General features: G+C 48.8%; 2 protein-coding genes across 4 annotated transcripts; one reads left to right on the top strand and one right to left on the bottom strand.

The window, feature by feature from the left end:
- Positions 1-38,504: 38,504 nt before the first annotated feature.
- Positions 38,505-48,618, top strand: SERPINH1 (serpin family H member 1). Of its 2 annotated transcripts, XM_084644955.1 has the most exons (6): positions 38,515-38,652; positions 41,454-41,497; positions 42,932-43,545; positions 44,269-44,367; positions 44,830-45,062; positions 45,836-48,618. In XM_084644955.1, the coding sequence occupies exons 3-6, from the start codon at positions 42,963-42,965 to the stop codon at positions 46,136-46,138; spliced, it is 1,218 nt and encodes a 405-aa protein (XP_084501081.1). In that variant the 5' UTR covers positions 38,515-38,652; positions 41,454-41,497; positions 42,932-42,962; the 3' UTR covers positions 46,139-48,618. The 2 variants fall into 2 exon arrangements, with proteins under 2 accessions (XP_084501080.1, XP_084501081.1); XM_084644954.1 differs by lacking the exon at positions 41,454-41,497 and having other exon boundaries at positions 38,505-38,652.
- Positions 48,619-54,542: 5,924 nt separating this feature from the next.
- On the bottom strand, positions 54,543-64,504 carry RPS3 (ribosomal protein S3). Of its 2 annotated transcripts, XR_014712529.1 has the most exons (8): positions 64,422-64,504; positions 63,131-63,261; positions 62,669-62,762; positions 61,107-61,201; positions 59,477-59,664; positions 56,226-56,422; positions 55,708-55,787; positions 54,543-54,614 (listed from the first exon to the last, which is right to left on the bottom strand). XR_014712529.1 is itself a non-coding variant. In XM_084635358.1 (7 exons), the coding sequence occupies exons 1-6, from the start codon at positions 64,449-64,451 to the stop codon at positions 56,229-56,231; spliced, it is 732 nt and encodes a 243-aa protein (XP_084491484.1). In that variant the 5' UTR covers positions 64,452-64,504; the 3' UTR covers positions 54,543-54,614; positions 56,226-56,228. The 2 variants fall into 2 exon arrangements, 1 of the variants encoding a protein (XP_084491484.1); XM_084635358.1 differs by lacking the exon at positions 55,708-55,787.
- Between the last annotated feature and the right edge of the window lie 6,436 nt (positions 64,505-70,940).

The raw sequence follows: 70,940 nt of genomic DNA, 5'->3' as shown, positions 1-70,940 counted from the left end.
CAGCATGCTGGGAACTGTCCATAGCCTGTATGCTGGCCTGCTTTTTGATCTCGATTAGCGTCCCTTCCTTTCTGCGACTATTTATTTGTCATCATTAAAGAGCATTCATAGGAGAAACACGGACTGCTGCTGCCACACAGCAGCTGCCCTCCTCCTGTGCAAGCTCCGCATTACCTTTAACAGGGCAGAACCCACCAGAGCAGGAGGGAAAGAGACCTCGGCTCCCAGGGGAAGGCTCAGCCTGCTCTGATAGGAGCATCTGGAGAGCCATATCCAGAGCACATCAGCCCTCCATTACCCCCCCGAGACGAAACTCCTTGCCCGGAGATGGCCTAGCCCACCAGGCAGCCAGCTCGAACCCACCTAAGGCATGCTGCCCTGAGGTTTGGAGAGCAAAGCACAGGCTTAGAGCCTTTCATTATACAGGAATCTGACCGAGTACAGGCGAGGCCCAGCCAGCAGACATAACCTCAGCATATAAACCATCCATTAGTGCACTAGGACAGGGACCCGCAGAGCTCCATTGTTAAGTGTTAACTTGGACCTGAATGTGGATCCAAACTGTCCCGGGAGGAGAGAGGGGTGCATGCGCCTGGATGAAGAAATCCAGAGCCCCAGCCATCATTACAAAAAGCAGCTAACCATAAGTCAGATCTTCTCCTTGGTTAAGGCCCCTTTGCCCTGCTCCAGCACCACAAGCAAAGCATTTAAAGCAGCTTTAAACAGGTAATGGAAGATTCCCCACCTCAGCTGGTGAAAAGCTGGCGTAGCTGGCTTTACCCCATCTGCTCCCCTCCTCTGGCATAGGGGACATCAGAGCGGGCAGGAGGGGATGGAACAAGTGAGCCAGAGTGCAATGTATTACAGATGTGGTTTTCAAACTGCGGGTCACAACCCAGTACTGGGTTGTGGAATGTAAGGCAGTGGGTCACAGCGACTCTGGTCAGCACCGCCAACCGGGCCGTTAAAAGTCCGGTCAGCGGTGCTGCCCGGCTAAGGCAAGCTAGTCTCTACCTGTTCTGACACCGCACTGCGCCCTAGAAGCAGCCAGCAGCAGGTTCAGTTCCTAGACGGGGAGGCCATAGGCCTACACAGCCTACACGCTGTCCCCACCTCAAGCACTGTCTCCGCACTCCCATTGGGCGGTTCCCAGCCAACGGGATCTGGGAGGGGGGGCGGTGCCTGCGGGCAAGAGCCATGCAGAGCCACTTGTGTACCTCCGCCTAGGAGCCGGACCTGGTGCTTCCAGGGCGCAGCATGGTCCGTGGTGCTGGGACAGGCAGGAAGTCTGCCTTAGCACCCCCGCTGCACCACTGACCGGGAACCACCCGAGGTAAGTCCATGCTCCAACCCCGCACCCCAACCCCCTACCCCAGCCCTGAGCCCCCCCCACAAACCCAGAGCCCCTTCCTGCACCCCAAACCCCTCATCTCCAGCTCTGTACGGTTGCAGGCATCAACAATTTTCTTCAGCTGGGTTGCCAGAAAAAAAAAGTTTGAAAACCACTGAGTTACAGTGACCTTGGGCCAGGGGAGTAGGCTCCTAAAGACCATTCCAGCAGACATAGAACTTAGAGTCGGCACAAGGCTGCTCTAACTTATGCTGCAGGAGGCAAGGGCCTGATTCAGCCCCAGGATTAGAAAAAAGCAGAAACTTTAAGCTCTTAAGCCCAGGAGCCTGAACACCTTTTAAGGTTCTAACATCTACTGAATCAATGGAAGTTAGGAGCCGAAATACCTTTGAGAATCTGGACCTTAGAGCTTTGTGTTTGGCTCTGTTGCAGATCCAGCCCTGCACTTTTACAGCGTGTAGCAAGAGAGTTGTTTGATCAAGTCACTGCTGTTTGGACTTTAAAGATGAAGCTGAATTTTTCCATTAATTGTCACTTAACTGCCAGGTCTTAGGGCTCGAGGAAGTACTGGGCCACTGGGCAACACACGCGATAGAGTAGATGCAAGGGATCCTGGGAGGTGGCCAGCGTGCAGCATCCTCCCACCATCTAGTCCTGAACTGGAATGGTTTGCCACCCAGCAATCACAGTAAAGGGCAACAGCCATGCCGAAGTAAATGCTGAGACAGCATTTGCCCTGCCATGCAAGTGGACCTAATAATGCTGAGCACTTTGTGTGTTCAAGACATATTAACATTATGTCCTCATGACACCTCAGTGAGACAGGTAATGGTATGAACATCGCCATGCTACAGATGGGGAAATACAGGCAAAAAATATTAAGCGACTTGCCCAGGGCTAAACAAGCCAGTGGTAAAGCTGGAGAGAAAATCGAACTGTTCATGGATCCCAGTCCCATGTTCAGTCTTCTAGACCATGCCCCATCTCTAGGCAGCTGGAGTGCTGCTTATTACACTACACGTGACTGGTTCACTGTTACTTTGTCCTCCCTGACCCCTTTTTTGCTGGCTCCACCAGCCGTTTTCATCATATGCACCAACTGTAAGCTCGCTGGTACAGCGACTGTCTTTTCATGTCACTAGTACAGCACCCAGCACAGCGCACCACTGACCCCCAACCGAGGTCTCTAGGTGCTCTCTAAGATCAGAGAGGACTAAGGTTTTTCAGGGGATCCTACCTGCAGTTCCCAATGTCATCTGTACAGGGGACTTTGGGTACTGTGTCTGGGGCAGCTACCACTGCTCAGGAGAGAGAGGAACCAGCAACATAGCTGAATCAGTGTCCTTCTGGCAACAGTCGGCACGTCCATGTCCTCCCTGCTCCATTCATTCTGCAGAAAGCTTCCTGCCTAGTCAGCACTGGAAGCAGTGATGGGACCTGGGTGCCATCAGGCTTCATTACACGGAGTGACTGGAGCAGAGAGGCAGACTAGTGTCTGGAGGGGGAACTGAGCCAAATATTGACTGTTCCTTCTCCAGAGGTCCCACAGGCTGATCCTGCCTGTCTACACAATCCCCTCAGCCTGGGAAGGGCCCTGGAGTATGATTCACAGGGCATAACCAGAGAGCTTCAACGAGCATACCAGAGGGGGTTGAACCACAAAGCATGGAACTGGATTCCAACAGCCCCAGAGCTGGGATTTGGGTTGGGCTTGTACCTAAGAAAGCCCCTCTGCTGTGGAGCAAGGAGATTTTACTATGAGGTGACTAGGCTGAAAATTAAAATCAACACACACACACCTTAAAAGCCAGGCAGATACAGCACTTTGGGAGGGTCAGAACTCAGCATTCACCCTGAAAGTTAGTTGATGCTCACCACCTACTGGCATCAGAGTGTTATTGCTGGTCAAACAATTATAGCAATTCTGGATAGAGAGCCCTATTAAGACACCTTTATTAAAGGAATAAGTAAAGGTATAAATTAGAGAGAGAAAAGATCTGTGAAATCACCTAGTCCACCTCACTGCCAGGGCAAGACAGATTCCTAGCGGGAATTTTCTAATTGATCGTAGTCTAATTTTAAAAGCTTCGATCAATGCAGCTCTGAGGTCTTGGGAAACTATTTGACACTCACAGATCTCAGTGGTAGGGAGCTATTCCCAACATGCATCCTTCTCTTCATTTCAGTCCATTACTCTAGCTGTGGGTCCCTGAGCCATCCTAAATAGTCCCTCTCTCTCCTTGGTGTTTAAAGCCTGCACACATCCTTGAAGATGGTGATAATGTTCCATTCAAAGTGCAGGAGTTCTAGCCAAGTTCTATATCGTTCCCATTACCACAGTATCCGAGCCCTTCATAGTCTAACGTATTGTCCTCACAACACCCCTGTGAGGTAGGGAAGTGCTATTATGCCCGTGCCCCAGTGGGAACCTGAGGCCCAGAGAGAGAGAGAGACCAAGAGTACATCTACACTGCAAGCAAAGACTCCCAGCACAGAGCCTCAGAGCCCCGGTCAGCTGACTCAGGCCCAGGAGGCTCAGACTGCATGGTGGCCGTGGAGGCTGGCGTACCCTCTGATTTGAAGACAATGGGGTTGCCAGTGGCAAATTGGGCAGAAAGGGCCCAGTAGTCTGTAGACCTTTCTTGGCTCATGACAACATACAAACAAGGAAGCTCCCCTGATTCCGAGACCACAGCGTGTTTGCGGGGCCAATGTCTTTTCCAATGTGCTCATGTCCCACGCAATGGAAAGAACAGACATGGAGCCTGCTGGCAGAGAGATTGCAGTCAGAGCTCCCATGGAAAGAAGAACTGCACTTTGGATGTGTTGGCTAAAGGGGCGATCAGGGCTGCTGCAGGAAGTAGGCAGAGCTCTCCCCAGCAGAAGTAATTGGTGGGTGAGGGACACCCAGCAGCTCAGGGCTCCTCCGTTCCCCCTTCCCTTCTGTGAGTAACAAGGAAGGCTCCTCTGCTCCTCCCCCTACAACACCTGGCCTGCGCAGGGGGAGACGGGACCCCACTGCAGCTCCCACCCCAGACCTGGGAGAGGGGATGAAGAACTCCAGCAGCTCCAGGAGGAGCAGAGGTGAGGGACGAGGCAGAATTAATTGCTGGCCTACAAGACAGGAACGGTGAAGTTGGAGACACCCCCGCCCCCTCCCATTTTCATTCAGCCCACTAAGCCGTGCAGTCACCAGGACCGGGGCTATGTGCTGCTAGCAACTGGACCCGTCTGGTGCAAAAGAAATCAGGGTGATCAGTGACGTGTCTCTCCTTATGTTGCCCAAGACTTTGCAGGGCTGACATTGTGGGGGAATAGGCACCCCAGAAATCTGGCCCACTGAATGGTGAAGACTGAAGCAAATTCAACAGGTCCTTCCTCGCAGAGGCGGAGCCGTGGGGAGACATTGGGGCTGCAGCCTCATCTGGATGCTGCAAGACGGGCATGTTTCATCTGCCATTCTCCTGGCTGAAGTCCACCTTCCCTAAGGAACACTGGGTCCAAAGGGGTCTCTGGGATCTTATCTGTCACGCAGCATCCCCTGTGCGAACGTATTTGACTGTCTAGACCTTAGCATCTGACAGGCCTGGGAAGCGCTGTACTGTTAGCCTGGCAAAGAGCTTTAAAAATGCCATTGTTTGTTACTGTCCCGGGGGGCCTCACTCACCACTTGTCTGGTGCCTTCTCCTGGTCACTCTGGGGATTAGTTCTTGAGGTCAATGCCCCTTCCTGTGGTCGTACGGCGCCTCACTGTCTCTCTCAGGTCCATAGCCCCTCTCTCATCTAGGAACCGCAGCATCCTCTTTGTGACTCAGCTCTCTGGCTAGGTCACTTAGGGTTTCTCCCCTGCCGGGGTATTCCCCCAAAGTCCTTCTGCACAAACGGTCTCAGGCAGTCTTCTCCAGCATTGCCCTGAGGGTGCCACTTCCCCCGTGGCCACTAGTCCTGGGACTCTCAGCCCAGCAGTTTTGGGCTTTACTCTCCCGGCCCTCACTGCTGCTTCCCACCACGCTGCTTTCCCTCCTTTCTCTGGGGGTACCAGCTCCAAACCCTCCCCCTCTTCCCAGGGAGTGACTGTGGCTCCTGTCGAGTGCCAGCTGCCTGGCTTTGTAGGCCCTGCCCCTTCCACCTTAGCTGGGTGCCGTCAGCAATTAGGTCCCAGCCCTCCCTGGCTTCTTCTCCAGGTGCAGCTTGGACCATTAACAGGCCTTCCTGGCCACCTTACTTTCCTGTGTGGGGGTGGACACCTCATCACAGATACCATATTGTAAATTAGAGGTTCCAGTTAGACACGTGCTGAATGTACAGGCATGATCCAGTGGTCTGTCTACTTCAGGGGGTCCTGGTTCTGTCAATCTTGGCCCATCACTATAGGCTGCGTGTGAGTCTTCTGTTTGGGGAGGCTTATGCATGAGTGCTGGAAGCTTCCTAGAAGTGGGGGGGCCCACCGGTGCCTAGACTGTGGTCCCGCCCCCTGAGGCCCCACCCCTTCCCATCCCCACTCCACCCCCTTCCCCTGAAACCCCCACCTGCTCCTCTCCACCTCCTTCCCCAAGGCCCCCCCGCCTACCCCCTCCTCTTCTCCCAAGACCCACCCCAGCCACCCACAACTTGCTCGGTCCTCTCCAAGACGCCCCCCCAACCTCTTGCTCCTCTCCACCTGTTTCCCCGAGGCTCACCCCACCCACCGACCACTCATTCCTCTCTGCAGCAGAGAGGAGCGAGTGGCAGGCAGGTGTGGGGAGCCCCGGGGGAAGAAGCCAAGCAGGGGTAGGGCCTAGAGGGAAGAGGCCGAGCGGAGCTAGGGGCCAGGCGCCGGTGGCCCCCACACTTCTAGGGAGCTTCGCTTCCAGTGCTCTAAAAGGCAGCGGGTCAGTACGCCTCCAAAGGGAGGTGACCTGGGCCACATCCGCAGCATTTGCCCTCCTACATGGCCAGCCTTTCTGGGAGAGTCTATATGCGCTGTCCGTTCTCATCGCTGTGGTCTCCGAGTATCACCACCACCCCCCTCCCCCAAATGTGAAGAAATGTAAGACACAGGGACATCCGCAAAGGGCCCCGTGCATCCACCTTTTTGTTCCACAACTCTCAAAAATTTTGCGGCACCTTCCCTGCAACCTTCCAACATTCCCCAGAGGAGGAACTGGAGGGCAGGGGCCTTTTGGAGTCACAAAGTCAGGATGGAGGCAAGAGAGGGACCTAAAAATGGGTCAGAGAAGCTGCCTGAAAATGCTCACCTGGCGCAAACATTTGAACCTTTGATGTTCATCCATCACAGGTAACACCTAGTGGTCCATGATGGAGTACTGCAACAGCGGCCGTACTGGCCGACATACCAGGGACTTCCCGAGTTAAAAGCACGAGCTGCCACAGCTTGAGCTAACAGCACCAAGACTCCCCAGCTGGGGCCAGAGCCACTCTAAGGGTGGGTGAGCAGGTCAGATGCCCTGGGCACCAGCTTTGGGGCTGGGGGCAGTGGGGGTGGGAACTGCTGGGCCACAGAGCTTTCGTTCCAACCCGCCCCCAGGCCACTGGGGCTAGGAGCACCAAAAAGATTTTACACCCTGACTGGCAAAACGGTGAGGGGCCAATTCCTGGCTGGGGCTGTAACAGACTCAGATCTCCAATGGATCAGGCACAAGTACATAAAAGGTTGTTACAAGGAGGAGGAAGAGAAAATTTTCTTCTTAACCTCTGAGGATAGGACAAGAATCAATGGGCTTCATTTGCCACAAGGGTGGTTTAGGTTGGACATTAGGAAAAACTTCCTAACTGTCAGGGTGGTTAAGCACTGGAATAAATTGCCCAGGGAGGTTGTGGAATCTCCATCATTGGAGATTTTTAAGAGCAGATTAGACAAACACCTGTCAGGGATGGTCTAGATAATACTTAGTCCTGCCATGAGTGCAGGGGACTGGACTAGATGACCTCTCGAGGTCCCTTCCAGTCCTACAATTCTATAATGCACACTCACCAGTGAGTTACAGAGGATGAATTGCAAGGTTTCTCACCTTGCTGCAGGCAGATCTCCCACCAAGGCACTACAAGAGGCCCAACCTCGCCTGGCTGATGAGATTTCACAAGATCATAGTCTCAGGCAACATCGCCTCAGGCTTGGGAAAAAATGCTCTGGAGAAGAACAGGTGTCATTACTGGGAGCAGAGTGACCATTGAAACCCCTTGTCTTGCTCACCAGGCCGGAGTACAGCCCAAATTCATTTATTAGATCTACATCATTCACTCTCTTCCAGCTACCAGACCTTACCTGGCCAGCCTCCTCGTCTACTATTTGTAGATGCATCTACTTCCAGACTCTGGCTCTGGTACAGCCCTTTTCATAAGTCTCACTGACAGTTATGGGTTGCATCAGCTTAGGAGATTTCCTACAAGCAGTGTTCAGTCAGAGCTGTCAACCAATGACGTAAGCCAGCTCAGCAGGCAAAGGCAGGGTCATCTGGATCCCAGAGCTGAAGAACTCCATCGACTCAAGGGATACAAGGCCAAAGCCCACTTTAGCTACAAGGGAAAGCAGCAAGAAAATCAAAGATAAGCCATCCCTCCAAACTGGGGTCCCTGACTTGGCCTTATGCCCTCTGTTAGCAGGGGCTGCATGTCGCCTTCCTTCACAACAGCCTGCCCCTGGACTGACTTCCATCAGCTAACTCTTACTTTAGACCCCGGAGCGGATCCCCTGCCTGCCCTGCTCAAGGAACAGCCCCTGTCCCTAACACAGAGATTGGTTGAGCCTGACAGCATGCATGTGCATTTCTTCAAACCAGCAAAACACACCAAGCCTTTCATGCCAGGAACATCTTTAGAGGTGGGAAGGGCGTTCACTCTCCATAGACAGCCAGTCCTTAGCCTCTCTGCTAAGAACGCTGCCTAGAGTGCCTGTTAAGACCAATAACAATGGCAGTTTTAGTGACGTGGACACCTGGCTATTGGGAATGGGACTGAGGTCACAGTAGTGGACCAAATGACCCCAAATGTAGGGGACACCAAATGAAATTAATAGGCAGCAGGTTTAAAACAAACAAAAGGAAGTATTTTTTCACACTACGCAGTCAACCTGTGGAACTCCTTGCCAGAGAATGTGGTGAAGGCCAAGACTATAACAGAGTTCAAAAAAGAACTAGATAAGTTCATGAAGGATTGGTCCATCAATGGCTATTATCCAGGATGGGCAGGGAGGGTGTCCCTATAGTCTGTTTGCCAGAAGCTGGGAGTGGGCGACAGGGGATGGATCACTTGATGATTACCTGTTCTGTTCATTCCCTCTGAAGCACCTGGCATTGGCCACTATCGGAAGACAGGATACTGGGCTAGATGGACCTTTGGTCTGATCCAGTATATCCGTTCTTATGTTCTAATGACCTGTTTGGAGTGAAAGGCCTGACTTGCTATCCATCTTCCCCTGAACCAGCCAGCCCCTTACCTTAATTTATTTAGGATAAACCTGGAACCAGCCTCATTCATCTGCTGCAAGCAAAGCACATTTCATCTGATGCTCACATAGCTGAGGTTTGCCTTCCCTCAGAGGCCGGAGTCCCTGGGTATGAACGACCTCTCTCAACTCTCATCTGTCACTCAGAATCCCGCAGGGGAATGCCCCGCTGCTCACTCCTTAGCGTCTGACAGGCCTGTGCAGCTCTGTGCTGTTCTCCAGCAGCAAAAACATGGACCAGAATGAAAAGAGCTATTTAACCCTCACAACACTGCCATCGAGCAGAATGGCAGCCAAGTGACTGCTAAGGAGTCTGTGCACAGGTAGAGGATTAGAATTCTACCGGAGCTGCTAACTACAGGAGTTTATTCTTCAGCTCAAGGGACAGAGGCCAAAGGCCAAATTTTCAAACGTGACTCCTGATTTTGGGTGCCCTACTTAAGACACCTTAAAGAGGATTGATTTTCAGACAGTGCTGAGCACTCATCCTCCCACTCACCCTTGGCAATTAAGGCTTCCTTTAAGATCCTGTCTTCACTAGGGAAAATGTGTTTTTAATATGTGCTAACTAAAGTTAAAACCCTACAGTAGCCAAGGCAAGTTTTAATGGCTTGTGATAAACAGGAGGTCAGACTAGATCGGGGTGGCCAAACTTATTGGCTCTCTGAGCCTCATACGACAATCTTCAGAAGTTCAGGATCTGGGGCTCAGGGCTTCAGCCCTGGACGGGGGGGGTCTTGGGGCTTCAGACCCACAGGAGGCGCCTGTCTGGGCTCGGGGCTTCAGTCCCACTCCTGCTGAAGTCCAGGGCCCTGGCAGGAGCATCCCGTGGGGTTGAAGCTCCTAGCCCCATCACCGCACCGCAGGGCAGAAGCCCTGAGCTCCCCTCCCCCCCCCACCAGTCTAGTAGGCAGAGAATGGCGGTGGTGGGGTGGGAGGGGTGTTCCCACAAGCTATACTTTAACTGTAAAAGAGCCGCATGCAGCTCATGAGCTGCGGTTTAGCCACCCCGGACTAGATGATCTACTGTTCCCTCTTGGCCTTAAAATCGGAGTCTATGAACAACAGAAGCACCTCGGCCCACATGGGGAAAAAGGGATGGAGAGAGACAGCACCTGTCCCAAATCCAAGAAAAAACAAAAAAAACCCACACACACACACACACACAGACCCTAAAACCTGACACCATCTTCCAACATGTGACTAAGACAGACATTGTCAAAGCAATTAAATGAGAAAGAAACCTACGGAGGAAACAGGTCTAAAAACAGGTGGCATGCGAGCGGATTTTCACTGGCATTCACACTGCCCTGGTCCTGGCCACCGGTCCCGAAGCCTCCACTGCCGGCCAGGGGTTCCGTCCACCGGCCCCCTGCCAGCCTGGGGTTCTGTCTGCTGGACCCTGCCAGCCCCAGGTCCCAGCCACCGGTCCAGGGGGCTCTGCTGCCGGCCTGGGGTCCTGGCCGCCGGCCCGGGGCTCTGCTGCCGGCCCCAGCTGCAGCCCACGGGCCCCAGCCTGGGGCAGTGAGGCGTGCAGACAGGGGCAAGAGGGGGCACAGCTCAACATCCCCACCTTAAAAATTGTTCCAGCATCACTATACTGGGATATTTTTAAGTCCTGATTTGCTGCTTACATCACTATCACGCCATGTGGAACTGCGCACTGCATTTGACGTTGAGATTAAAATGTACATGCAAGAACTGGAATCAGAAGTTTCTGACAGCTTTCAAGATTTCCAGCGATTTGGCCCAATGCTTTCTTTTCTAATTAAACTCAAAAAGTTCAAAGAAAGCGACTTGGATTTGTCTGTATTTCAGTGGATGGGTGTTGAAGATTTCAAAATGCAGCTCATTCAGTTAAAAAGCTCAGAATTGTGGGCATCAAAGTTTGGAGATCAGTGGAGTGCACTTGAAGCTACTGAAAGAGATCATGGGGCCTCTATTCTGACCTGCTGGACGTCCCTGCCAGTGAAATTTAACTGTCTGAAGAAAATTGTGTTTGCAGTGCTTTCAGAATTTGGATCCACATACCTGTGTTAACAGGTATTTTCACACATGAAATCTGTCCCTCTCGGAGCTGGTTAACTGATAACTCAGAAGCCTGTGTACAGCTTAAAGTATCCAAATACGTGCTGTACATTGGAAAACTCAGCAAAGAAAAGCAAGGGCAAGGATCACACTAAACTTATAAGATCTGCATTTTAATTTAATTTTAAATGAAGCTTCTTAAACATTTTGAAAACCTTATTTACTTTACATACAACAATAGTTTAGTTATATATTATAGACTTATAGAAAGAGACCTTCTAAAAACGTTAAAATGTATTACTGTCCTGCGAAACCTTAAATTAGAGTGAATAAATGAAGATTCGGCACACAACTTGTGAAAGGTTGCCGATCCCTGGTCTAAAATGATTACATTGTATGGATGCCTCAATCACCACTTGGGGGCATTAGAACTTACCACTCAAGAAGTGCTGTACCCTAAGGATGGGGTTTCTTTTTGATTGTCGGGGCGGGAGGTAAAAAGCCATCTTCCTTGATACAGAGAGCAGTCAAAAACACTTCAGCCCCTTGCTGCCCATCACTAACATGTACCACGCACCTTAAAATACAGGGACTTTCTGTCTTTTAGTTGCAGTTCCCGCATCTGGGGCAAAGCGACGTCCTCTGAGCGAGTATTTACCTCTGAAGATCAGATCCCAACCCAGGAGGCCTATGCTGGGCTGTATCCGCAGCTTCTCAGGACCCCAGATGTGACACATAACATTTACATAGAAATTCACAATAGTTTTAACCAGGTTGGGCCTCATTGTGCTAGATCTTTTACACACACACACACACACACACAGAGCAGCTCCCCACCTGGTAGAGGATACATCTGTGGTGCAAAGTCTAGATCTATGTATGAAAACTTGACAGTATCCGAGTTCTAAGCCTCAGGGCGTGTCTTCACTAGAAAACGGGTGTATTCTTACCTCATGTTAGTTCACATGTGAGTTCAGGGCTTGTCTGCACAGTGTGTTAATGCACTTCACAGGGGTGCACTAACGTGTTACGTGTTTCAAACAGCACTATGTTAAAGTGCGCCAGCAGGGTCTACGTGTCCCCCCCCCCCACTTGTTGTCCGACCCCCATTCCACCTGCAGCCCTGCCTACAGCCCCACCCTGTTCTGCCCCTTCCCCCACAGCCCTGCCACTGTTCCACCCACGGCCCCGCCCCATTCCGCCCCTTCCCCTGCAGCCCTGCCCCTATTCTACCCCTTTCCCCTGCGGCCCTGCCCCCATTTTGCCCACAGTCCCACCCCATTTTGCATCCCCCACTGCAGCCCTGCCCCCGGTTTGCTCCTTTCTGCCCCCCATACTGCGGCCTCAAGACTGGAGAAGCTCTGTCCCCCATCCACAGCCCCCCTGCCTGCCCCGTGGCTTCTGCCAGAGCACCGGGATTCCGCCGTCCCACGGCAGATTTCTGCTGGGGCACCCATTTTTCTGGGGGCCCCACAGTTGGCCTGGGCCCCTGGGCACGGGCTCCATGAGCCCATTGGATAATCAGTCACTACCCATGGAATATACAGCATGCTGCCTGGTATGCCTTATCTAGATCCAACGTGGAGTGATGCCTTCTTGGAACAGGAGTTCATCAAGATCACAGCTTGGTATTAAAATACCCGAGGGGTATATTTGACATTTAGTATATAGAAATTGGGTATTATCCCTTTAAATAAATTTGGGAACCCTCTGTTGGGCTCCCAAACTATTTAAGGCCTGAAAGCTGCCCTTAGCCCTCCCCCCCTCCCCCAAGTCCTCCACTTCTCTCTATCTCAAATTCATTTACTGCAAAAGCATAAACTCAAGCTACAAGAGTCAGATTCAGAGCCAAAGTATCACGGAGTTCAGTTCCAGGGAGGGAAGGTGGGTTGATTCAGGCCCATCTCTATCACATAAACATCCCAGGAATCAAGGAAGGAAACGGGCCTCGTAACAGGATGGACGTGACCTAGAGAGTGAAAATGAGGCAAAAAAAGTGCTTAGGTTGTCGTCGGTCTGTAAGGATCCCACAAGGCGATTAGGGGTGAAACAATGTCCCCATTCAGCCATTCCCTCGTCCTTCACTCCCCCACTCACACAAGCCCTGCCTTCACCAGCTGCAGAACTAGAGCACTTATGTGCATGAAACAAATTCTTCCGAGCGACTGCTTGCCTCAGGCCGGGGAACAGGCAGCAGCTCGCTGTGGCAGCCACTTGCCCTGTTGGGCTCCCGTTACCATGCAAACAGCTCCACGCTGTGCGTGCTGCATTGCCAGGTCTCCAAAGTACAGGCCTGGCTGCAGATGAAGCCCTGTGGTCCTAGGCAGCATGAGAACCATGGCGACATTAATAGGGAGCGTGTCCCTTTCCTCCCACACAGTGAAAATATAGAGCTCTTTGTTTCAGAGAGCGTCTTATTTAAGACGGTGAGATTATTATTTATCCTGCAGCAGCTCCTAGAGGCTCCAGCCAAGATCAAGGCCCCAGTGTGCTCAGCGCTGTACGTACACAAGAGTCTGTTCCTGCCTTGAAGTTGGAATCTAAACAGACAAGACACTCAAGAGCCAGGAGGGGAAAGAGATGAGAAGTGACTCTCCCAAAGTCACACCGCAGGCTGCTGGCAGATTCAGGAGTAGAACCCAGATCTCCTGAGTCCCTCTTTGTGCTAGACCATGCTGCTGTCTCTCAAGAGTCTCCCACGGAAAGAGGCAGAGGCCTCAGTCACATGGGGCTTTGAAAATCAGACTGGATCAAGCACTAGAAAAATATACCCTAGGGCAGGAGCTCTCAACCTCTTTCTTTCTGAGGCCTCCCCCAACATGCTATAAAAACTCCCCGGCTCACCTGCATCACAACTGGGTTTCTGCATATAAAAGCCAAGGCCAACATTAGGGGGTAGCAAGCAGGGCAATTGCCCAGGGCCCCACACCATAGGGGCCTCCGCAAAGCTACATTGCGTAGGCTTCGGCTGCAGCCCCAGGTGGCGGGGGTCAGAGCCCCAGCCTTCAGCCCCATGCAGTGTGGCTTCGGCTTTCTACCCTGGGCCCCAGAGCATCTAATGCTGACCATGCTTGAAACCAGCTCACGGCCCCCCAGGGCGCCCCTGGTTAAGAACCACTGCCCTAGGGAACAAGACTGCAGAGGTGAAGGGGAAACTAACGGGTCTTTTCCAGCTCAAAGTTCTATGACTATGTGATACAAAGAGCATGGAAGGTATTATGGGTATAATAGCTGTGTCCTCTAGGTCTCCCAGAGGGCACTTTTCTGTATGTTCACCTTCTACATTCATATTCCTTAGTATATCAAAACATCTGGGTTACTTCTGTTGTGGTTGTACCTGTGAGTCCAAACAGGGATCAGGGCCCCATGAGACTAGGCACCATAGAAACTTAACACGAAGACAGTCTCTCCACTGAGAGCTATGGGAGGTTTGCTTGAATAATGACCACCAGATCAGCAGTTGGGGCTGGCCACTGTCAGAGACCAGATACTAGTTTAGGGGTGCCTCGGCTCTGACCCAGTCTGGCAAGCCCTATGTACCTAGGAGCAAAGGCTTCGAGCACATCCAAATCCTCTCCAAGGCTCCTTACCATCACAGCAATAAACCTGGGGAAAGCCACACTTTCACTGAAGTCCATGCCCTTGAATGGGACATGTGGGCACTCAGCACCTTGCAGGATTGGGCTCCAAGTACACAGAATGGATGGCTCGTCTCAGTCAACTGTGTCATCTCAAGTAGGCTCCCCACGCCCGCCATGCTCCCCTTCCCTGTCACTGCTCACAGCCCAGAGAGGACTTCAGAGGAAAGGAGCCGCCAACCAGCTACTGTTACTTCTGTACTTCATAGAAGAAGATCCCCTTCAAACCACTCAGGCATCTCTCTGGACCGGTAATTATTGGCCAGAGGATGACAGGTCTATGGCTCCTTGCAGGTCACCCTGTGATTAGTGACACTGCTAGGGCAGCAGCTTTCCCCGCTGTACATCATTAATCAGTGCAATAAACCAGCTTCACAGCCAAATGTCCTTGCTTGGGGGGAGCAGTGGGGAATTAGGCCCTTGGACCTTTCAAGACTGAGAATAACATTTCCCCCTACGTAAAGAAAAAATGCATTTTGTTTTCAGAGCAATTGCGTGGCATTGACAGGCTCTTGCCAGTGCCACGTGATATTCAGACTCTCGTGCTGCTGATGCTACGTATGTTCCCCTGGGATCTGTGCGTGAATTTAGTGCTGTTGAAAAAGGACTGGCCTTGGTTGACAGTTTACCCACAGAGCAGCAGCAGTGCGAGCTTCCCCCTTCTGCCCTGCGGACGTGACCCCAGGGACAACCTCAGGGCTGTGTGAGTGGAGTTCAGTCTCTGTAGTGTGGCTCTCTGCTAAGACTGGAAGCCAATTGTAGAGCAAAACTTACAAATTTCTCTCTTTAAGTGGTCTCAATGCCACTAGCTAGGACAGAACACCACCCCAGGAGCTGTGTGGGTTACACTTGCCTTTAAATGGGGAACAGAACTCTCCTAACACAGGGCTCTTTAATGTAGCAGACAAAGGTCTAATAAGATCCAGTGGCTGGAAGCTGAAGCTAGACAAACTCAGACTAGAAGTAAGGTGTCCCTGGGAATGAAGGCTACAAAACTTTTCGTTTCATACCCGTAGGGCCATGAGTCTACAGCGTGATGTATGGCTCTCTGAAACTCTTAGAGTCCAGCCTTTGTACCCACAGCTACCAGCGTTGGGTATGTTGGGAACACTGGGGCATGGCCACTAGGTAACTCGAGGGGATGGAAGACCACGAGTGTCGATGAAGCCCCCTCGCAGTAGGCCCCGGTGTCCTTGCCCCCCCCCCCCCGCCTGGAGGCACTCGCAGCAGCTCTGCGTGCTAGGCCCAAGTGTCCTTGGCCCCCCCCCGCCTGGAGGCACACACAGCAGTTATGCTGAGAATCTGCAACAGTATGTTGCAGAGTCAGACTGCCTGAAACTAAGCAAGGCCAAACAGGGGAGATATGGAAGAACAATGCTGAATAAAGCAGCTTTATGTATAGTTTAACAAATGATACAGAGAATCAGGGAACTAGCTGGGAACTGGATTGGCTGGCTATATGGATACTTGGAGCAGCTTGCTATTGGATAAGTATGCTGGAAAAAAGGATGTATAAAAGCCTGTGTAACTTCCTGCTCTGTTGTGCAGGATTTGAGATTTTATTCTCCCTGTACCTTTTTGCAGCTGCAAATAAACTTTTCTGCTTCTCCACCCCGTTGTGATTATTGGGTGTAGCACACCGGGTAACGAACCACTCAAGCTGTTGTTCAGCCTCTCGGCACTGGGTGCCGGCAACAGCTTTTGGCGTCCCTGGGTGGGCTCGAGGCTGCAATTTAGCCTTGCCCGGACCCCTCCTGGAGGTCGAGGATTGCGGCGAGAACCGACGCCCAGCGCGCACCGGTGAGTTCATCGGGGGCCTCGGAGGAGACGCAATTTGATCGACCCCAGAGGGCACAACGGTGCAACGCACTCATATAGTGGAGAAGCTGTTGTGGACGGCGGTGAAGAACCGGTCCCTTAGACATGGGGGAGGAGCAGCTGCAGGCCACGGTGAAGAACCGGTTCCTTGGATAAGGTAGGATCCTTTTAAAATCCGGATTATATGCTCTGTTGGAACCTGGGGACGCCCAGAGTTACCCTGTAGGTATGGGACAGGGACAGAGCTCAGAGGTTAGGGCACGGTGTATGCCCCTAGAGTGCATTCTAGCAAACTGGAAGGTATTTGGTGCGGATCCGATGACTAAGAGCCAATTAAAACGATTCTGTACAGTTGACTGGCCTCAATATCAACTAGAGGACCAGGGGTGGTGGCCACCAGGAGGGTCAATTAATTACAACACGATCCTTCAGTTACTCCTGTTCTGTCAGAGAACAAGGAAATGGAATGAACATATGTATGCGCATTTGTTTCTGACTTTATGTACTCGACCAGATATTTTACAGCGCTGTAATCTGACTCCAACTGGTTCGGTAGCAGCTAATGTTAGTCTCCAGACCCCCACCCCCACTGTAATGGCAGAGCCGGTGTCCCCTTCGGCCCCTACACCCACACCTTGTAAGTCCCCAATGGTTGGCCTATACCCCTTAATCACTGAAACTAAAGTCGCCCGGTCTGGATCAGACAGGCGTCCTGCCACAACTATGCAGGTTTATACTCATGTGCCCTTTAATCCTGTGGATTTGGCTGCTTTCAAAGCACAGGCTGGGGAATTCTCAACGAACCCAAGCAGGTTTATATCAGTCTTTGAGGGGTGCCTCAGTAGTCACAAGCCGGACTGGGATGATTGTAACGTCCTCCTGCGAACCCTATTGTCTGAGGTTGAAAGACAACAGGTTGTGTCCAAGGCAAGGGAGGAGGCACAGAGACGGTACGACCGGGATCGTATTAATGTCCCTGACCCGGATGCACAAGTCGCCCGAGCAGACCCCAGGTGGGATCCAAATGATCATGGGGATATGTCCCGCCTTACCTCCTATAAGGAGTTGCTTTTGCATGGACTCCGTCACTCGGCTGTCCGACATAATAATTGGGCAAAGCCATATGAAGTAATGCAGGATTTAAAAGAAAGCCCAGGGGCCTTTCTACAGCGTATTCGGGACACCATTCGACAGAACACTAATGCAGACCCCGATGATCAGGCAACTGAGTCAATTATTAAGGGAATTTTTACGAGCAGAGCAGCCCCTGATATTAAGAGAAAGTTACAGAAAAAGGAGGATTTAATGGGTATGACCATGGCACAAATTTTAGAGACTGCAAACCGAGCTTATAGTCTGAGAGAGACAGAGAAGGAGAGAAAGCAAGTGAGATTGATGGTAACAGCGGTACAGGCCGGCACTAAGAGAAGTGGCCGGGGAGGAAGGGGCCGTGGACGCGACTGTCCGGGCCTGCAGGAGAGACAACTGGGTCGCAACCAGTGTGCCCTGTGTCGACAGGAGGGACACTGGAAAAATGAGTGCCCAAAAAGGAAAGAAAAGGGGGGTGCCCCTATGATGGCGATGGTGGAGCAGGAATAGGGGTGTCAGGGGAGACGGACCACCCTACCCCCGGAACCCCGAGTAAAGATGCGGGTGGGAAGCTCAGAAATAGATTTTTTAGTGGACTCTGGAGCGGCCCGAACTGCCGTAAATCAGCCTCTTCAGTTGCCAGTAGCAGATTCCCTTACTGTGGTGGAAGCCACAGGCAGGGACACCAAGTGCCCAGTGTATGCCCCAGCGGAATGTGCTTTGGGAGACAGGACTATATCCCACAAGCTGGTATACCTCCCTGAGTGTCCAACACCTCTGCTGGGATGGGATCTACTTTGTCTGCTAAAAGGCAGATCACTCTGTTCCTGCCCCTCTTCGTTGTAAAAGAATGGCCACATGACCAGTGATTAACCAGGTGTCAAACTTGATTGGCAGAGGAAGCAGCTTGTCCTTTGTCTTTCAGGAACAGGTTTATGCCCTTGCTAGACTTGTCTGGTAAATAGTCAATTTCATCTTCTGTTCATATCTCTTAATACTCATTTCATACCGTATACAAGAATATTGACCATTAGTTTTTAAATGATACCTCACACAAGGCATGTTTTGCAAAGATTATTACAGTAGCGTGGAGGGTGTGAATACAGGGGTGCTTTTGGTCACGGTCCCCCAGCACCGTTGTCAGAGAAGGGCAGAAGTGGGGTCAAGTGAAGCTGGTACAGGACTGAGACCCAGGGTGTGTCTACACTGCAGGAGCCAGGCTATTGCAGCTTCACTGCTCTCCTAATTTGAGCTAGCCAGACCAAAGCTGGTTCAGGTGCATCTACAGGTGCTGCAGATGTAATAACCCTGGCCCTAGCACCCCCTACAGCTGTGATGCAGCCTCAAATGCTGTCCTGGGGAGCGACAGCCGACAAGAGGGCAGCTCGAGCTGGGGAGGGGACTCAGACTCCACCTACAGGGGGCAGTGGGAAAGCGGTGAGGGAAGAAGGTGAAAAGGGGTTTGGCCAGGAAGCTGGACCACGAGGAGCCATGAACAAGTGTAACACTGATAGACCCCGGTCAACGGCAGGCGGGATCGAACCTGGGGCCTCTGGAGCTTAGTGCAGGAGCTAAAAGCCAACTGGCTGTTAGCTAAGGCTGCAGAGCAGACTCATTTTTACCTCTCTCCAAGTGGTCTCGGTGCCACTAGATGGGACCGAACACCACACCTAGGAGGTGTGTGGGTTACATACTTCCCCTAGCTGAGGAAGCGTATCCAGACCTTCAGAGAATTCCCAGTTAAAATCCTGGATGAGCTCCCACTTGTAACACCGACAGACTCCAGCTGTCGGCAGGCGGGATCGAACCTGGGACCTCTGGAGCTTAGCGTATGAGCCTCTACCGCATGAGCTAAAAATCAACTGCCTGTTAGCTAAGGCTGTAGAGCAGTCAGTCAGTCACACTCTCAATCTCTCTCATTGCCACTAGATGGGACAGAACACCACACCCAGGAGGTGTGTGGGTTACACAAGGAGCCCAGCTGCGAGGGGTGCAGAGCGTACAACCGGTGAGGTGGACTGTTGGGATGTAGAGGGAGGGAATACAGTTTGGGCAGCTGGAGAATGGGTGTGGTCCTCTGTCTGAGGAGCTGTAGTTGGCAGGTGGACCCATTGGAAAGAGGGGCGCTTATTGCAGCATCAAAGGAGCAGCACAAACCAGAGAGAGATGGAGGCGGGAGGGCAGGTGTGAAGCTGGACTTTGGAGCCAGGAAGAGGAGGAGTTGATTCCCTCTTGGGGTGACACAGCATGTTGTTGGGGGGGGGAGGGGAAGAGAAAGCATGTATTGTGAGGGTAAGTTACGGTTTATTATTGTCCTAAGCAAGTTTTTGATGTTACTTTATATTATTGTTCCTGCAAAATGTCTGCATTTTTCCTTTATAACATTTAAAATTTAAGGTGAGCTCCATTGTATGGGTTTGCCTCAGTGTCCCCTCACCATAGACATTGCCTAGCCAAAGCCTGGGTCACTCTCCTATTGCTATGTAGACTTATGCTAAGAGTCAGGCTGGTTGGGTTCTATTTCTGGTTCTGCCAAGTCACTTAACAGTTATGTGCTTCAGTTTCTCGGTCTATGAAAAGGGATACTGATACTTCCCCACCTTTATAAAGGGGGGGTCTGCAAGTGAGGAGTGCTATATACCATGGGCCAGATCCTCAGCAGGTGTAAATCTGAGCCAGTTTACCCCAGCTGACACATGAGTGCTATAAAACTCTGGCTCTCTAGTTCGATTGAGCTGGCAGGCATAAAAGCCAGAGACCTCTGGAGGACAGTGCAAGCTATGGAACTGCAGTAGGACAGTTGACCAGCCCACGTGGATTACAGACCCATGCGCTCACCTGCTCTCAGGGCAAACACTGGGTTACAGCATCCCATCCCCCCCACACCACACCTGAGGTTAGAAGGGCTGGCCAGCTGGACTTCCCCCAGGCTAGGCAGCATTTGGAGGTGCTTAAAGCGAGGCAGGGAAGGGAAGCCTGTGATTTGGGGGGCAGGCCCATAGAGGGCATCCACTGTGCCTTGCCTTCCGTCACCCATAGCAGGGCAGTTCCTGAGCCGCACTACCCCCCGCAGAGTCCCCACAGCTGCAGCAGCAAAGTGGACCCCACAGGAGAATTGCTGCATTAACCCTGACAGGATTCCCAAGACAGCCAGGAGCTACACCAGCCACCACACACAGCTGATCCCCACCGTGCACCAAAGGAGGGGCTTCTGGCAGGTCACACAGAGTGGCAGAGAATGGCCAAGAGGCAGCGCACTCTTCTCCCACGCCCCTAGGACACATTCCAGGACACGTTCCGACCGAATCTGGCCTCTTCCACATAGCAGAGGAGATGATGTGGGGCATTTGCAGAACAATACGTTTGGCCCTGTACAAAACAGCAGATGAGTAGTCCCTGGAGGTCCCAAAGATGTTCCAACTGAAGTGAGAGGCACACAGTGTATTGTAGGGAGAGCTGGAGTGCATTCAAATCCCCAAAGGAAACAATACCACCTCCATAAAATGTCAAGATTCATTCAGCCATCCAGAGCGCTGTCCCAGCAATGTTTGCTTTATTCCAACAGTCTGAGGGGAGTTTGTGTCATCCTAGCAAACAAGCAACATGTGCAGCTGCTGAATGCTTTTCCTCTCTTACAGTTTGAGAAATGGTTGAATGCCAGTTCTTGTTGAAGGAGAATTGACATTAGTAGAAAAGTCATAAAGCCTAGATATTTTAGGGAGCAATATTTCCTCTTGACTTATTAACCCATCAAAACAGAAAACTATTGACAACTCTAAAAATCAATGTAGCTTTAACTCATGAACATGGCATTGTAATATGAGAAGGCCACAAAATCCAGAGCTTTAGCCAGCATGGAAATATGAGCCTTGAAAGAACAGAGTTTGGGGAAGAGGCCCTTTAACATCTCTGATTGATATGAACAGCTAGACTGCTTTCGCAGATGTTGCTCTGCAAGAATTCACCAGTGTTGCATCATGAAAACTCATTAAATTTTTCAGAAATCCATCTTAGGCCCTGGCCAGCTGCTAGAAGCCTTGCCTGTGTATGTATGAAGTAGCTAGAACATATACCCTCGCTAAGGAGCCCTGCAATTTTCTCCTCATTTAAAACAGGAAGGAAAATTTAACTTGGGCTAAAAACTGTGTGGGGCTTTGGTTATTTTGTGGCTATTAAAAAAGCGCATCATGTAATTCTAAGAATAAAAGCAAATGCTACTTTTACCAAGTTTCTTGTGGTCAGAAACAGCATTCTGAAATGCAGATAACATGAGAGAGAAATGCATGTGTAATAGAGACACAAACTTTAAAAGATTGCAAAGTCAAGTACTCCAAAGTCTGGAAATGCCAGTATTGAGATTACCTGTGCAACTTAAGTTCAACCCCTTTGTTCATCTGCATTGTGACAGTCTTTAATTACATGATCACACACTTTGTTCCTCAGGACCCTTGCCTCATTTGGTGCACAGGACAAATGGTACTCAGTTAATGAGCAGCTATTTAATATTTTGTTTTCCTCTGCTTGTCCAGTGTGTGGCCCCAGGCCTTATTTACTACCCACTACTCAAACCCTGCTCTGAAGACAGAATTATTCATTCCCTTGTAGATTATGTGGCACACGTCACATGAATGCTTAAAATCACTAATGAATTTATTTTCCATAACAGCCCTGTGAGGTGAGCGGGTGTTATGCTCATTTTACAGATGGGAAGCTGAAGCCTAAAGAATGAAAGTAAAAAGCTTCTATTAATTTTAGGCACCCAATATGGGATGCCTGGGATCTGATTTTTCAGAGATCTTAGCACTACAGAGCACTTTATACGTTCAAAGCACCGCTCCCACTGACCTCAGCGGTAGCTATCAGAGCTCAGCACTGCTGCAAATCACTAGAAAATGAGGAACACACAATTAGTGACCCCTTTGAAAGGTCTCATTTAAGTGACCTGCCCTGTATCACACAGGAGCTCTTTGGCAAAGGCAGTGACAGAATCCAATTCTCCTGGGCAGCATTCAGCTGCCATAACCAGGAGTCCATCCTCTCTTCCTGCCTCACTCACTGCATACCTTAAGAATGGGTCCAGCCTCCTTCACTACTCAACCCTGATTTATCCCCATAGCACGTCGATTCTGTGCACTGAATGAAGCAGGGATGCCATGAAAGATGTTTTCATGCTATAAAAAACCCTATCATAATGCATACACATAAGGGGCCTGGAAAAAGGTTGTACAGGCAACCTTAATTCTGGTATTTCCTAACTTTTGAGCACTTGGTTTTGCAAACCTAATGATGTTCTTTTAACATAGAAAACACAAGCTAGGTTTTAAAAAAAGCAAACTGAAGGAATAGAAATGTTATCATGTGACGTCCTGCTGACACCAGCAGGACTAGAACCTTTAGACCCACTGCACAGACCTCTGCCACTTGAGCTAACAGAGTAACTGATGGCAGTAGTAAGTTGTCATAGTCTATGTGGACCAGCACTAGAGGGGGATGGGACACTTTTCCAGCAGCTTTCACATTATTCTCCGACACCAGTGAAATGGTGAGACACAGGAATCTCACCTTGGGAGGAGATCTGGTGATACCTATGTGATGAATTGCATTGATCATGCCTTAACTGCTTCACCTGTGCTCTGTCCACCATGCCATTGCCCCAAGATACAGCCCAACATTCTCAGTCTGAAGGGCTTCTAAAAGCTGCCTTATGTTGTTTTTTGTTTTAAAAAAAAACAAACTGACAAATATGTGTTTTCTTCTTCCCCTCCAACATGGAATTTTCCCCTCAAAACAACTTAAGGCAATGTTCAGTCATGTAACAGCAAGAAGTTTACAGTAGCATTTTCAAAAATGATCAGTTTGACTCAACTCTGATCCCACTGAAGTCAATGGGAGCAGTTAGGCCAATGCTGAGAGCTTTAGAAAAATACCAGCCTGTTATGCCTAACCAAAGGGACAGTGCTAGTCACCAATACCGAGAAAGGGAAATAAGAGGAACTAGGAAAAGTATATAAAGAATCCAATATGTTCCTTGCCTAGAACACTTGGTTTCCACCACTTAAACCCACTGTGGAAATCTGGAAAAGATTAGAGAGCAAGAAACATCCAGTTATATTAAGACACCTGCCTACCCATATCTGCACAAGATACCCGGTGATCGAATCACCACCAGCCATTCCCACACTTTCCAAGATATAGTCCTGATTTTCACAGATGCATCCAGAGTGTATGTAACACCGACAGACCCTGGTCATCGGCGGGCAGGATCAAACCTGGGACCTCTGGAGCTTAAAGCATGAGCCTCTACAGCATGAGCTAAAAGCCAACTGTTTCTTAGCTGAGGCTGTAGAGCAGACTCATTTTAACTCTGTCTTGGTGCCACTAGATAGGGCAGAACACCACACCCAGAAGGTGTGTGGGTTACATGTACAAGACATTTAGAGTCCCACGTTTATTTTGGGCATCTAGCAGCATGCTGATTTAGATCAATACATGATAAATCATACTTCGACGACAAGCAAGCACATGAAGTTTCAAGACATTTAAGATTTTACAGCCCTCAGATAAATAGAAGTAGGTGGCTAACTCCATTGGTGAAGAACAGTTGAGGCCCTATTCCCTGCCCTATCCACTTGAGCATTTTTCTTGTTGACCACGTAGAAGTGGAACAGATGAGGCCCCAGAGCTGCCAAGACTGTTTCTAACACTCCCCTTGCTTACATATCTGCAGTACGTGGGTGGTGGGAACCAGACATTCTTTGCGCTCTCACTGAATTGTTGCCAAGGGGACGCATAGGATGAGTGAGAGACTAGGGCAAACTTCATTGGGTAAATACAACTGAGAAATCCAAAATATCTGCTGGTCAGTTTTAGACAGTTTTGCTAAATAGAAACATTTATAGAAAAAATAATATTTCTTTAAAGAGCTCTGTCTTTGAGATAGAACTGTTCTTAGCCGTTGGTCTGAAGGGTTACCACCTCTGTCCTGTATCAGTGTACAGCCAGACAAGCCATTAGCCTAATTTTATAGGTCTTACCAAGAGGTGATGGGGGGGTCATGCAAGCTCATGTACACCCCCAGATTTGCTGCTTAGCTTTTACTGAGCATGCTCAGTAACACTGCTGAAGCCAGCTGCCCTCACTCTGCCCCACTCTATCAGCAGACACGGGTAGTCTCTGGTCTTAGGTATTTATATGGCCCTTGTTATCCTGGGGCCTTCTATGTAGTTATCCTCACAACCCCTCTGGCAGATGAGCAGACTAGCATTCTCAATTTTGCAGATGGGGAACTGAGACAAATGACTTAAGTGGCTTGTCCGAGGTCACACAGGAAGTCCGGGGCGGAGCAGGGACGTGACTCCGTGTCCGAAAGTCCCAGATTAGAGCCCTAACCCCTAGACCATCCTTCCTCTCATTTATTGGGTACTTAACTTGAGGGACCGCCCTCCTTCAGAAAGTCAGGCCCACTCAGTGTTCCTCAAACGGGCCATTCAAAAAATGATGTCACCCCAAAAATCACCAGTCACTCTGGAAAACATCAGTCAATTGGTATCTCTTCATGAGGGGCCGTCACTCTGGAAAGGGTCTCTGGTCTGAGGTGATCAGATACCAGACTAATGAGCATGGTAGAAGCATTCAGGGTAGGTAGAGCTTAACAGTAAGGTCTGTGGCTTGGTCTCCCAAAGAGAGCAGTGGGAGGCCTGTCAATGGAGTACATTTAAAACCAGTCAGAAGACCGGAGAACAGTCCTGCACAGACAGAGGGATGGACTCAGCCTAGGGTGACCAGACAGCAAGTGTGAAAAATTGGGGTTGAATAGGCACCTATATAAGACAAAGCCCCAAATATCAGGACCTTCCCTATAAAACTGGGACATGGGGTGCCAGGGGAGGGATAGCTCAGTGGTTTGAGCATTGGCCTGCTAAATCCAGAGTTGTGAGTTCAATCCTTGAGGGGGTCATTTAGGGATCGGGGGCAAAAATTGGTCCTGCTTTGGGCAGGAGGTTGGACTAGATGACCTCCTCAGGTCCCTTCCAACCCTGATACTCTATGACATCTGGTCCCCTTACTGTCCTTTCATACTATGATCTGGCCTTTGAACTCTCACATAGGAGTTACTCCCAGAGTGAACAGGAGCCTCCCATGCCAAAGCAAGACAGAGAAAGATGCTATCACATGCGCTCCTTATTGCTGCCAGGCCTGATGCAGTGCCCACTGAAGTGAAGGGAAAGACCTCATTCAATAGGCATGGCTTTGGATCCCCAGCTTGCTTAGCTGCAGCTCAGCTGGGATTAGTGACCATACAGTGTTTTTATAATGCTGCTGCTCACTCAGGCTGTCATTTTTTTTAAATGGGTGAGTAATATAGCATTCACCCCACCCTTTTCATTGTAAGAAGGGGGAGTAGATTTTGCAACTGGAGCGTTAGAGTTGTCATGACAATTGTGTGGGGCTGATTAAGAGAACAACATTAGAGCAATCGATTGTTCCTTTCCCTGCATCACCGGAGCAGCATGCCTGCTGCCCTGGCATTCTCCTCTAGCAGTCAATACTGACCCAGTGCCCCTCACTCCACCTAATCAGAGCCCAACCCCATAGTAAGTGCTGCTTAAATCTTAGCAAGGATTCTGCCTCCCAGCCTTGTCAGCGACTATATTCCGTCAAGCTATCCCCTTTCCGGCCATCGAGTGTTAGAAAGACACTTGACAAGGCAGCATTACGTCCCTTTGCCAGGCCTGAGCCTCACTAGCTGGCGGGACGGCACAGACAGTTGTGTAATTCGCACAGGGAAGCATGCGCGCAATGAACCCTCCAGGCTTGCTGCTCTGCTCTGAGAGCATCTGAGCTGGAAGCCCAAGATTGGCTGGTGTTGGGTTTCTCAGCGCAGGGGGCCAGTTAGACACGTGGGCCTCAGGAGAAGCTCTATCATCATTTAAGGGAGTTTCTTTTCACTCCGCTGCAAGTCTAAAAAGAGACAGTGCTCTTTTACTGTACACGTGAGCATGAAGAATGAAGTCACAAGAGCCTGGAAACTGCTTCCAACATACAATTTCCTTAACAATACACTGTACACTTCCACCTACCATTCTCAAGCTCTTTATGGACACTGACGTAGTAACTCACCAGGGTTATTTAATTCAGATGGGGAAGCTAAGGGACTTATCCAAAGTCAGATATCAAGCCAAGCAAGAGGGGAGCAGGACCCTGGTATCCTGATTCCCAGTCCTCTAACAAAACCAAAATTCACAGGTTAAATGATTTGTTGTAGCAGTAGCATCCTACATTTAGGTAGGTCCTTCCAGCTTCACACCCCCTCTATGACACGGTCCCCTGCCTGCAACACGATTCCCTCCTCCACTGTCTGTAGGATTCCACAGCTTCAGTAGCTCCCCTCACCTAGGCCAAGGAGTGGGGCTGAAGCACAGCTTGCCCAGGTAGACTAAAATCCCCAATTTAATGCCTACCTGCTGACAATGAAGTCAGATGGGATAGCGCATGGGATGCTGGGGTGTTGAGCGGGTGTGCAGCATGGGATGCCCCGTGGAAGGGTGGGGGACTATGGTCAACGCTCCCAGGTGTGTTAGGAAGCTGTTTTGCATTGCATGGTTTAAATTTCGTAGGAAAAGAGATGAGCCCCGGCTGCAAAGTTTGGATCTGGATTTCAAACACCCTAATGTTCTGGGGTGATCAGCACTCAGCATGTGCAAAATTCACATCTAGGTACATGTTCAGATCTCAACGCCTTCAGCCAACAGAGTCCCAATCAGATACTGGGTCTTGGTTTCAGCCCACATTGGTCCATGTCTGGCAGCAAGGGAAGTGCCCCTAAGGAATCATGAAAGCAAGGGCAGCACTGTACAAGTGTGCCACATAACAATAGCAATTAACTTTAAAAAAAAAACAAACACAACTCTCCATATCAAGGCAGAATCTGAGGAGACAGCCAGCAGGTCAGGGTCTCAGTAATATCACTGCCAACAAAGGAAACAGCATACTCAATAACAAGAAACATGTACCCCCAGACAGATTTATGGGAGGATCCAAAGAAATGCAATAAATCACATCACTCCACCCATCACACCTTTTGCATACGTTCCCATACGCAAAACATAAAGTCAGACTCCAGCACATGGATCTGCTCACGCTATGGCAGTCAACACAATGCCCAGCATAAGAGAGGAAAAGTGCAAGAAATGAAATGTCTTACATTACTTCACAAGAAATCCACTTTATTCTGTGTCCAGTTCCAAGTGGCTATGCATAACAACAGCTTCACAGCAGCCCACCCAGACTTGGTCTGAGAAGCTCAGCCCTTAGAGGCACAGTCCCCAGTACCACAGGCATCATAGATCATGCTCAGCATGCATCAGGGCTAGGGCATGGGCAGCCTGGCTTAGGGGTAGGCACAGGGGTCAGTTACCAGGAATCAGGCCAGGTTGGAACTCCAGAAGATCAGAATCAAAAGCCAGGACACCAGACGGTCAGGCTCAGCTGCCAGACACAAACAAATACCATTACAGCCATCCACAGCCATATGAAGCCTAGTTACAGGGCCATCTTCCTAGCTTAAATAGGGGCTGCAGCCCAATCAGGAGCCTTGGAATTCTCCCAATCAGAGCATAGGGGCAGGGCTTGTGCCCCAGCTGGGCTTCATGGATACCAGTCCCAGCTGCTGTCTATGAACTACGAGGTGGAGGATTGGTGGTGATGACTCCTAGACCACCACCCCCACAGATGCAAGTTCAAGACCCCCAGTGCCTGACAGCATGTTGTCCTATGACATGACCATCTCACTTGGGTGTTACCTTTCTTCCTATTCCCATCCTTGTTCATGTGATAACTAGAGAAATTTTAATCCCATTTTACAAACTGATGGACAGATTATTCATAGGCATCGCTTCACCAGCTACTGAAATGCAGCTACCAGCAGGGTGAAGCATACCAGCTGTTTAGCAGGGGCACAGTAAACCCTGCAACAGGTTAGGTCAGGAAGTAAAAAAAACAAGCATATCCATTTGAAAGTACAGAGGGAATTGGGGCAGATGCAGTTACCCAACTTGGAATTTGGCCAGGAGACTAGCCCTCACAATTGCGGTTATTTTCATTTCAAAGCACTGGAGGAACTTCCCCCAGACACACTGGCAGAGATCTGGGGACCTTTCTCTGGCACATTAAGCAGAGGTTATCAGCAAGGACCTAGGTATGTAGACCGGTGGGTAGCCTGAGCCACTGCCCATGCTGCTGTGGCCACGCTGCTTTTTAGTGCAGGCACGTCTACCCGAGCTGAGAATTACACCTCCCAGCTGCAGTGTAGATCCCCACTGATTTACACAATTGTATTCTCTTTCCATTGCACTGTGTATAAATCTACCCTGGGGCTTCACTAAATCTCTGGGTTTGGAACAAATATAATGTACACATGGGGATGCTGCCATCCCTGGCGTATTTCCACCAACATCAGTTACAGCAGAAATGAATTTGGCCTGTTGTTACAGATGAGACAGGACAGTTCATTGTTCCTGTTGAGACAGGAGAGCACTAGTCTGGCTTGTCTGTTTGGACTGCGAATTCTTCAGGGCAGGCACTGTCTCTTGCTGTGTGTCTGTACAGCACCTAGCACAATGGGGTCCTGATCTCCGTTGTGGCCTCTAGGCACTACCATAATACAGATAACAATGAGGAAAACACCATCGATTCTGATGGAGCCCCGTGACTGCAAAGCCATCCTGGTGACACCTGGCAGGCCCCCTCTTTGGATTGGGCTGTCAGGGCAGATCCCCGCAGACACTACCTCAGTCATGCCAGCTGGCAGCCTCCACACAGGGCCAAGGACAAAGAGAATCACTCTTCATGCACTTCCAGATGTGCAGGGCAAAGCTGAGTTACATTGGCTAGGCATCGGGGTGGGAATCTCATGCTACCACTGCCCACGCTGTCCCTGCCCAGTGGCTCAGTGGAGGAGCTAAGTCTAGAGAAGAGACCAGGCCGAACCTTTCACCAGCACTAAATTCTCAGCAGTAACCAGCAAAGGCTGCCCTGCCGAGGAAGACCCCAGGAGTCAGGAGAAAAGGCCTCCTGCCTGCTATTAACTGCATGAGTGCCCTGCATAGTCTGGAAACTTCTGTGCACATTGGGCATGCTCAGAGGCTTAATACAGGTGTCAGTGTAACCCACACACTTCCTGGGTGTGGTATTCTGTCCCCTCTTGTGGCATCAAGACCACTTAGAGAGAGAGAGATGGAGTCTGCTCTACAGCCAGAGCTAAAAGGCAGCTGGCTTTTAGCTCATGCAGTAGAATCTCATGCACTAATCTCCAGAAGTCCCTGGTTCGATCCTGCCCACCAGCGACCGGTGTCTGTCGGTGTAACATCAACACAGACACGCTCAGAGTAACCTCATCTCATTTGCATAGCCACTCCCACACTAACAGCTTGGTGCCTATCCTTACAGGGGTTGGTGACACCTGAAAGCAAGTGGACAAACCCGACAGTGAGTCCGGCCTCTCTGGATAACTGGGGCAAACTCTGCCTCCACTGTCTTTGGATCTACCATCCCTCAAGTGGGCACTGCCCAGCCACCTTAAGGGCAGGCGCTACCCAGCTTTTCTGGATCAGTCCCTCTTGGGCAGGAATGCCAACCATCTTGGTCATGATGACTGGGGATTGAACCAGGGGCCTCCAGAGCTAAAAGCAGGAGCCTGCGAGTTTAGAGATTAAGTCCCGCAGCACAGAGATGTCACACATTGTTAGCCTCTGCCACATGCCCTGACCAGCAGGACCTACCCACCTTGTCTGCTCTGGGCTGGCCACCTCTGAAAAAAAGAAAAGCAAAAGGTCACATCAGCCCTTTGCCAGTCATGCACCTTCTCTTCATCCGTGTATCTGCACTCTCTTTATTTGGGAGCTTTGAGCTTAGCCACCTTGCTTCCTATTGACTCACAGTCACGCTAGCATAGCCTTGAGATATATGCATTATGTGTTGCAGTTTAAAAAGCCGTGCTATGTGTCTGAAGGTCTCTGCCATTCAGAAGAGGTCTGGTGTGGGAAAGGTGATAACTAGTATAATTAGCATAATCAGCTCTGAGCCTGGCAGATCGATTTTGCCTGCCCTACACAGTACAGTGTAAATGGATTACACTGTATGTGGGCTGTATGAGCACTCTCCGTGTGCAGGACATGACTCCCTTTGACTTCAATGATTTATAGGATCAGGGACGACCAGGGGGCTGGCCAGAGTGTCTGGATTACAGCTCAGAGCAGTGCCTGGGCGTAACCTCAGGCCATTTCCTCCATCCCCATGTCTGCCTCCTTCTTGTCCCTGCTCTTCCACCCAGCCCTGTCCATTAACATGTTAGAAGTGGCCCAAGCTGGTTGGCTTGCGGAGGAGGCTGGAATGCAGGCAAATTCCCTAACACACCCAGACTATAGGGCAGGCGGCAGATGCCATTACTGGGGGCGGGAGGAAGTTGTGTGGACTTTGCAATCATCAGCCACATTTCAAGAGGGTGCTTGGGACAGCTGCATGCCTACAGGGGAAGAGACTGTCTGTGAGAGTTCATGCAAACATTGGTGATTTCTGTGTGTGGGACAGAGATGATGCTGAATGGGAGACAGGAAAGGCAATGGTGTCATGGGCTCTTTAGAGGCTGTCATCAGGAATGACAGCTTAATTCATAAAAAGAAAAGGAGTACTTGTGGCTCCTTAGAGACTAACCAATTTATTTGAGCATGAGCTTTCGTGAGCTACAGCTCACTTCATCAGATGCATACCGTGGAAATTAATTCATTAATTAATTAATTCATTAATTCATGTGCAGTTCTACTTCACTCCCCCAGTTCTGAGCTGTGCTGTTAATCACCTGTCACTCCTCCCCCAGCTATGTGACACATGGGCCCAGTCCTGCAACAAACTGTGTGTCCTCAAGCTCCATTCAAGTCAAAGGGAGTTGAGAGTGCTCAACCCAGTGCAGGAGACATTCAGAACCTGGCATGATCATGTCCTATTCTTGCAGGCCAGAGGTGTCTCCTGGGCTGGGCAACATTTTATTTCTTCCATATGGCGGGGGGGAGGGGGGTGTTTTACAGGCCAAAGGGGCTGGCTAAGTGAGCTAAGCTTCGGGTTTGAAATACCCAGACTCCCTGGAAATAAAGCTGAAATCTCATCTGGGCTGACATCTTTCCAAGGCAGATAAACTGAATGCCTTAGAGCTTAGTATCACTTAGAGGAGACCTTAAAAACTAGAGATCTACAGGGACTTAAAGAGCCCATGAACTTTCATTAAGAGTAGAGGGCTTCCAGTGGCATCCTTGGGCAAAACTCCCTGTCCCCACACTGATATGGAGCATGCTGCCCTCACCCCAGAGACAGCTGCCTCTAACTAGAAGTATTTCCTCTATGGCTTCAGGGCCAAAGCATCAATGCAAACTTCCCCAAAGGCTGGGCCCATTCAGACCTGAGTCATGAAGTCTGGGTCCAGATTTGGATCCACCTACAAAATATAGGGTTGAGGGGGCTGGATCTGAGGTTTGAGTTTAGGTCCCATCTTTAGTTAACAGTGATGTTTACAAGAAAGAGCTAAATAGGGTTTATTATTTGTAGTGTGGTAGCATCTAGGAGCCCTGCTCATGGACCAGGACCCCATTGTGCTAGGCACTGTACAAACAGAGAACAAAAAGACCCTGCCTCACACAGCTCACAGTCTAATAAGTATCACCCAACCCTCATCCCATTGCAAAACTCACACTGACTTGGATAGAAGCAGGATCAGACCATTAGTTAACGGTGTTTTGAATGTATGTTATATTTCCTTGGATTCATCACATCCTTCCCTAAAGCAAGGAATCTCTGTCCCTGGCAAGTTTTACTGCTGCTCCATTCAGGAAATGGGAGTATTTCAAATAGATCTTGGTAAAAGAAAGACAAGTTGTACTGTGCATGCAGCATTTTATCGCAGTGGTGGGTTTTTAGTGCTCCAGAAGTAGAAGTGTCTTTTGAGGACTGAAGCTGTGTAATGAGGAGGAGCAAAGAAGAGGGAAGAAGGGAACTTCCAGTATCCCTGCTCTCCCCCTCCCATTCCTTTGCCTGATGCAGACTGTCCGACGTGGCACTGTGGGGGCAGGGAGTTGCGAGCCTTCTAGAGAATGTGCAGAGCTGGAATTCCACTTTAAGATTACTTTCTGGCAAAAGAAATGTTACACATTGTACGTATCACTATGATTCCAGACAATTTGCACTGAACAATATGCAGCAAAGATTTGAAAGGCTGAGTCCAATCCGATGCAGCCACTTAGATGTAGTTTGTTCTTTTTATAGGACTTAAAATTTTAACGCATGGTCGATTTATTACAACTCTTTTTGCTCACAAAATTGTTTTATTGGATAGGATAAATTACTTGTATATAACGGCATTTAGTTATAATATGACTAGGAGGAAATATGCCTTCAAAAAACAGAAAATCATTGAGGAAATCTAAAAATCTCTGCACTGAGTAGTCTGTGTTTTCAGAGATCATTGATCAACGATAAAGAATTATTTTTATTCATCCAAAAATTACTGCTACTGACTAAAGATTATTTTAAATGTTAAAGGTACATATAGCCATGTAAACTTGTCAAAGGCATTCAGTGAAGGAAGGCTGAACATAAAAAGGCATTTGGATTAAAAGGTTTAGATTTTATTTTAGCTAGAACAATGTCCTTTATGGGACGTAATTACAGAGAGGAAGGGGAAGCGGAGCAGCGCCAGATGCTGGGTTTGGCAAAGAACCCTGCTGCTGAAGTGCATCTTGGAAATTTAAAGGGACTGCCTCTGGTTTCACCAGTAGGCAAACAGTATGGCTGCCTCTAGTAACCTTTTGCCTACTTTGTACTGGAACTTGGTGCATTGTGTTGGGCCTATGGATTGCCTCTCTATTCAGTGGCTTATTTTTTCCCCTCATGGAAGATGCTACTGCAAAGGATGAAAATTAAAAAGTAGCAAAGAATATATGTGATTAAAAACAAAGGATTGTAGGTCAAATTCTGATTTATTACACTGCAGTGAATCCAGAGTAACTCCACTGAAGACAATGGAATTGCTTCAAATATGCTCTGGTGTGAATGAGAAAAAAATTGGATCCCAAGATAATATGCTAATACAACACACAAAAAGAAAAAAGCTCATCTGTAATGCCTGGATATACACTACCCAGACAGCCTACACTCCCCCAAAACAGGGACAAATCCTGCTCAGTCAGACTATACACATGAGGCAGGTGAACAGGATTTGGCTACCACTGGCCACTTGCTTGTGACACAAAAGCACTTAGTGCAAGAGTTCTGCTGCACAGATCATGGAGTATTCCACTTCTGTGCATAGTTTCAGTAATTGAACCTGGTGCCCTGCCTGAGCTGCAAACCCCTTCGAGTGGCACCTTTGATCAGTGGGGTTATTCAGTGCTATTCTAGTAGCACCTTCGATTAGTGATAATCCATTCATTGTCACCATGACTAACAAGAATGGGGCCAATCTTCTAAGGAGCTGAATGTCTCCTAATAGGTACAGAGCACCATCGTCATCCATATACTAAATTCCCTTGACTCCCATTGGGAGATGAAGGTGCTCAGCCTCTCACAATAGGGTCTTAATAGGAATATTGGCCGCAGGAGCCCAGGGTTGCAACACTTAAGTCAATGGGAACAACTGTATGAGCAAGTATTACTATCATGATTAAAGGTTGCAGGATCAGGCTTCAGTTTAGATTAGACTCTTACAAATGCCAGGAAGGTCAAGATCTGGAAATCTGGTGCATTCAGACTCCTTTTTCCCTATGCAATAGTCCTTTTCCCCATTTAAAAATCCCACAAAGTCAGAAGTCTCTTTTTTAGGCTGCTGAGATGCTTTCATGTTTTCTGTCAGATAATGCACCCTTGGCATTATTTCCATGCGACAGGTTTTGTGCAAATTACACCTGGCTCGGCTCAGCTATAATAAAGGTTATTGTGAACTAATAAAAGAGCCTATTTTTCTCTCAGCCAGAAACAAAAGCCAGGAAAAATGGAAAAAAACAGTCTTTACCTGCCTGTTATCTACTATAACTGTTAAGTTTTGCTGGTAACCATACTGACAGCATGAATAACAATAGAAACATGTATTTACTTTTGTTATTTCAGCTGTGGGTAGCCAGATCATTTTAGTTGACAAAACATTTTGTTATATAAGAGATCTCAAAAATCTCAAATAATTTGAGGCTTTATATTATCTATTTGCATTGTGTCCACCTCTGTTTGTTAGGTACGGCAAGATACAGATTTTCTATAGCATTCATTATTATTGTTATGTATTAGCATTGTAGGTGGGCCAGCACATGGAAAGGTGATCCCTGCACCAAGGTGCATACCAACCTGAGCTTGATAAACCTTTGGACAGGTGGTTTGTTTTCACTCACAGGAATAATTCTACTGAGGTTACTATTATCATCTGTATCATGGCTAGCACCTAGGAAACCCAGTCAGGGATCAGGGTCCCATTGTGTTAGGAACCATACAGACAGCTAGTAACAAAGAAGACAAGGACTTCTTCAGTCAGGGTTTGGATGATCATGCCCTGATATTGGGTCAAAGACATACCAGGACAAAGTCATTGGCAGTTTAGAGACTGATAAGAACAGATTTAATAATTTTATTAAGATAATGTTGAAATAAAAAGAAAACGGTACAGATATAGACCAGCTCATTGCTGGCTCTCTGGGGAAGGAACAGCCACTTCTTCACCAGCTGCCGGACAATCTTGTCTGCCTTGTTGAGGGGTACCTTCGCCACGGCAGATCCCCTTAGGACGAACGAGATGCGAGGGATCAGGAAGGTGTTCAGGGCGTTTATCTTCTCCCACGGTGCTAGCAGGGAGGCGTCGATCTTGGCGGCATCCTGCAAGATCTCCTGGATGGTGTCCTCGGGTGTCTGCCGGACACGGAAACCCATTGCTGTGCCCAGGTGCCGGTGGGCCTGTCCTTCTGCCAGGGGGATGACGGGCTCACCCTAGATCTGGAACCCTGTCATCTGCACTGAGTCCCTTTTGCTGCCGTCGATGTGGACAGATGCGCACTTCTTTTTACTGAAGCGGAGCCCCATCCAATCGGCAACTCGACTGGTGGCATCTAGCATACATTGGAGGTTCTCTGGGTCGTCCGCGGTCAGGACCAGGTCATCTGCGTAAGCCAGGATGCTTATGCTCTCACCGTGGAGGTTGAAGCCATCTGCGCCATTGAAGATCGCTCGCAGCAACAGCTCCATGGCGAGGTTAAAGATGATGGGGCTGAGGGGACAGTCCTGCTTAACTCCACTCCGGATCGGGATCTCGGCAGTCTCCCCTTCAACCGAGCAAATGGTGGTGCTGCATCCCTCGTACACGGATCACACGGAGGAAGTTCTCTGGCGTCCCAAACTCCTGGAGCGTGGCAAAGATGTGGTGGTGGGGCATGGACCCAAAGGCGTTAGCCAGGTTGAGTACTACATGAAAGGTATATGCCCTGGGAGGACAGCTGCTCCTGAAGCAGTTAGGAGATAATTGCATCACAGATTTAATTTTTAAATGTAATGACATTTACAAGAATGAAAAGCAATGAAGTTTCAGTGGCAGAAGTGAGTTTTTGAGAGATTGGAACAAGGTGAGGGTGGATGCCCATGTACAAGAGATGGAGGAGGGAAACCAATAACTTGTCATTTTTCCCTTTATCCTGCCAGCAAAGGTCAGGAGGGCAGGTGGGCATCAGGATGTGGCTTTCTGCATCAGCTACTGATAGGCTTTGCTGGGAGCAACTGTTCCACTGAATGCATCCGATGAAGTGAGCTTTAGCTCATGAAAGCTTATGCTCAAATAAATTTGTTAGTCTCTAAGGTGCCACAAGTCCTCCTGTTCTTTTTACAGAATGAGCTGTTCTCAAGCCATTTTTTCTGCTGGCTGGGCAACACTGCACACCAGATATGTACGGCGACTTTTCGGAGCATTCAAAGCTAGGACACTAAAGCCTCAGGTCCTACGCTATAACTTTATGCTATTTTCTACCACAGCAACAGGGATTCATTAAGATACCTGGCTTGCTAGGTAACCAGCGTGATTGTAGAGGCAAAAAGAAGTATTAGAGAGAATGAACAATGAAATGAAATGGTGCTTAGAAGAGCGGGAGGAAATAAGAATAGATTTCATTTACACTGCTCTGGCACTGTAACGGGGCCTTGTGATGTTAAGGTCTATGAAAATAAGTCCCAGAATGTTTTCTACCTTGATGCCACACTAAAGTGAATTAAACAACCGATTTGACAGCTTGAAATGAAAATGAAATTACTTCCAGTCTGTGAATCCATATCCATACCAGCTTGCTTCAAGCATGCTTCAAAGTGTGTAGAAGTTTGCCCAAGTTTTCTCAAAGCACCGTGCTTCAGTGAAACTTAGACACACAAAAGAATTCTGCCGGTCTTAGGGTATGTTTACACAGGAGCTGGAGGTATCATTTCCAGTTCAGCTAGAAATACCCACACTAGCTCCAGTCTCAGTAGAGCGCTAAAAATAGCAGTGTAGCTACAGTGGTGCAAATGGTGGGTTGGGCTAGCTGCCCTGAGTACGTACCTAGGGTTTCAGATGGGCTCCTAGTGGTGGTGGCTAACCCATATAGCCAGGACTGCAATTCTATTTTTAGTGCACTAGCTCCATCCGCGCTAACATGGCTGTGTCTACCATAGACAAAGCCTTAGACCTTCCTATGGCTGGACCACTGAAAGGATTTGGAAGTGGGATTAAATGCAATCAGTGTAGAAAATTCACCCCAACAGCAGCCCAAATATTGGGGAGTGGGTGGGGAGAGAAATAATAGCATGGAAAGCTTTACATATCTAGAACATTGTCCATGGTAGTGATGCTCAATGGCTCGAGCCAGCTGTGTCTCTTTATAGACTGGCATTGAGCTCCCATCATGGGTCTGACTGCTATTCCCATTCTGTGACATCAAATGAGGAGGCCTGTGAAAATATTGTCATTTAAAAGTAAGACATGCAAGAGTCAGACACACAGGTGGATGGCAGGGACATTGATCGAACCAGACATCTTGAAATCAGTGACACCCTCTGAATATCAGATCTGTCAGTGAGCCCTAAATAGTCCCGCTTAGACAACTGTCACCTTTATTTAGTTGTTTTGATGATACTATATTTACTATTCCTTGTAACATGGTTTCTGGTAGCCAGTATCCAAATTCATCCCTGTTGTAACTCCATGGCCTTCAGTGGGATGACACCAATAATAAAATCTGTCGTTTTGTCTGTATATAAACCCAGATCCTTCACCCACTTGAGTACATGTGTAACTGAGGGATGGCTCAGTGGTTTGAGCATTGGCCTGCTAAACCCAGGGTTGTGAGTTCAATCCTTGAGGGGGCCATTGAGGGATCTGGGGCAAAATTTGGGGATTGGTCCTGCTTTCAGCAGGGGGTTGGACTAGATGATCTCCTGAGGTCCCTTCCAACCCTGATATTCTATGATTTATCAAGCCAGTAGCCCCACTAAGCTCTATGAGGTGGCTCAAGTGAATAAAGTTATGCACAGGCTTACTTGCTTGAAGGACCGGGGCTGTGGTTTGTAAGCAATGGGTGGTGCAGGACCCATGTCTGTCTCTGCACCGTAGGGGAGGCTGATGTGTGGAAAGATGGTCCAGTGGCTGGGCTACAACGCTTAAAACTTGGGACACCTGCGTTCCAGCCCCGGCTCCTCACGGACAAGTTGTATCCCTTTGAGGAAGTCACTTACTGGGCTAGGTGCCCAACGCCTATAGAAAGCAACAGGAGTTAGTTGCCTCAATACCTTTGAGGATCAGGGTCTTAGATGTTCAGCTTCAGCTCCCCACCCGCACCCTGGGGAGAAGAGCCAGTGCTGCTTCATTCAGGGCACCTCTGGGCTTGGCCGTTCACAGCCCCGCACCAGAGGACTGCAACCCACCAAGCAGTAGGACCCTGCAGCAGCTCCCGGGGACAGGGGCCGTCTGCCAGTGGGAGGCTCCAAAGGGCTTCTTCTTTTTTTTTTTTTTTTGGAGCTTCAGAGCCTCCCACTGAAACGTGCAACTTCCCCAACTTTCTGGAAGTTTCTCTGGGCGGGTTATATAGCCCCCTCCGCGGGGCTGGGCGCTGCAGAGAGGGACGCGCACCCGGGGAGTCCGGCTGCTCCGCTCGCTGCCAGCCGCGCCGGCCCCGCGCCCCAGCCCCGCGAGCCCCGCGCCCCCAGGCCGGACGCGAGCCCCCGCGGCGCAGGAGCGACCCCTCCAGGTGAGGGGCTCCGCAGGGTCAAGCCCCGGGCTGCGGGCAGGGACGCGGGGGAGCGGGAGCAAGACGCGGGGGGGGGCGCCCCATGGGTCTCCTGGGTATGGTGAGGGTGTTCCCGGAGGGTCCCCGCGGCAGCAGCGGGGGGGGTGTGTGTGCATGGGGGGGGGAGACACACACTCCCCGGAGGGTCCCCGCGGCAGCAGGGTGTGTGTGTGTGTGGGGGGGACACACACTCCCCGGAGGGTCCCCGCGGCAGCAGCAGGGTGTGTGTGTGTGGGGGGGGGGAGACACACACTCCCCGGAGGGTCCCCGCGGCAGCAGGGTGTGTGTGTGTGTGGGGGGGACACACTCCCCGCGGCAGCAGGGTGTGGGGGGGGGGGTGGGACACACCCCGGAGGGTCCCCGCGGCAGCAGGGTGTGTGTGTGTGTGGGGGGGAGACACACACCCCGGAGGGTCCCCGCGGCAGCAGGGTGTGTGTGTGTGTGTGTGGGGGGGGGACACACTCCCCGCGGCAGCAGGGTGTGTGTGTGGGGGGGGGTGGGACACACCCCGGAGGGTCCCCGCGGCAGCAGGGTGTGTGTGTGGGGGGGGGGACACACTCCCCGCGGCAGCAGGGTGTGTGTGTGTGGGGGGGTGGGACACACCCCGGAGGGTCCCCGCGGCAGCAGGGTGTGTGTGTGTGGGGGGGACACACACTCCCCGCGGCAGCAGGGTGTGTGTGGGGGTGGGACACTCCCCGGAGGGTCCCCGCGGCAGCAGGGTGTGTGTGTGGGGGGGGGTGGGACACACCCCGGAGGGTCCCCGCGGCAGCAGGGTGTGTGTGGGGGGGGGGGGGGGACACACTCCCCGCGGCAGCAGGGTGTGTGGGGGGGGTGGGACACACCCCGGAGGGTCTCCGCGGCAGCAGGGTGTGTGTGTGTGTGGGGGGGGACACACACTCCCCGGAGGGTCCCCGCGGCAGCAGGGTGTGTGTGTGTGGGGGGGGGGACACACTCCCCGCGGCAGCAGGGTGTGTGTGTGGGGGGGGGGGGGACACACACTCCCCGGAGGGTCCCCGCGGCAGCAGGGTGTGTGTGTGTGGGGGGGGTGGGACACACCCTGGAGGGTCCCCGCGGCAGCAGGGTGTGTGTGTGTGTGTGGGGGGGACACACTCCCCGCGGCAGCAGGGTGTGTGTGGGGGGGTGGGACACACCCTGGAGGGTCCCCGCGGCAGCAGGGTGTGTGTGTGTGGGGGGGGGGGACACACTCCCCGCGGCAGCAGGGTGTGTGGGGGGGGGTGGGACACACCCCGGAGGGTCCCCGCGGCAGCAGGGTGTGTGAGTGTGGGGGGGCGGTCAGGGGAGATGCCTGGACTGTCCCTGGGCTAGGGGAGATCAGTGGTGTAGAGGAGGGGGGTGGGTCCTGTGGAGTATCCCCCGGTTGCTGGGAAATCCGGTGTGGAAGGGGAGCAGGAGCGGGGGAATGGGACTGGGGGGAGGCGGGGGGGTTGAACACGGGTGGTGTTAAGATGAAACCTGAGGCTCTCACCAGGACTCTGTTCAGCAGCCTGGAAAGTTTGGGGGTGGGGGTGGCTCCCCCCTCCCTGGGGATTGACGGGGTGTGGGGAGGGGCAGCATGGAGCATTTCTGGGGGGCTGCATGCCCCACCCTGGCCCTGTGGAGGATGTGGGAGGAAAGGGGTGGGGGCAGCTGTGTGTGGGGCTGCAGGGTATTAAACTTGGGGTCTGGAGCAGCTGCTTTCCTGCAGTTAGAGGGGAGGCAGTTCTGGGCTCCACTGATCCAAGGGCAGCAGCAGCCTCTCCTGCCCCACACCAGAGGGGTCCATCTTCCAGGCTGCCCCACACCAGAGGCAGCCATTGGCAGGAGCTGCCAATGATGCTCACACAGATCCTCAAGACACTGGGAGCAGAGATGCCTGGGTTTAAGTAGCCCAAGCAATGGAGAGCGAAATAAAATGAGGGGGAGGAATAAAATAGCAGTGTCCCAGGGATCAGCTCTCTGCTCCTGTCTCCAGCTCAGAGCCAGCATTAAATCAGTGGCCGCTACTTCCTCTATCCCCGGGAGCCCTGGGTCGCCCTGCCCAAAGGGTGAACTGCTGCAGAGCAGAAAAGCCACAGCCCTGGGGATAAGGGTGCAGCTCTTTGTTCTCTCTTATTATGAACTAAAAGCAACTCTGTGTCAAAATGCAAATCCTCCGGCTGTCTTAGTGCAAGATCTCTACTAACACCCAAACGGCATTTACTTACTACATTTGTGTGAGTCACTTTGTTATGTGGTTTGTTCTGATCTAGTGTGTGTGTGTGTGGGGGGGGGGGGATCTAAGGCCCTGATCCTGCAAGATGACTCCCATCCCAGACAGACCTGCCACGCTGGCACAAGGATCTGTCTGCATGCATCTCATGGCAGACTGGGGCCCTGGGGAGTGCAGGGTGTGAGTGGAAGCTATCAAGTATGAGCTCCTAGAGACTCCAAGAGCAGCACTAAATTATAACACACAGGCCAATGCTGTTGTCTCACTAACACAACCCCTTCACATAATTCAAGGGTAGGAGACATTGCTCAGAACAGGGTGGAGCTTACAGGCTGAGACCTGTTGTTACTGTGCATTTCCCTAGTCCTTGGGGAGACCTAGACATTTGTCGATTCAACCCTTCTGCGGGCAAAGTTTGGGCACAGCGGCTTCCTGGATGGTGGCTAGATTTCATTGCTCTCTGAAGTAATGGAACTGTCCTAAAGATCTAGCACATGCTTTAAACCAGGCACCATTCTCAAGGGAACTACTTTCTGTATCTGTTTTCTTTCAGAATGAAAAAGGCAAACGTTGACCTCACTATGAAAAAGTTTCAAGGTATCTTTAGAAGAAGAAAACAAAACAAAAAAAACACAAAAAGTTTGAAACTGTTTAACTGCATAATCCCAGCCCCACATCCAGACGGGGAGATTATAAACTGGCGTATGTGTCTTAAATAGTCTTTCTTGTGGATAGCGAGGGCAAATTAAAGTTGGTAGCTTTTCATTTTCAGTCTTTCAACAAGGCTTATTATTGAACAGATCTTAGGCTGTAAATTAACCCTATCCCTAAGGCTGTATAATTTCCATCCTGTGAACTGCAACATGTTTGCTTGTAGCTGCTTGCACAAATGCTTTCTTCTGTGTGTGTAATTCCTTGGGCCCACCTCTGTTTCCTGTTCTGTTTTCTTTAACCCTAATGCTGCCACTCCAGCTGCTGCTTGCGGCTGCATGCCAGGAACTGAACTTCAGAGCAGCCTCAGCCAGGGGGAAGAATGACTAAAGCGTGGAGCTCAATCACAGCACCTGGCAGGATGCCTGAACAATTCAACATTAGGTCTTTGGCTACCACAAAGATAATGTCATACAACAAAAAGTCTCGGGCATAGAAAAGGAATTTAACCCCTAATATACATAAGCAGGTAGCTTTGCTTGGGACGATTTTGAGCTCTCTCGACCTTTTGGAGCACCCTCAAGCCCAAAGTACAACCCCAGCAGGGAGGACAGCAGCACTTAGCCAGCCTTTGGGTGTACACCAGGGACTACTTGCTTCTTCAGATGTGGGCAGCTTGCTGGGGTTAAAGAGCTCAATCTGATTTGTGTAAAATAGAGTGGGTTTCAGCCACCCTCATCTTCTGTTCAGAGTTGTAGCCTGCAGAGATGACTGATCCCAGCCTGCAATGTTCTACCTTGATTGTGGTGGCTGCTGGGCCACCAAACAGCAGTGATCTTCAGTCTCTCCTAACTTGAGCTGGATTTGAACCACTGTCCTAGAATTGAAGAGATCTCCATCCTATCACCTAGGTCTTTGAACCAACCAACTTGCCTGATCATGTCACTTTAAAGTTCCAAAAGCAAACCAGTGAGTTAATATTCAGTTAGAGACCAGGCTTATATTCAAAATATATAGGCCCTGCGTTTCAGAGTGCAGTTTGGACTCTCAAGCATTAGCTACCATTTAACTCTCCACATAGTATAATTTCCTTCTGCAGGTAATCGCATGGACGATTTTTGAGGGTGTAGGTTCGCACCTGCAAAAAAAGGACGCTGGGCTGAAGCCTGGTTGGAAATTGGAACCCTATTAAAGTTATTAAATTGGAAGCGAACCACAGATGCAGATCAGTTGGCATCACGAATGCTATTTCACCTTCCCATGCTGGATTCTAGGAATGGGGTTAATCGGAAGCGTTAGAGCTTAGACTAGTCTAGATGCTGACGTGGCTTTAGGAGGGACTGTAGTCTGACTGATTTTGAACCTTTCGCTGCCTTGCAGGTTCACAGCAGTGTCGTGTTCAGTGGAAGCCATGTGGGTGACCAGTCTTCTGGCCCTCTGTGCCCTAGTGGCTGCAGTGCCCTCGGAAGATAAGAAGCTGAGTGATAAGGCAGCCGCCTTAGCTGACCGCAGCGCAACTCTCGCCTTCAACCTCTACCACACGATGGCTAAAGACAAGAACATGGAGAACATCCTCGTGTCTCCCGTGGTGGTGGCCTCCTCGCTCGGCCTGGTGTCACTCGGTGGCAAGGACATCACAGCCTCTCAAGCCAAGGCCGTGCTCAGCGCCGACAAGCTGAACGACGACTACATTCACGGTGGGCTGTCGGAGCTCCTGAAGGAGGTCAGCAACTCCACCGCCCGCAATGTCACCTGGAAGCTCGGGAACCGCTTGTATGGCCCCAGCTCCATCAGCTTTGCTGATGACTTTGTGAAGAGCAGCAAGAAGCACTACAACTATGAACACTCCAAGATCAACTTCAGGGACAAGAGGAGCGCCCTGAAATCCATCAACGAGTGGGCATCCCAGACCACCAATGGCAAGCTCCCAGAGGTCACCACGAATGTGGAGAAGACTGACGGGGCCCTGATCGTGAACGCCATGTTCTTCAAGCGTAAGTTAAATGCCAAGGGTGCTCTAAACTAGTGAGATGAGTGATCAAGTGCAGATGGCACCCGCTAGCCAATACCGGGCTTCACCTCCTCTTCCTAATCTAGACATAAACGATGCAAAGGGCCTAATTCAGCTCCCATTTGCACTGTTGTAAATCAGTGGAGTTACACAATGGGGCAAGTGAGAGGAGACACAGGCTCAAAGAGTTTGCTCAAGTCCTACAGGGAGGGATCGGAGAGATCTTTCCCTCTCCGCTGAAATGCACTGGAGTGAAAAACCAGAGCCATTGGAGCTTGCAACAGAAATCTTATTTTAGGAGTGGAAGTGAATTAGTTTCTCCATCTGAAACTTCAGGAGTTCATATGTTAAATAAATTGGTCCAAATTGATGCCCTGGTAAATAAACTTCAGGCTGCAGGATAGAAGTTTGTTTTGGGGGGTGAGGGGTGGCAAGGAATTTGCTAGTCCCAATCTCGCCCCAAGTTAGCACAACAACAAAAATGGGAATTTTTTTTTAAACTCCAAAGTATCTGTTCTAAAGCCAGAGACAAGACACTGCACTAGACATACCCGTGTCCTCTTTGGTCGAACAAACTGGGGGTTCTGAGATGCTCACCAGTTTAGGGTATTCCTTACGGGGCTACTGGAGTTAAATTTGTGCATGATGACACAGCCTGTTCCCAATTTCTTGTTAACTGATGGGTTCTCCTCCTCCTCCATTATAGCTCACTGGGAGGAGAGGTTCCATCACAAGATGGTGGACAACCGTGGCTTTATGGTGACCCGTTCTTACACAGTGGGAGTTCCCATGATGCACCGCACAGGTAAGTTTTAGCTTTTGCTCCCGGCCCCAAGATCCACTGGACTAAATCCATCCTGTTGATTTCCAACAGAGATATTATATTAGCCCAGTTGGTCAGCGTTTCACCTGTTTTTCTTTCCCCAGTAGCCTTTCAGATGAGACAGAACTATGCAGCTTTACGCTTAAATCTTAGGACAAGCAGATGGAATGCCATTTATGTTGGTGGCTTTAGATCTGGACAACTTGTCCATTAGGAAGAGATTCCATAGGGGATCTAGAATTGGGGCATCAAACAGAGATTGGAATAGTAGCAGCTCTCAGTCACTATCCACACTTGTCTACTTTTGGGCCAGTAAACTAGACAGTCCCCAGATTGCACTCCACTGAAAACATGGGGGAAATTAGCAACAGAATCAGGTGGCTTTATCTGCTTCCCATGGCTCACCATTATTGCCTCTGCTTGCTACTCTTTTTTTCTTTAAAGGTCTGTACAACTACTTTGATGATGAGGCAGAGAAACTTCAGATTGTGGAGATGCCTCTCGCTCACAAACTCTCCAGCATGATTTTCATTATGCCCAACCACGTGGAGCCACTGGAAAGAGTTGAGAAGCTCTTGACCAGAGAGCAACTGAAAACTTGGATCGGCAAGTTGAAGAAGAGAGCCGTGGCCATTTCTCTGCCGAAAGTCAGCTTGGAAGTTAGTCATGATCTTCAGGTAAAGTCTCTCTTGACGCCATAAACCAGACTGGCTGCTATGGGTGGTTCCTGGGTCTTTATCCCACCTTTTGCTTTGAAGGGACAGGCTGGCACATGTGATTTGCTTATGAGCAGAGAAATTTCTGCCAATGTTGGGAAGGTTGTAAGAGACCAGGAGGGTGGGGGAAGAGTGGACCCTGTTATTTCTGCCTTGGGAGCTTCCCTGAGTGGACATATATTCGGATCCCCCTGGCACAACCTACAAGAACTATATTTGAGGAGCCCAGAACAGGAAGATTTGATCATATATGCATATGTAGTTCTAACCAGATCCCCACTTGAGAAATTCTCTTCTCCAGCCCTGAAAGTAGGGAGTGAAGATGGGGAAATTAGAGGTGTTTTATACACAAGTTGGCTTGCTATACATGGTAAGTTTATTACTTACTAACTGCCCTATTCAGTGGAAACCTAGACTAACACTTCTGCTTAAATGAGTGCCTGGCTCCAAGTTGGGCTCTGGGTTTATGGGCTAAACCCAATGTATTGTCATTTTACCCAGCTCGTTTACACTTTTGCAAAAGGGGGAGGAAAATTTCTCCAACTCCCCTGTTCCTTTCAGGATCCAAGGAGCCACGTCCTGCTGTTAACACCCCCAGGTATCTAGATCTATTTCTCGAGCGCCGGGGTATTATTCTGTATTTACATTACTGAGAGCAGAATCTAGCTGGCTGAGCATATGATTGAACATTAGTGTCTTCCTTAGGAGTCTAACCTGCCTGTCTTTCTTCATAGAAACACTTGGTGGACCTTGGCTTGACTGAAGCCATGGACAAGAACAAGGCTGACCTGTCCAAGATTTCAGGCAAGAAAGATCTCTACCTTTCCAACGTCTTCCATGCCGCGGCCCTCGAGTGGGACACTGAGGGGAACCCCTTTGATGCTGACATCTATGGCCGAGAAGAAATGAGGAACCCGAAACTCTTCTACGCCGATCACCCATTCGTCTTTGTGATCAAGGACAATAAAACCAACTCCATTCTTTTCATTGGCAGGCTAGTGAAGCCCAAAGGGGACAAAATGCGGGATGAATTGTAGTTTGAATTTTCAGGTTTTGGCAGGGTTTTTTAAATGGGGAAATGTTCTTTTGTATTCTCTACGAACTGATGGGTGCTAGCCGGACCAGCGTGCATTTTGATGTTAAATCCAGCATACTTTACCTTGCCAGAATATTCCACCAAAAGAAAATGCGTGGGAGGAACAGGGGTGGAGGGAGGGAGGGGGGTGAAAGGCCCAGGAACGATGGGAGGGACCAATTCACTGGGATTCTGTTCCCAATCAGTGGTACATCTGCTGAGATTTTAGGTTATGGTCTGTGTCGTCTTCCTCCTTCCTGCAGTAGAATAAATCCTTATGCCAAGCATGATGGCACCAGCTGCCAGGATGCAAACTGTCAGCTGAGGCCACAGTAAAGGTACCAGCCCACACAGTTGCGTCATAGTCTCTGTTATGCCCCTTGTTCTAGACACATGGAGCGCTGCTTCCCCATCCTTCTTCCCTGATATCTTCCGTCAGGTTTGTGCTTAGGGGACAGCTTGCCTCCTGCCACACATAGATTGTTCCTGGTTCCTTGCACTGTGGGTTTCTTGGCTGAGCTGGAAGCCAGGGGGCCGATCCCTTTATCTGTTTGCTCCTTGAAGTTCTTCTGCCTGCATCTTGCTTGTCAAAGAGAGGGGCAGGGACTGAGTGTGCTCCTGCTTTGCAATGGAGGCACTGCTGCCAGATGCAGATGTAAGGAGAGAAGTGAGCCTCCAGGAGTTAGTTTAACCATTTTGGTTACTTTAGGAGAGGGAAACAGACTGTAAGAGCCATACAAGTCAGTAGGTGCTCTGAGGCAGGGGCCCACCTATGAACATAGATACAAGTAGAAATTTCCCTGTACCTTCTAAACCACTTAGTCACGCTCTGAAATGTGTGTTATCTTCCCCCCAAATACTTCCAGTTGAACACAAAGTAAAAACCTCTCCACTCCTTACCCATGGACAGCTGAAATCTTGCAAAAATCTGCTTCTCTGGGAATACTCTATTTAAAAAAAAATCCACCTTAAATCACTCAGCAGTGAGATGTCTCAGCAAAGGGGCCAAGGACAGCATGGGCCATAGAGATTAAAAGACCCTTTTTCAGGTGGTCCCTTCAGCAGAGGTGAGGTGCAGCTGGGGGAGGGGTGATTTGCTCTGCAGCTAGCATGCCTTACCTGCTCTGTGGATCAAGAGGATTTCGGGCTGGGGGGCTACCAAGCAGCCAACTCTCACCAGCACTGGGCCCACCCTCGAAAGGTTTCATTAGCCCCTTAGAAAGGAGGGGAGGAAGTTCACGTCTCGTGGTGCTTCTGTTTCAGTTTGTCAGGATAGACTGGGCAAGAAACAGAGTTTATATTTTGAAGATTTCTCTCTGCAACTAGAAAGTTAGAGCCCAAACCATCTCCCAAGGGGAAGACTCCTGCTGACACCTCTCAGTGGGAGCTGGCTCAGGCCCTTCATTTCCTTTTTCTAAAATAGGAAGGCTTTAGATCTTCCATAGCCTGGCTTCCTAAAGACCCTTTCTACACATTCCTCTTTCCAAGAGGGTTCACTCCCCAATGGCTGACCTGCCTAGGGCACATAAGGTAACATTTGTATTTATAGCTAGGCATTTTTATATTTATTGGTGAGAAGTGGGAAGTCTCATGATCCAACTCCAGCCTAGAGTTGATGGATCAAAGTGAATTTCCTCAAGGGACATTATCAGGTTGAAGCTTGTATTTAAAAAAAAAAAAAAAATGGTCCTGATCCCACACATTCCTAAGTGTGTGTCTAACACTTCTCTCTCTCTCACTGTCACAGCAAAACTGGGACAAAGGGTTAGATTTTTTTTTTCTTCAGTTTAATCTACTTTCTATGTCACTGAAGCTGATTGCAGTTAGGGTGGACAGGGAAACTGGACTGGTTACAGTCCCTTTCTAGTCTATTTCACTTTCAAGTTCTCAAGCACAAGCCCAATCCTGCAGCATCTGGATTTCAGAGGCTGACAGAGGTTTAACTGGTAAATTTGACTTCCACAATAGTTTTAAAAAACCCAGCCTTTCCTGTTGATCTGAATTTTGGGTATATACCTAAATCTGGGGGCCAAGATTTGACCTGATCTTGTCTCTTTAAGTAGATGATGTTACAAAAGTAAAGTGAAGCATATATGCCAAAAATCACATACAAGTCAGCCCAGAGGGCAATGCTGTCCTTAACACCTCGAGTTTGAGTTTTGACAATCATCTCCAACAGGGTGGGGGGTGGGTGAGGCACGGGCATGTATCAGAATGCACAAAATATTGCAGTGTGCATGCTCAGACAAATCTGTGCACTGAAACCCATGTCTGTTGCACAATTATACGGGATGGGGGTGGGTGGGAGTGTGGAAAACACTGGGAGAGTGTCTATTTGCATCATGTGAATGGAAGTGTCAGCTTTTTTCCCCGTTTTGAATTCTTGTATCACAAAACTATGAGTTGTATAATTTTGCAATTAAACTTTTTCAATTAATCTTGGCATGTGTGGTGGGTGCAATTTGTGACCATGAAGGCCTGGATTGTTTGAATCCTTCATTGGCCGTAAGCAATTGGTTCAAGGGGTTTATCTGCAAAACCTCATCTGGGTGTTGAAGCTTGTCCTACAGGTCTCTGCCCTGTCCACTTAAATCAAACCTGGGTTTATTATTCATCTTGTAATTCAGAATATACCATTCTCCCAACAATCAGAGCAGCACTTATGAACATTCATTTAGCCTCTCCACTCCTCTGACACAGGGAAACAGCAGAGTGGTTAGTCATCTGCCTTCTGAAGTTAACAGGAGCTGCGACTGCTCAGTGCCTTGACCCTCAGTGTGTGGCTGGAGAAAAGGCAGGCTTTTAAAAAAAAAATTACAAAGAAAATATGGTAAAGCCAAGAATAGACCCCTCCCACTGCCTCCATCCTCTGCGTGACCCCATTAGCTGGTAACACCAGCCACATGCTTGAAGCACCCTCAATTCCAACTGAAACAATGGGCAGCCCCCATGCAAACAAGGCAAGATGTCTCATTGGTCCACACTTCTACTTTAACCACTGGACGCTGCTTGCACACTGTATCACACACCACCCTGTGCTATAATCTGACAGCGCAGATTTTAGCCACAGCGCTTTCCTTGGTGGATGAACCTGCTAGGCTTTGTGTTCTGAGGAAGAATTGAAATGACAGGCAGGTCTGAGAGAATTGAGGTAGGTGAGGGCATCTTTTATTGGACCAACTTCTGTTGGTCTAAGGGACAGGCTGTTGAGTTTATACAACTCTTCTTCAGTTCTAAGGCAAAAGGAACAGCAGGGAAAATAGCATGAAGATTACAGTAGGAGGCTATCTGAGGTACTGGAAGAGGAAAGGAGCGCAGAGATGGAGTGGGGCAGGCTAATCTTAAAAGTAACTGTAAGACAATACCAAAGGGTTTCATGGCTCAACCAGTCACAATTTACAAAGCGAGCTCTTTCTACTCCCAGTCCCCAAAACTCAGCGTTAAGGACCTTAACATTAAACCAGGCTCTTTTGGATTTGTGTCATCAGGAACTTTCTGCAGATCCCAGGGAGCTTAATAGATTTTAAGGCCACAAAGCACCATTATGCAATCTAGCCTGATGTTCTACATAACAGACACAGCTCACATGCAGCAATTCCTACATCTAGCCCTACAACTCATGCTGAACTGGCCTTTTAGAAAGACTCCCAATCTTGATAGAAAGACTCCAACTGATGAAGAATTTACCACCCATCCCCCGCTTTGATGACCAGTTCTAATGGGTACCACAGTAATACAAATAGTCACCCACACTGTTACAAATGTCTCTTATTTTCAATTTGAATTTTGCTGCTGAATTTCCAGCTCTTGGATGGTGTTGTTAGGCTTTTCATCTAGCTGACAAAGAGTTCTAGTCTCAGAGTTTAGGTAAAGCCCTGTAGTCCAGACGCAGCCTACACCGACCGTGGTATTTTCTGTTGCTGCAGGAATACCACGGCTCCCCCAAATGTTAGCGAAGCTGAAAGCAGCACTCTTCCAGCAGCGTAGCTGCATGTACCCTGCAGGTTGTGTCAGTCAGGGGCATGCTAGCTTCACAGCCTTGCCCAACATTCCTATGCTGGTATTTTCAAGAGCAGGCCAAGCCGTAGGTAACGATTTAGTTCAGGGCTTCTCACAACAAAAATTTTGGTGGCCTCAGACTGCAGCCATCGACTCTTGCTGGTGGTGGCTCATACAAATGTTCCTCAAATTATTAACTTAATTAAATATGCACATATTCATGGCCAAATCATTGTAATTGAGTGATGTAGGGTTGTTTTTTTTTTTTATTTTGCAGACTCAATAATGTAGTTGTATTTTGGCGCCCCTGGCAACTCCCCCAGTTCCCCACCTATCACCTCTGGCCCCTGCTGCCTACCCCAGACCTCCACAGCTCCCCATCACCCTCCTGGGCACCACTGCTTCCCCCCCATTGCCCCAAGCTCCATCCTGCAGCCTCACACCCCATACTTACACTGCTCCTTGCCACAGCACCTAGTAAGGCTGGCCTTCCTGAAGTCCCTCTGCCCTGAGCTGAAGACCAGAGCCTGCTGTCAGAGCCCCAAGGCTGAAGTGGGGGGTGCTCATGCCCACCCCCAGAGTCCTGAGGCTGAAGATAGGAAGGGAGGGGGAAGAATAGAGTGAAGCCCAGTGCCAGAGCAACTGGGCCTGGCTGAGGATGCAGGAGGCTGAAGCCTGCTCCCAGAGCAACTGGGTGTTGCAGGGAAGGGCTGCAGCTTTGCCCCCTGCCCCATCTCTGCCCAGGAGACTGTTGTGACTGCAGGAAAAACCCACGGGGCCAGCGTTCCCTTTAATTTTTCCCACCCATGTGTGGAATGAATTTTGCTATGTGCACCAATGTGGAAGTGATGTGACACACATCACCTTCATATTGGTGCACATAAAATGTATGTGGTAGGGCTGGGGCAGAGGGTTGGGGTGCAAGCTCTGGGGTGGAGCCAGAGATGAGGGGTTTGGGGTGCAGGCTGCGATGGGGAGAGAGGACTGCCACCAGCCCTTTCTCGCCACAGGAGTTTAAGGCTAGAAGGGATCATTAGATTATCTAGTCTGATGGTTTGCAAGAGTAAATCTGTCACTACAGTCATTTAGCAAACACACTGATGCAGTAGGTCTTTTATACATTTGTACAGCAGCCAGGACAAGTACATCTCTCTCCTAATTGGAGCCTCAAGGTACTATTAGAATGCAAACAATAGGATCTATAGTCAACCAAGAGAGCAAACCTGTTAAGATGACAGAAGAATTGCTCTAACTTACTAAAATGAATTTTCTTCAAGAAGTTAATGGTAAAATTCTCAGCAAATTTATGTATTCTGTGGTTCTGAAACTTAGTATTTTTATTAGCATAACTCTAGCAAGCAGGATTGAGACAAATACATTTACAAGAGTAACCGGGTGAAATGCCCAGGCTTGTGTTATACAGGTTATGCTAAAATGTCCCTTCTGGCCCTAAAACGTAGACCAACTACTCTACTGACACCTTCTGGCCACAAAGGCGTTTTTCCTTTTAGTAGAAGTAGTTTACTGTATCTTTATAAGAAATTCTGTTTTTGCAGCACAGGGCAATAATGGGAAGGGTACTAGGGCAGGGTAATCAAGTATTCCTTACTTCCCTAATCCATGGCATCTACCTGGCACTTCCCCTGCATGGCTGTAGCACATAGGGTTTCTTTTAAGCATATGGACCAGTTACAGGCTACTAGTGAAATCCCATTAACCACTCTCTTTCCCTCTTTTGATTGCACAACACTTCTGGCTACAGTATTTTTTTTTTGCACAAGAACAAGGCTCAAGGGGAGTGCTAATGTCCCAGCCCATATGCCCTATATAACACTGGGAGAATTTTCACATTTCAGTATTTCTCATTTTATCACAGCAATTTTATGTAGATTAAGAGGCACCTAAATGAGATAAGAATCAGAGCGCCTACCAGGAATTTATAATGCAGAGTTCAACTATTTATTTCCACTGTGAACCTAAAAACTGTAGGTAGCCTAATGCATTATATCCAGTGTTAGGAACGGATACACACTTTTCAGTCTAACAAATGAAGTTAGCAAAGACATGTGGAATTCATGGTTAAAAGCCTGTTACTGAACTGACTATTATAGCTTCCACAGTGGCGCAAATGTATAGACCAGTGTAAGCTATGCTCCTTGGCTCGAGGCTCTTATATAGGCCTGGATATTATATTTAAGATAGTTGGACAGCCTTGCATAATGTAGCAGAAGCTATTTTAAGTATTACTTTCTTCCGTATACTCCAGTATACCAAATAAGTTTCGGACATGCCCGACTGACAACCCAAGAGCTGATTCTCCAGTGCTCACAGGGGGAGGGAGCACGGCTGCCCTGTAATTGTCTGCTTAGTGCAGGGGTTCTCACAACACTTCTTTTTGTGGTCTAAGTGCGGCCACCAATTCTTGCTGGTGGCCACTCTGACAATTTTTCCTTAAATACTTGATTAACTTTAGAAAAAACATGTTCAAATCATTGTAAATTTATATATATTTACACAGGGCTTTCTGCAAACTCAATAATAAAAATAATTGCAGTGGTCTCCATTTTTTCCTGGACTTACACAGGATTGAAACACAAATAAGGTGCTTTGCATGTTTTTGTTTTGGTTGCTTTTTAAAAAAAATTAGACCTGGTGGCTAGGAAGTCTGCTACTGTGAAAAGCCATATTTGTATGTTTGTTACTATCACTTTCCACAGAAGCAGACTTGCTAGCTAGCTGGGAGGCAGCGAAAAAGTGATAGTAACATACAAGTATCACTTTTCACAGCAAATTTACTCAGCCCCAGCAAGTGGAGGAACAAAGTAAGCCCTGGATGGGGAGATAGGCAGAGAGGGCCAGGGACAACGGAGGGGAGGGGAGGTCAGGGCTGGCACCCGCTGTTGCAGGGCTGGGTCCCAGAGCCCAAAGCCCCACAGCCGAAGCCTGCAGCCCACCACCCTAGGGCTGAAGCCAGAAGTCCAAGCCCCACCACCCCCGGGAAGGTGGGGATCTCACTCTGGCTGCCTGATCCTCCAGCATTTGTGGCTTTGGGGGGGGGGGGGGAAGAGGAGAGAAAGAGAAGGACCCAACCCCTGCTAGTGGTCCTAGGGGAGGGGCCACTGCTTCCCCACTGCCCAAATAATCACCCAGGAATCTGTGGCCGCAGGAAAAGCCTTCAGTGGCCACATTTGAGAAACGCTGGCTAGTGCAGTATCTCTCAGTCATGACCTCTTATTTCAAAGACATTTTCACAATCCTTTCATTTACTATAAAAGAGTAAATGTATCAATGATACACCTATGTAATTTGCATGTGCTTGAAGAGGTTGACAAAAGAAACATTGACCTTTATGGGTAAGGGTGTTGTGGGAAGGGGGGGAGCAAGATTTTTCTCTTCGGGTTGCAATAAGATTTAAAGATTTAATGACCCAATTGCCTTTTGTTCTCTTCACCTGCGTTTCATGAATACGTTTTCTCCAACCCCCTGCCAGTTCAGAAACAGCGGTCTTTAACATATACAAGGAGAGTCAGGTTTAAATGAGAGGAAATTCATACCTCCTAACTTGCTGAATTCCCAGAGCAATCTAACACAAAGACTTAGACCTGGCATACACTACTGTATGCTGAGTAAACACCAATGAAATTCTCGCCAGGGAACAGTTTAGTTGTATTTTCGAATACAGTAAGATCTACTACTTGAGTTTATCCTACAGACCTGGAGCCAGTCCATTAAAAAGGTTTCTTTTGTACAGAGATGATGAAAAAAATCACAACACACTTCAATTCCTATTTTACCGCAAATCCAAATGAAAAAAGCTCTTTCCAGTGCCACGTAGAACCACCTTCAACTCCTAAGAGGTTACAAAAATTTTGCATCTCAGGGTTCACACTGAACTCTCAATTCATTAAAATCTCCAAGAGTCTAAAAAACTGCAAGCCTCAATACACCAAACTCATGTAGCCTCTTTCACAAAATGCTTTTGGGCGTGAACTTTACCGAACACCAAAAAGCAGCTGGCTAACAGCACACAGCAATGCTGAAGTGAAGATGTCTCCAAGTGCATTTCCGCAACTAGGATTAACATCCCCACCTCCGGCCCTTTTTTAAGTCACTTGGCATAAAATTAGTGTCACCGAGGAGTCATAACTCCAATTTAAGGGACATTCGTGAGGCCTACGCACCAGACTGTGGCCAGAGTCAGAGAAGCACACTGACCCGGCCTGATTCTGTTTAGCTTGACATCTGACAGTTCACCCCAAAAGGTGGTAGGAAAAAAAGGAACTTGGGATGGGCAAAATTTCCAGAGAACTTGGAGGCAAAACTTTTAAAGACCTACACTGATCAAAAGAAGAGTCTCCACATTACACTGTCTTTTATGATTTTATTAAGATCCTTTCACGGGCCACAGTCCACCTTCTCCTTCCAAGTGTTGAAAAATCCTACAACAAAAAACAAAACACTTAACGAGAGCACAAATTTCAGTGATCACTGTAAAGTTATTAGTCACCCTGACCCCAAAATATCCTGCTGGTCTGACGCTCCCCTGGACTGCAATCCATTACCAGCCAGGCCACAGCATTCCACCACTGTAACAGGTCTAAAACGAGCTCAGTGAGGCGGATTCCTGACATGATTGTGAAAGCAATTGTGGTTTCACTCAGTACAAATGGTCCCCTTTTCTTCCCTAGCATTATCCACACACTTGTCATTGCCTCTAATGATCGGTCAGATTACAAATTAAGGTAATCCAAGGAAATGTAACGAGCGTTAAGTATACTTCGATTTTACAAATAAAATTCCTGAAGCAGGGATCAAAGATCCAGTGATTTGTTGTATTTGTTTGTAAACTGCTTCAACAGGAGAAAAGATATCCGGACATGTTTGCAGCTATGACTGAATACACACAGGAACAGATCTATTGAGTGAGATTGTATCATTACAGTCACTGAATAGACCTGCACTTTATTGGTTAAATCTATGAAGTGTTTGAAATCTTAGAACATGAGCTGGTATAAGGAGAAAAGATGGTGCAAATTTTACAGACTGTGGCATAGTATAGGTGTGAATGATACAGGTGCTTTCAGAAGTTTCTGACAGAGAGTTGGGTTCATATCACAAGGCAGGTTATCCCAAGTATACCAGCTGGCAGAAAAGAGGAAAAAGGTCAGGGTAGAGTATCATGGGAAACTTTGGGTAAGGATTCCTAAGAAGTATAACTCAGTTTTCATTCTTGTTGGAATTTCACCGTTAGTGTCTGAGCACTAAGTTCGAGGCCTCTTTTGCTATAACCCTTCTCAGACAAATAACCCAGAAGTGATCAGTCAAGGACTCTGACTCAAGGTCCTGAAATCCATGATATAGAACATAACATGGTACAGGGCACTTGGACAAATATCTCTTTTCAGACTCACCATCATATCTTCACTGAAGGGCTGATGTTAACTGGTTTAGTAATGCAGCAATGGTACGGAGTTACACAGTGCTCCACCCACCACAATCGCCTCAAACACTTCACAAAACTAGGTTCCTTACCTATTGCCCTTACTTTCCACTCCATCACCCCAGACCCTGCACTGTAGCAACTGACCTTGCAGTCAAAGACTGGGTGCACCCTAGAAATGGAGAGGAACAAATACAGAGCGACAGGATGGTCGGGAGCTACTGATTGAACAGGTCAGTCTTTATAACAGCCCATGTATTTCTGTACTCAACTTTTTAAAATTTTATTTTACATTTGACCGATTAGCAAATTTGTGGCCTAATGCTGATTTTCAAAGCAACATAGGAGCATTATTCCTGAACAGACCAATGGTTTAATGCCCTGCATGTGTCCCATTCTGGCCACAGGGCCACACAGAATTCTTTGGAGAAACTCAGATAATGCATCTAACTGTTTGTTTGTTCCTGACTCCAGCAGAAGATCAATCTCTACCTCAAAGCATGAGGCTTGGTAGCCCTTACTGTTATCTTTGCTAGAATAAAAATGATCATTTCTGATGGGCATCACACTAGTTTCTACCATTTCAGAGTCACAGATCAAGGTCACTTACCCATTATGCAGTGGGAACTGGCTGAGGCATGGCTGGCTGTTCTGGTTTGCCACCTTTCTGCTCTGAGATGGGTGTGGTGGGTAAGATCTCTTCCTTGGGCTCCACAATGCTGACATGGTCTGGCAGCGGTTTCTTGGGTCCAATCTTCCCACTTGGGTCCCAAGGCAACATAATCTTTACTTTAATACCCAGCACACCTGAAAAAAGTGCAATATTATAACTGTGGTCATTGCATTTAAAGGAGATAAGATGCTCTGTATACATTCAGATGCTGAACTGATACAAGTTCTAAAACATTGCCATGTTTATTCAGTGGGAGCTTCCAACATCCACATAAAACTTACACTTTGGGTAATCTGTACTAGGACTCAGTTATTAGTGTGAATTAACAACACCCTTTAGGCGCACGAAGGCATAGAACAAAACTAGTCCAGTAATTTTCCTTTCATCGTTTCATGCACTGCTCTCTCACAAAGTGGGAGCTTTAAACCCCAGTTTCCTGTGCTAATTTATAAATAGTCTCTGTATCCCTTCTCAGACAAATGCCTCAAAATCATCCAATGAACAGGACACTCTGCTAAGGTAACCTAAGCACAGTACCAAAGAACATGGTACTGAACAGGCTACACTTACACAAGAAATGTCCTTTCTGACTCGTCATCGTATCATCACTGAAGGGATATCAGGTAAGATAACTGCTCTCATCTCATGTTCAAGGACTGTTCGCTCACATGTGACAATCACTTGGTGACCCGAAGAGTAAAAAATAGTTTGCATCCTTTTTGAAGCTTTAATTATATAGACCTGAAAGACACTTACATTCTCCCTCATGCTTTTTACCATAGAAAAAAATATCAGGACTATCTAGTCTTGCATTTTGTTTCTGCCAGGAGCCCTGGGATGATTAGAGATCTGGGGTGGGACTACTTGGCTTTCAGTGGTATTTTATAAAACCAAAGTCATAATTTTATCCCAAATGCTTCTCAGGAACAGGGGTTAAGTAGGTAGCTAACACGTTTTGAACAGTGACTTAAAATCCTCTCTTCTCTCAACTACTTAGATTTCAGTCTCACTAATTCCAGTAGCTCTTCAGTCACCTAGGGCATTGCCCCCACTGCTGGTTGAAGTGAGCCTCGCAGCCCAGGGCGACAGACTCACGCCAGCAGGGCTCAGCTACACCTGACCCCTACACTTGAGAGCCCAAGTTCCAGCCTCAGCTGCAATATGCACATGGCTACTTTTAGCGCACTAGCTCAAGTCAGTCTACCCTGGCTGCAGGAGGATTGATTTAAACCAGGGCGATTTAAACAATTATTTATATCACCAAGTGGAAGGCCTTGATTTAAATCTATTTTAAACAACTTTTCCATTTGTACTTCAGTTCTCTGCTACAGAAAGGTGCACGCTCATTGGTTGATATAACCCTTAATACACGTTTATTTACAACTAGAGCCTTTACACTAGATTTGGTACATCTTTTTGCTACCTAGGAGGCTATACAACCACCAACATTTATTTAAGAATGATTTAGTTTCTAGTTTCAGATTATTAACTGTACGTTTTTAGTATGTTAGAAAGTGGAGAATGATATATTGCTTCTTTACTAGATAATGAACTCGTAGCACAATTTGCATCAAGCTACATTAGGATGGTAACTGGAATTTAAATACAGAACAGCATGCAACACTTATCAGAATACGTTTCACATTTACAACTAAATGATCTATTACACAGAGGAATTCACTGTAGTCAGTGAATTGCACTGATTATTTCAGGTCAGTCAGGGGAAAATTTTCAAGTATGTCTAAGTGAAAGTGACTGGAGCTTAAGATCCTACTCACTAAGTTTCTTGAAAATGACAGTCTTGCAAGTCACTTTGCCAGTGTCTTGTACACACTAGCACCGCTCCTGGGGCCCCCACAGGATCAAGCCCTTACTATAGTTCATTACCAGTTGTGCCATGTTTATAAAGCATGACCTCAAAAGTTAGATGTTTTCCTGGATTTCTTTCTTTATATAGAAAGGCAGCCTTAACTCAACTACAGGCTCATGTATTCAGAATATTTATTTATTTAAAATGTTTTAAGAGAGTACAATAAATTTAGGCCTTAAAATATTTTGTATTAAATTCAGATTTCATTTCATTTCAAACAGGATTAAAAATAAAATAATAAAAAAAATCAAGCCAACTAAAATAAAAATAAGAGTGATTTTTTAAAAATGTGTGTCACACTGCCAGGCTGGGAGTTTTACTCCTGGCTGCAGTGTAGAGACACCCTTGCAGCACAGGTACTCAACCTGGGATCGCAAACCAGCTTGCCCTGCCTTTCTTTATGGCTAGATGGGAGAGTCCCAAAACTTTCTGTTGTCGCATCGGATTATCACACGGAAAAGGCTGAGAACAACTGTTCTAGAGAATCCTCCAACAAAAATGCTACAACCCAACCTCAGTATTTCTGAAACAAAAGTCCTTTCAGGCCTCCTTTATCTCTTGAAGCATAAAAGCTCATTTTCCTTTTGCAGCTCACTTTTAAAGTCCATGTCTGATCATCAAGCCTTACATCAAGAGACAGCAGAGTCTAGCTTGCTGGAAAACGTGACTGCCAGTTACTGTGTAAACTCGGGCAAGTCCCACTTTCCCCATCTGCATGATTGGGATAATATTGTCCTACCTCCTCCCAAAGGAGATTACAGGAACAATCTATACAGCACTGTGAAAAATGTATGTATTTTCTGGGCTAACTATTAGAAACTTTGAATATAGATGTATACATATCCAAAGTGACTGACTAACTGATAGGCAATGCTGCTGCAGGAAAACACAACCAGCTGATGTGCTGACCCATAGTACGGTACTACTAAGCACCAGTCATAACTTGCTAACTAGGAATTTTACTGGCAGCTGAAGACAGTTTAACGTGTATTTCCAATTTATTTATATAGGACAAGAGCAGACGATGCGCCACATTAGACAAAATGTGTGAAACAGAAGACAGCCCCAGACTGTAAGGGCTTGTAATTTCAAAAGGCAAAACAGCATTACAAGTACCAGGAACTAGCAGCAGTTAGAGCTGAATACTCTGCGCAACAGAAAATGCACTGCAATTCTGGGAGTGACCACTCCTGTAGCTGTCAGACAGCAGGGACGCTGCCAAGGAGCAGCAGAGTGGCAGCACTTAGGATTGTCTGGTACTAAGTGCGAATACAGGGAGCCAGCCAATTGCAAGGGGATACATATTCCAAACACTCACCCTGCCTGAGGAGGACGTGGCGCACAGCTGTATCGACATAGTAGTTTACAGGATCTCCACTGTGGATCATCAGGCCATCCACAAACTTCATAGACTTGGCTCGCTGGCCTCTGAGTTTACCGGACACCACCACCTCACAACCCTTAGCACCACTCTCCATGATGAAGCGGAGGACGCCATAGCAGGCTCTTTGGGGAGTGAAAAGAGCTACTCAGTGGTTGTAGAGAGCACTGTGTACTGCACAAGTAGGGGATATGGCTGTGGAATGTGCCAACTAAACCCTCCATAACCATCAAATTCCGATCCAAAAATCCAGCTCTCGTTAAAGGTAAGTTTCACCAAAGGGGACTGTTGCAGCATTGTCAGCCCCACAGCCTTGTTTACTTTTACGCAATTTTTCTAATAATTTCACTCCAGAGTTCCAAGAGTGGGAATTCTGTGCCTGCTTCACCTTATACTTAGATGTTATGGGCATTGTGCACTGCTCAGCACAATGGGCTCTGGTTGCTACTACATGTAATTACATAAAATAAAAGCACTGGACAGCCTATTGAGGTGGAAAATTCTGGCTCTCCATCCCTTCTCAGACAAATGCCTCTAAATCATCCACTGAACAGGACCATCCTGCCAAGGAACCCAAGCGCAGCATCACAGAACATGACACTACAAAGGGTACACTTAACAGGATACATATCCCTTTTCTGACTCGTCATCGTATCATCACTGAAGGGATCTTAACATGTGAGACCACAGGCCATTTAAACCACAATTCATTTCCTACACAGCTTTGTTTGAGACCGAAGCTCCATCTTTGCTAATATTTCGCCCCCACCATTCCGAATAAATGGGTGTAAATATAAGCTTTTCATGTTTGACTTAGCCTGCACCCTCTTACTAATCCCCTCAGTAACAGGGCAAGTTCTATATTAAAACTAATAGCGAATTTTATTGCCAATTGTGACAACCCTAAACAAATCATGTTTTATTTAATACTTAGTTATGCTATGTGCTATCAACAGCCTTGTGTTTAAACACAACACAGAAATGGCAGTTCAAATAAACTAATTAAAATTTGTTTTAAGTTTGCTGGACTGTAACAGTGGCTTTTTAAAAAAAAAAAATCAAAAAAAAAAAATCTACTTTTGAAATAAGAAATCTACCAGAGTACTTGTGGCACCTTAGAGACTAACAAATTTATTTGTTGCATCCGATGAAGCGAGCTGTAGCTCACGAAAGCTTAGAGACTAACAAATTTATTTGAGCATAAGCTTTCGTGAACTACAGCTCACTTCATCAGATGCAACAAATAAATTTGTTAGTCTCTAAGGTGCCACAAGTACTCCTTTTATTTTTGCGGATACAGACTAACACGGCTGCTACTCTGAAATTTACCACCTAGATAATTAATATTCAGGAAAAAATTAGATAATAGCACTTTACAGCTTTATTCTGTCAATCATAACTTAACCTGCGTAATGCATGCATTAGTCCCAGTCCACAAACACAGTGGTTAAAGAATTTTCCTCAAAGCCACAGAGCAAGTGTCAGAGCTGGGATCAGAACCCACAGTGGTCCCAGTCACTTTACTCTTTTACATCTACAGACCATTTTATTACACTTCTGCACTTACCGACGCACTGCTAAACCTCCCAGAAGTTTGTAACGCAAGGATTCTGCTTGGGCAATAGCACAAAGACCTCTTGTGGCCACCTTCTCAGCATAGAGCTACAAAACAAGGAACAAGTGCTCAGAAACAGTTACAACTGTGAAGGTTAGCAGACTTCATGCATACAGGTAACAGGAGCCTCAACTGCCCTCTGTGCTCCCCTCTCCTTTGCATCCAGTAACCCACTAAGTTCCTTGATACTTAGACAACAGATTGTGGTGCTTTCGTGTTTGTCCTCTGCTCCTCATGTTGAGCTGAGACATCCTAGTGATGCTCCTTTGAAAACCAAGGCACCATTAAGGCATGCTTGGTGCAGTCCTGGAGGTGCAATCCTACCAAGCCAGCCCAGAACATTAGACAGCCCTGGAGGTGCAATCTTCCAGAGGTGTCCAACTATGGACAGTGCTGGTGATGCATCCTGCAGGGTGGCTATGGTATGCTGGGCTGTGCTTGGAGGAGCATCCTACCAGACATGCCCAGCACTCTGGGACAATTGAAAGCTTAATAAAGAGATCACAGTCAGAAAGTGAGGTTGAAAGTGTAATGTCCTAAGCAAAGCACAGGACAAAAGTCAACATGGTCACAGTCACCTGGCAATTTCTCCCACTAAAGTTTAATCAAAGTTCCATAAAACAATTAGCTTTGCGTGATGGGGAAAAGAAAGCTAAGAATCGCATTAACACAGATCTTACCAGCAGCAGCATCTCCAACAGTAGCTAGCAGCAGATTCTTTAGAGGAAACATGGTAGGCAACTATGTAATAGCCTCCAGAGAGGAAAAGTTTCTTCCTAAACTCCATCAGATAACAGTTTATGCTCTTACAAATGGACCCAGTTTTACAGTCCTTGCAAACTCTGTTCTAATTCTTATTGCTGTACTCTGGATGCCGTTACCCATCACAATCTAGGCCTCAAAAGTACCTTGTGACAATGAGTTTCACAAACTAGTTACAATAATCAACAGCAGTGGTTCTCAAAACTTTTGTACTGGTGACCCCTTTCACATAGCAAGCCTCCAAGTGCGACCCCCCCTTACGCATTAATAACATTTTTTTATATATTTAACACCATTATAAATGCCGGAGGCAAAGTGGGATTTGGGGTGGAGGCTGACACCTTGCAACCCTCTGAGGGGTCCCGACCCGCAGTTTGAGAACCCCCGATCAACAGAAGCCATCAGTTTTGCATGAAGTAAAAGACAAGAACCAGTAGCATTAGCTAACAAGGATCCATTCTAACTCAAACCTGCTACAGGTCATAATACATTCCCCATTTTTGGTCTTCTAGCACCAATGCATCTCCATTGGTGGAGAGAAAAAGTGAAAATCTAATGCCTCATATACAATACTATTAAACCTTACTTGTGATGACTGTTGATAACACATATGCAGACAGATGTGTGACTTTTAAATTGTTGTCACATTAAATTAATGCCTTTTCTAGACCTGATGTAATCAAAAGCAACATCAAGGCTCATTTTAAAGTATCATCAGAAAATGAGACAATAAAAAGAGAAAAGCCACTTACCTCAACGCTTCCTTCAGGAAATCCAAACCTTTTCTGTACAACAGCAGTCAGCTCACGGATTCGGCGTCCCTTCTCACCAAGAACATTTTGTGTTCTGAATAAAGTAAACACGTTTATTGAAATCTGTAGCTGTAAAGTAAAACCTATTTGAGGATTTAATTTTTTCTCCATGCCAATGTACCAGTCTTACTACAGTATATTACTGTGCCAAGTCTAGTTTTAAATGACCGACTAAATGGGGATTACAATCATTCCCAGAGACAATTCCACAGTCTACCCTCATCACAAGGAAGTTTCCCCTAATATATGGGCATTTATTCACCATTTCTTAATTTCATTCACATTTTCTGGTTACCATCTTTCCAAAGAAATACGGTCACGTATAGCAGGATTATACACAAGTGTCACAGATTCTAGCTACTGATGAACGCTGTGAAAGAATAAGAAGCAAGTTTCAATTACCTGGTAGCAAGGATGATAATTTCAGTCCTCGTTGGAGTAACTCGGACCTCTACTCCAGAGTATCCATCTTCAGCCAACTCACGAGTCAGAAACTCATTTAGCTCAGCTTTGAAGATACCATCAGCGACAAACTAAAACAGAAAACAGAACAAGTCGAGCTATGTTTAACAGTTCACAAATAAGTTTTCTAAGTAAAGTTTCATTGCTGGTTGAAGGTGCTGGCTGAACAGCTCAGAGTCTACATTTATCTTCACAGAACAGCAAAAACACTCCCTATGCAAGGCCAAATTTGTCTCAACCCTGCTTTAGAGACTACACTTCTAACATCAGTGTAATCCCTTAATAATGATCAGACCAAGACTTCAAACAAATCCAGCTAAAACCAAGCTCAATACTAGCTGATAAAACCATGCTTTGTTTCACTTTTCCAAATGGCAGCTCTTCCTAGCCAGTGTGAATTTTAAGAAGTTAATTATTTCAGATTACCCCCAATCAATAAGTAGTTTTACTGCTTAAACCCAGGCCCTGACCCTGAAAACACTTGACAGGAAACATTACACCTGGTTACAAGTTCGGCATGATTTGATCCCTACTTTGCATCTGTATTAGTGATGGACGTTAGAGGGTTTCACACCAGGTTACTAGCCCTGGGGTGACCAAGGCCTTAACCCTACGTGTCTCCACTTCTGATAAGCTCCGCAGACCAAACTCACTGGAAATCTGAGTTTTACTCTGCCAGCTCCAGGGCCCACTTTATGAAACACTGTCTGTCTGGCTGTTCTGCTGCAGGGAGGAAACACTGTCTGTCTGGCTGTTCTGCTGCAGGGAGGAAAGAGCGAAAGGTTTATACGCTCTGATAGGACGCCGGCCCTCGCCCCAAGGGGCCTGAAACCCGCTTCCCCAACGCGGGGACCCTCTGCCCAGGGGCCAAGCGCGGAGCGGAGCCCTGGCCTCTACGCAAGCGGGAACGAGCGGCTGCTTTCAGCCACGCGGGCGGCTCGACTCTCCTGCCAGCGGCCGCCCCGGCAGCGGGGCGCCTCCTTCCAGCCCCGCACAGGCTCCGCGCCGCGGGCTGGGGAGCCGGCCTCCCCCAGGCCCAGGCCCAGGCCCCACGCGCCGCAGGGAGCCGCCATGTTGCGCCCGGCCGGGCCCGGCCTTTCATCCGTCTCCATCCGCCCCCGCCGCCGCCCCGGCAGCCCCGCCCCGCTGCCCGGGCCCTGCCGGGCGCTCCCCGGCTCCCAGCCCGGCCGCTGTGGCCGGGGGCCGCCCGCCGGCCGCCCGCCGCGCTCACCTTGCGCTTCTTGGAGATCTGCACCGCCATCTTGCGTCGCGCCGCCCCGGCGAAAGGAAGAGGCCCCCCCGCCCGGGGGAGGATATAAGGTCCCCTGGCCACTTGCCATTGGGCCGCGGCCGGTCACGTGGGCTCGCAGGGGCGGGTGGGAAATGTAGTCTTCCTCAGGGACAGCCCCCCCCCGCCGTGCTCTGAGGGCAGGGGGTCAGGGCTTGTGTCCGCTCGCCCCGGTACCACACGCACTAGGGACAGGGGTGAGTCTTTCAGGCCAAAGCGCTGTGTGGACACTCTTACTCCAGATTAACTGGGGGTCTGCAGTATAAAGTGAAGTTGGCGTAAATTACCACGCACCGACCCCTCGATGCGCACGGACGCATCTCGGAGCTCGGAGACAGCGGCACAGTAACCCCACCTCCCTGACCGGCACGAAGCCATGGGGTACTACTGAGCACGGCGCGGTGCAAGTCTCGACCTACCTGTCCTCCAGCACTTCGTGAACTCCACGGCCCAGGGGGCACGGACAACAGAAGCCGCCCTGCGCTTTAAACACCCCCTCCCCACCCACCCACCCACCCACACTAGTGAAATCTTTTCCCTAGCAAGCACACCTTAGCAGCTCTCTCTTCCCATGTGTGACTGCTCAGCCAACCGTGCCAGCTCCACCCACCAGACACGCTCCGAGCCGGTGTAGACAAGAGATAGTCTTGGGCCTGTGAGGAGAAGAGGCCGTGCTGACACAGCTCCAGACCAGCCCCAGCAACATGGACATCTAGGCGCACATTGCAGGAGGGATGCAGACCAAGGGGTATGACAGGGACCAGCGGCATTGCCCCGTGAACACGAAGGAACTGCAGCAGGCGTACCACAAGGGCAGGGAGCACAGCAGTCGTTCGGAGTCTGAGCCCCAGACAGTCTTCTTTTACAACGACCTGCATGCCGTACTTGGCGGAAACTCCCCCAGCACCCCACAGATCACCATGGATACCTCAGCAGAGCCTGAGATAGAGACCTCTACTGTGTACAGCCAGGAGGAAGAGGGTGGAGATACTGTAGGGAGACCAGGTGACCGGATTTTGAGCAGAACACCTGGTTGAAAAGGGACCCTGGCGGCTCCAGTCAGCACCGCCAACCGGACCATTAAAAGTCCGGTTGGCGGTACTGCAGTGCTAAGGCAGGCTAGTCCCTACCTGTCATGGCTGGCACTGCACTGTAGCCCGGCTCCTAGGCAGAGGGGCCACGGGGCTCTGCGCACTGCCCCCTCCCTGAGCACCAGGTTCATACTCCCATTGGCCAGGAACAGACAGGATCTGTTTGAGATGACACCAGGCAAACATGGATGAGCGCGGTGAAGGGGACTTGGGTAAGTGTGTGCATGCATTTTTTCTTACAGTGTTTAAAATTAAGATGGTGCCCAGTCCATCCATAAGTTAACAACTCAGCTATCAACTTAGGCGGGGATGGGGGGGGCATGTGGAGCAGCGTGTTCGCGTACGTGAGAGAACTCAATGAAACTTTCATGGAGATACTTTGCAGTCCTCTTCACAAGGTTTCTCGGGATGACTGCCTTATTTCTTCCTCTGTGGTAGGATACTTTCCCACACCTCTCTGCCATGAGTTTGGCTGGCATCATTGCAGTAAAACAGGCTAGGAGCATGTGGGCCTGGGTGGCTTTGAGACACCAGTAGCAGTTTTGCTTTCTGTGCCTTTGTGATCCTCAGGAGTGAGATATCAGCTAAAACCACCAGCATTAAATAGTGCCAATGTTCAGTGCCATTCCCTATACTTGTATTGTTTCATGCAACCAAAGTTCCTTCCAACCCCTTGTCCCATACTCACCATAGCCAGGGCTGGAGAGTGGTGCTGTGCAGAGGCATTCTGATCTGAAGCTGAAATGTCAATAAACATGTCTTATTAAAAGGTGTTATGGGAATAAAGGAAGGAAATTTTGAAACGCATCTTTCCCTTTCCACTGTGACTGTAAATGCAGTAATACATCTGTCCCTTTTTATCAGCAGCTGCTGTCATTGCAGCCTTAAGGGATGCCCCCTCCACACCCACAGAACGCCTTACCATGATGAAGAGGAGAAAGAAGAGGACTAAGGAGGGAAGCCGTGTCCAGGGAGATCCTGCAACCCAGTTCTGCATCAGATCACAAAGAAAGGGCCTGGAGGCATGGGCTGTGGGTAATGGAGGCTGGGGGAGGCCAAGCCTCCCCAAACCTCCACTAATGCTCCCCACCACAGCCACAGGGCCAAGCCGCAGTAGGGCTCAGCAGTCCTCTGGGTGGCCTGGGCTCAGGGCTCTGGACTGCTCTGGGCACCGGCAGGCTGACTCGGGTTCAGGGTGGTTCCAGTGGGCCAGCCAGAGCTCAGGGCTACTCTGGGTGCCAGCAGGCCTGCTCTGGGTGCTGGTGGTCTGGCCCAGGCTCGGGGCTACTCCAGGCCCAGATGGGCTGGCCTGGGTTCAGGGCTGCTCTGGGCGCCAGGGTTTGCGGCTGTACCGGCCAGCCAGCTGGCGAGAATTGGGGGAGGGCAGGGCCTCAGGCGGAAGGGACAGAGCAGGGGGCTAACCTCCCCAAATGGGGGGGGGTGCACTCGTCGCCCATGCCTGGAGCACCAACATGGCCAACGGCAGGAAGAAGGAAAGCTTGGACAGGAGAAAGGTGCAGGAAAAGGAGAGGGAGATGCACTAGGACATAATGGGGCTTCTCAGGCAGCAAACAAATGCTGCAGACCTGAGCTGACCTACAGGTCCAGAAATCCCAGAACTCCCCACCCCAGTGTATGGATTATCCCTCCCCATGTTGCTCTGCGCATACTTCTAACACTTCCTGTGACATTTGCCAGTGGAGAACGCAGCTTCTCCAAGCTGAAGTTAATAAAAACACATCTATGTTCCACAATGACCCAGGAGAGGCTGGTCGGCCTTGCAACCATCTCAGTAGAGCATGAGCTGGTCCAGACTGTGGACATTCAGCAGGAAGCAGTTCAAATCTTTGCAACCAAGAGGGCACGGAAAGCACCACTTTGATTATTCAAACAGATAAAAATGCCAGTGTTTACTATGCAGACAAGAAAAGTTACATTTGCTGTTCAGGCATTTGAAAGTTAAGTGTTACTTAAAATTTTTGAACAAGGCATTTTAAGTTGTTAGTTCTCCTTTTATTGGGGTAGGTAGCAGAGCAGTACCATGAGAGGAGTAGAACAGGAAGAAGGCAGAATTGAGACCTTTCAAAGTTTTGGCCCAAGCGAGAGGGTATGGGGGCGTCATTTGAGCTCCCCGCCACAGGTGCCAGCCCTGGGAAAACCACAACTTCACATACACTGACCTGTGAGAACCATGGCTAGTGTATGGGTAACCACACCAGACTACATTTGTGCACTGAAATGGAAGGAAATGTTTGCTGCCTTTCCGATTTCAAAGCACTGCATAGTAGCGAGGTATTCCCCCATTCTGCCACTAGAGGTCACTAAAGACAGTTGCTGGGACGGAGGCAGGATAGATCTGTCTCTGTTCCTCTGCCTTCATTTATTTATTTTTAAGTGATTTTAGTGCTGGTGAAAAATGCCTGCTAGACAGTCCTGGAGACTGGGGATAAGCCGCAGGCAAAGGCAATGCAAGCTTTCTTCAAGTCGTTCTGCCAACGTACCTCACCCCTAATCCGGAGATGCCATCTCTACGAGAGAGAGGCTCATTAATTTCCTGTCATGGCCAGTTCAGTCCCAGGCCACTCTGCAAGAGGCTGCCAATAGGAGGACATTCAGTGCTAAGATGTGGATGCTTGTCTGCTAGGAACTGGACTGAGACCTGCCAAACTCATTACACACAGAGTGTCAAATGCTTCGCTGACCCATTCTGTACAGCTCCTCAGGTGACATTCTTCACCAATGAGAAAGTTGTCCTGAGCAGCAGGCACAGATGTCTTTCCCTTGCACCCTACAGAGGGGTGGGGGGTAGGTGGTTGAACCAGGGGTGACCGGAGAGCATAGGGAAATCTGTGGGAACCAGATTACTGGAGGGAGAGCTAGGGCAGCTTTTGGCAGCAGAGGGGGCCTGGAACCCATCCCACATTCTGCTTCTCCCTGTGTCCTGGATGCCCCTGAGTCCTTCACCTCCCTGCTGCTAATGTCCTAAATTATTCTGAAGTGCAGGTGAAAAGGCTTAACATCGAGTATAATGCTACTGAGGTTCCGATGCAAAACAATTTCACGGCATAAAGAATATATAACGTGTACAACCCACGCAGAAAACAAGTGGCCAAGGACCTGAAAGAGAGAACTGCAGTGCCACAAGCTCATCTATTGTGTGTGGAGATTTATGCAGCCATAACAGTTTGGGGGGGAAGTAGGAAAAATGATAATGGAAATATCTAGAGCAATTCATTGATGCAAATAATTTAGTAATTCTGAATGATGGAGCACCTACCAAATTTAATGCAGCTGGTGGAAGTTTCTCTTGTCTAGACCTGGGAATTGCCACAAGCAACTGTAGCAAGTAAATGTAGCTGGGAAATCTATAAAGCAGAGGGAATGGGAAATGACCACTTCCTGACACTCATTATATGTCAAGGAAAGGCTAATACTGAAGAATAGGATTGTCCCCCTACTTGGAATCTAAAAAAAAACCAAAAAAACCCCAATTGGGAACTCTTTAGCAACAAAAGTGTGGAATATGTAAATGGGCAGTGTCATTGGTGTAGTTTGACTTTATAGTTGGGGGGGGGGGGGCAGCTCCACACAGGCCAATGGGTCTGGGCAGGGGGTGGCAAATTCCACACCTGCCTGGGGCTTGCGGTGCTGGGAGTCACGGTGGGGTCACCGCTGGCCTGTGGGGCCAGGCACCTGGCCCAGTGTTTTCCTAGGTCTCACACAGGGACCCTGAAGGCTCAGTCTCCATCCCCCTTTGGTTATGTTGCTGTAGCTTCCAAGTTGCTATGCCAGGACAGGATGAGTGAGTGGTGCGGTGCGTGCGTATCTACACGTGTGAGCCTGCGTGTGTCCCTGTCTGTGAGGGTGTGAGAAACGTGAAGTATGAGAGAGGGGCTGACCCAGTGGCATGTTGCGTCTGAGGGTCCAGTGTTCCCTTGACTCGCTGGATCCCTCCCACCATCTGCATGTTGGCATGTTTCTCCAGGCTGTGCATTACCTGGGCTGCCAGTGCTGGGGCGATGGATGGCTCAGCGGGGGAGCCCCAGCCGCTGCTGCTGCCCCCTGTGGTGACCTGAGCGTGGGAGCTGCGGCCACTCAGGCATTGGCTGCTGTAGCTGGACTTGATGCCGTTGCTTTTCTGGTGCCTCCTGGTGCTGCTGCAGCAGCCTTCCTGCTGGGCTGTGGGCCCTCCCCCCCACCCACCCTGTATTTCATGGTGCCAGGGGACGCTGCATGCTGGGCTCCTGCTTCCCCATCACGATGCAAAGAGACATGCGGCAGCGTGGGTTCCACCAGGACCACCAAACAGCTGGCACCCTGAGCTGCTGGGGGGCCAGGAAGAGGAGGAGGTCAGGGGGCAGCTGGAAGGGGCCCATCCTGGTGCATTAAGTTAAATACACTGACCCTTGTCCCCCGGACCATGGCACCCACCCATAAGGCCAGCCCTGTTTGGGGGGCAATGCTCCCCCTGACCCCCACCAACTACACCCCTGGGCAGTGTATAAGTGAGAACATTGAGGAGTGCCTGATGGTCAGAGACTTAGCAAGTGGGTCTGCCTTGCCATAAAACACAGGAAGGAGGAGAAGGAAGAGGAGGAAGGGGCTGTAGGGATGCGGGTTGCAGTCATTGCCTAGAAGGAAAGGAAGTTAGCCAGGGTCAAGGAGAAACCCAGGGGAGAGTGTTAAATAGGCAAGATACAGCAAATCCATACACTGGTGATAAGTGGGCATGCTACTCCCAGATGTTTGCTGACAGCTCCAAAGATGTAAGAACAGGAAGAAAGGGAACAGCATGGTACATTTTTTGGCTTGGAATCAAGAAAACTCTAAGGCTATCAATTTGGTTGCCATTCTGATGGTTGAATTGTCAGGTATAATGTTGGTATTAAATTAAGCCACAGATGTGCGCCCAGCCGCCTTGGCCATCCTGTCTCATTCCTTCTCAGGATTACTAGCAATCAGAAATGGCACTTCAGGTTGCAGAGATGATATACTTAATGAAATATCACTGGTAACGAGAGAATTGACGCAGCTGGGTGTAATCACAGTAGTACGTGGATGCCAGCGCATGTAGGGATGATGGGTAATGAGCTGGCAGACAAAAAATGCTGTCCAACACAAGCAACTTGATCCCTTTAAGTAAACTGGAGTCTAAAAATCTAATTACAAATGAGTTAAGAGAGGAATGGCAAGAAATACGGGCAACAGAAAGAAAGGGGGGAAAAGTCCATGAAAAACACACAAGAGTCAAAAATACTTATAGACTTCACGACCTGACGAGAAGAAGGAAAGTGGATTTATGTTGAATTTTAACTGGCCATTGTGGCTTAAATAGCAATTTGTTTCAAATAACAAAGATGGATTGAGAGAA

Source organism: Lepidochelys olivacea (assembly GCF_965140295.1).
Source record: "Lepidochelys olivacea isolate rLepOli2 genome assembly, chromosome: 1".
NCBI classification, from domain to species: domain Eukaryota; kingdom Metazoa; phylum Chordata; order Testudines; family Cheloniidae; genus Lepidochelys; species Lepidochelys olivacea.
The sequence above is the reverse complement of the archived record's forward strand: the minus strand, read 5'-3'. Positions and strand labels throughout refer to the sequence as shown.

Coding starts and splice junctions, on each gene's coding strand:
- SERPINH1 (XM_084644954.1), top strand. CDS start 42,963: ATGTGGGTGACCAGTCTTCTGGCCCTCTGTGCCCTAGTGGCTGCAGTG. Junction 43,546..44,268: donor GAACGCCATGTTCTTCAAGC/GTAAGTTAAATG, acceptor CCTCCATTATAG/CTCACTGGGAGGAGAGGTTC. Junction 44,368..44,829: donor TCCCATGATGCACCGCACAG/GTAAGTTTTAGC, acceptor TTTTCTTTAAAG/GTCTGTACAACTACTTTGAT.
- RPS3 (XM_084635358.1), bottom strand. CDS start 64,451: ATGGCGGTGCAGATCTCCAAGAAGCGCAAG. Junction 59,665..61,106: donor GGAGGTTTAGCAGTGCGTCG/GTAAGTGCAGAA, acceptor CACTCCCCAAAG/AGCCTGCTATGGCGTCCTCC. Junction 56,423..59,476: donor CCACGTCCTCCTCAGGCAGG/GTGAGTGTTTGG, acceptor CACTTTTTTCAG/GTGTGCTGGGTATTAAAGTA.